We start from the raw sequence: 72,089 nt of genomic DNA on the forward strand, positions 1-72,089 counted from the left end.
CCATGCAGTTTATTTTAGACATATTTAGGAACAGTGCAATTTTGGGGAAAAAAAGTTTCCTGGTGACAATGATTTCAATCCCATATGCACAATAAAGCTTAACATGACCTCTTCTATAAAGATGGATTCTATAGCTTAAGGGTCTAGAGGAAGATCTGTTGTGGTCTTGACCTTAAAGATAGCATAGAGGCCACCAAGCTATAACGTACATGTGACATCTCCCCTAAGTATGGTCTCTATTGACTTAGAAGCCATGCTCGAGATAAACGTACAGGAAGAAAGGATCTGATTAATATAATAATATAGGGGTTCCAGTGCGGCCTGGCCTTACAGATAGCACAGATTACCTATTAATGACAAATACTCCCAGCCTTCTACGTGGAAAATAGGTATACACATTCTTTCCATTGAGACAAGCCTAACATTCCTAGTTTTCTTACTGCTATCTGTGAGCATGAGAAAGTATATAAATTACTGAAAAGTAAAATTGCTGGTCAAAAGGTAAGAAAAGTGTGTAAGTCAGTGGTAAGCATATGCTCAGCATACAATGCCAATTCCCAGCACCAATAGAATAAATGTTATGACTTTCACCGTTGAAGAACAAAATTAATATTGGTGGTTCTGCTGCTATCATGTTACTGTTAGTGAGAAAGCCATGTGCTGTGTTACTGTTGCTTGTAGGAAAGCTATGTACATGTTACAGTTTATTAGAAAGACAGGCTAAGCACTAGTACATGTAGCCCTGTAGGTGCTGGTGTCAGCCACGCTTGTAGAGCTCCTGCTGCACTTTCTATGTGCTCAACAACTACAGGTTTAAGCGGCACTTGTGAATCTGGTCTTCCATGGATATGCTTGCTTATTCTTTTTACTCTTTAAAAGTAGTGCCGATTTGCTTTCTTAGCATAAGCACTCACGCATCATCCCTGTTGAACCACTCTCTAGTGGGTTGGACTTCTCTTAGCAGTCATGCCCTCAGTAAGTGGTAGAAACTGGAAACTACATCGCTAGGTGACTGAGGACAGAGGAGCAGGTGGGGAATAATTGATAAGAGCCCAAGTGGAATAACGAAGACGTTAAGAAGAAATGATTTAGGAGCAGAGATTTGGCTCTTAGTATAACTTTTGCATTTCTTTTGTGTGTGTGTGTGTGTGTGTGTGTGTGTGTGTGTGTGTGTGTGTGTGTATAAGACATATTTTATGACCATGTCGTCATCCAAAAAGACATAAAAACTCCTGGACTCAACTGTTGTGAAGTATAAAGGGTGAAAACACCAAGAATGATGCCCTCTGATAAGGTAGTGTGTGTGTGTGTGTGTGTGTGTGTGCACGCGCGCACGCGTGCACACACTTCTACTTGCTGAAGTGGAGAAAAAGTGGTGACAACTGTAAAAGGAATGAGGAGGGCTAAGGTGTGAGTAGTCCGCGGAAGGTGTAAATCAGCAGGTGGGATGGACTGCTGACTGAAAGGAACCTAGGCTGTGGAATTTACTAGGCTATACTGCTCCAAAATGAACGACAGATGATGCAGATGGCAACTGAGAGGTTAATGAAGCATTGGGAGAAGGGTGAGGAAAAGAATGTTGGAGGTCTCAGCTTCAAAAACAGCACGAATCAGGTGTAGTGACATATGTCTGTAATCTGAGTCCTACGAGCCAAAGTTGCGCAGATCAAGGGCAAATCTTGGCCATATATCAAGACATGCTCAATAAAACAACAAAAAATGGAAACAAAAAGCCCACCCAGCTAACCAAAACCCCTCGCTTAGATTATGAAATGAATTCTTGTCTCCTTGTTTGCTGTGGTTCAAAGTCTCTTCGGAAGACCCAAGACAATGTACCACTTATAAAACCACTATAAAATAAAATTTAAAATCCAATTACACACTTCCAATATCTAATGGCATAGAATAAATGTTTCCATTTAAAAAATGAAGAACAGAAGAATATCAAAGAAATATGGAAACCCAGAAAGGAAAATGACAACCATCATTTTCTCATATCTAGCATCTGGGGCTCGTGCTGAAATAATTTTTGCTCCTTATGCATCCCTGTCTCTCTAGCTCTGCTGCATCCATCACCTGTGATCTCTGTCTTGGACTGGTTCCCCTCTGTGTCTATAACTTTCTTCAGCAGACATCTCATAATGGGTACCTACAACATTCTAGAGTCTCCATTGGAACTTGGCGTTTACCTTCCACTTCCAGGAATTGCTTGGCCTCAGTAGGTTTCTAGATTCTTGGTTCAAGACTGCCTGGTTTCCTCATTCTTATATTTTTTTATCTGTAAAAACTAATTTCTGCCAGCTTAAGAAGTATCCTGTCTCCCAAACTCTGGCCCATGGTTGCTGTAGTCTCTCTGTACTTTTGAGAATGAACCTATAAGCAACAACAACCACCACCACCACCATCACCATCATCATCAACAACAACAACAACACAACAACAACAACAACAACAACAAGTTCCCCAGGAAATTGGCTTTCAGCATAGAGTCCCTTCAGTTCTCCTGGCATTCTAAATTCAAGCATGCACCTTTCAAATTAACTTTCACATTCATTGATTGGATCCTTTGACCAGCTGGGTCTTGCCCTTAGGGCACCTTTCTAATTGCCCTGGTGCAGAGCCAGAGTGTTCTCTCTTTAATGGTGCTAATCCTTTTAGCATATAGAGCTCCTTTGTCTACACCTACCTTGTGTGTAACTTCAAGCATGTTCACATGCCTTCTTACCCTAAATGCATGTTTTCGTGGCTTTCTGTCTTTGTTGCTTTCTCTCACTGTAGACCTTGATAAAGGCAGTGAGCAGTAACCATGACACGACCTGAATATTAACCTGTCCTGAAACTTCTTCTACCAAGAATACAGCCAATTCCCTTTGAATTCAGCTTCTGTCAAGTTTTTATGTTACAAGCAGAACTTCACATGGATAGTTTCTATCGGAGTGCTCACCAGAGAGAGATGGGCCTCCACTGTCTGCATTTCTCTTAGCATTCAGCTTTTCCAAACTCATATCAGCCTGGCCTGTTAAACACTGCTTAGAACATTCTAGTGCTTTTCTAATCTGTACTTCCCAAATCTTCTGTAGTTCTCACACAAATCAACTCCAATGATCTATGAATCATATAACTAAGTTTCTCATAGCAATTACAGCATCAGTTTTCTGTATTAGTTCCTTTGTTGTGTCACTATAACAAAATATCAGACGAAATAACTTAGAGAGGGAGGGGTTTATTCTGGCTTACAGTTTGAGAGTACAGTCCACCACAATTGAGAAGGTGTGGTGGCATGAACACAAGGCAGCTGAGAACATTGTATCTGCATCATGGAGTAGGCACTTGGCTTTCCTATTAGTTCAGCAGATCGTTATTTTTTTATACTTAAAAATGATTTTTCTACATAAAAATGTTGTGCCCTTAGTTGATAGATACTATTCTAGACAGTGTGTTTATGCATTTTGATAAGTATGCTTATATAAAGAATGGTAAAATTATTTCTCTCTCTTTCTCTCTGTGTGTGTGTGTGTGTGTGTGCATATGGAAAGGAACAAGTACAATTACTGGGATTTTCTTCTTGAATACATTGACAGAACCACAGGTAAAGAAATTTATATAATTTCTTCATTTTTATGTCTTTCTGTTTCTCTTTGTTTCCATATATATACATATATATATATTATATACATGAGAATCTAATTTAATAACAAATTTACACTTGCATCTTGGGTATCAATCTTCCTCGGGCTTACCTGTTAGACAGTCATGGGGGAAAAGAAGGCAGCATTATTCACCAAACCTGGTGTGTGTTGGCTACACACGGCTTTGCACTTTTGTGACTGAATGGAAGGAACAGCCAGAAGATAAAGCAGAGACTCAGTGTTTGAGCTTGGGAAGAAGAATGGAAAAGGAGGAGTGAAATACCTGTGTAGGTATGATTTTAACATGACTAAATGAGACTAGGAAAAGTGTTACAGGGTCCATTAAAATGATTGTGTAAGGCCAGTGAGCAATGAGACATAAACAGGAAAGAAATGATTAAGGGTTTCTAAAAACAAGAAAGTAATACTTTGCTTCAAGTTCAGTTTACTGTGCTTCCAGTGGACATGCAGTTTATGGAAATGACGTATGACCTACTTTTATCTAATCTAGATAATGAAATAGCCCTTTTCTTTCCCCAATAATTTCCTTTCTCCATGTATGTTTTTCTGCATTTGAGGCCTCCCCTCTGGCTTATAAAATGGGAATGTAACTGTTGATTTTAGCTCGATGTCTCTGTGAGATGCATTCTGCTATCCACACAATGTTTCTCATCTCTTGCTCCTTCAACTTTACGTATGCATAAAACACACCATAGTGGAACTGCCTGTTGAATGCCAGCACATTCATTTGCACCTAAGGAAAGAAAGAGATGACATGGACCATTAGCTTGTCTAGAAAATACTCCATTTATGATGTAATAAGCTAGAAATGGCTTTGGCTTGTATAGTGCTTATTTGTTCTTAAGTAGTGCTCAAGTTGGACCAACACTGGGAGCAGAGGCAACTTAACACATGGACCTGCATTTTAACTATGGGAAAACACTTCCTGTAGGTGGCATGGATCAGGGAGTAAGAGGGACCAAACTGACAAGAGTTAGTATCTGTGAGGACACGCTGGCTTTCTTTTTCTAGTTTTCCAACTTCTACAAGCTCCTATTAAATACACATTCTTCATAGGACAACTTATGTGAAATTATGTGCAGCTGCAGGGCTCTGGTACTCTAAGGAAGTCATAATACACAATGTTTACGGAAAAGCATCAATTGTCCTGATGAACTATAAAAAGAAACTCCAAGTGAGAAAACATTTAAATCCCATGCGAACAACAACAGTGTATAAATGGTATTTCCACTTCTGCCATACCTCTCGCTCATAAAAAACATCTTCCAGGGTCTTTCCCCCGCTGCTACCTACAGCTTCAAACAGAGGCTTGTAAACCTTAAAAACAAAGACAAGAGCTTAAATGTAACAGACTTTTCAATTTTTACATATGCATATAAATGTGTTTTCTTAGAAAATAGATATTGATATTGCACATGTGCTTGTTTGTGGGCATGCGTGAGTGAATGTGTGTGTGTGTGTGTGTGTGTGCACATGTGTGCTTTAAAGAAAATTTGTAACTAAAGGCCTGAATATTTTTGATCAGGCCTTTGACTTCCTGACACCACGCCCACCTTCCTCCTCAAAAATCCAAACAGGTAGTTGAAATTCTCACTTTCTCATTTGTGGGCTTACTCAGGGCTACAAGCACGGGCCAAAAGCTCCATTTTTCTCGATGTACATTGTCATTGTCACACATAAATACACTGGACTCAGTGAACTCTTACAGTCTGACTGGTATAGGTTTGTGGGTTTCTTGAGATGACAACTGATTCACCTCATGGAATTCCAAGTGCACAAGGAGTGGAAACAGGAGAGAAGCTCAAATGTTAATATTATACTGAAGAGTTGCTCTCAATTATAGATGGGTTACTACGGGGGGTTTATGTATATTGTTTGCTGGACGCCCCCTAGAAAGATTCAGACACCCACGAGGAAACACCAGTGTCATTCTTAAGCCAAGGAAGTGAAGTGCAGGATAATACACGTGACTACCCACAAGCCTGAGGAAGTGGGATCTGGGTGAGGAGGAGAATCACGTATGAGGAGCTCCAGCCTGGCTTAGAGTGCTGGACACAGGGGGAGGAGAAGCGAATAAATGGTTCTGTTCCTCTCCCAGTTTCTGCCATTAAGCAAAGGGAGTGGGAAACCCCACACATATCCCATATTCCCCTGTAGTCCCTATGGACAGTCTGTTTCTCCTGTGGGTCCTGGAAAGGAACACTGGGCTCAGGTTCTTTTATGTAATCTTGACATGAACTCCCACTTCCAGGAGTTTGTCCCAGCCTCTTGGGGGAACTTGCTTTAAAAGGTGCTTCTTGAAGTGCTCTGATAACCACTCCTTGGAGATTTAAACAAGGGCTTTCTTGGCAGGACTCTTAAAAGACACCAGCTTGCACTGGAAATTTGAAGTGTTTCTCTGGGAGGCATAATTACTGCAAGGGGCACCACTCGCCACCGTCTGGATGTAACTCTGGGTGAGGTGTCTACATGGGTGTGTGCGCTTCTCTACAGCCCGTGCTGAAGTAATGCAAGGCACTCAGCGTGCTGGTGAAACCACTTACCCCGTAATTGTCCGCTACTCTCTTCACCTGCTCAAAGTCTTCAGCTTGAGCTAACAAACGCAGCCCCTCAGGAAAGAGCTTGCCACAGGTGGGGAACAGTGTCTCCCTGTCTTCTTTGCTCAACTCAGTGCCAAATGAGTTCAAAGTGATGATTAAAGCACGTCTGTCGGCCTCAAACTGAAGGAGAAAGACATAAAAGCAGCACATCTAATAGTCTTTTATACAACAAGCTACGTGCGGAATTGCACTTCTGAAGCGATCTACTTCCCATGTCAAATTACAAAGTAGGCATATGTTACTAATGTCTCTTTAGTCTCCTCTTGAAAGGGAGAAATTTGTTTGCTGGGGAAAGTTGTGCAAGCCTGCGATGAGCTATGGCTATCGAAATGCTACCAAAGCTCTGTTTCCCAGGTTCCCTGAAATGAGTTACTCACATGTTGCTTTCATATATGGCACCAGAGTCGTAAATCTATGTTCCATAAAGGTGAGAAAAATGCCACTATAATGCAGCATGGAGGGAAAAAGACAATGTAAGTAAAAATGTTTGCTGGGGTGTCTGGACAACAGGAGTGTGCATCTCTACATGTTACTGACTACTTCTAATTGCCGCTGTCACTACGGTTGGTATTATTGTTAATCTCTGTCATGCTGGGGATCCAATCTAGGGCCTCATGCAAGTCACACTAGCTCTACCATCAAGGCACATTCCCTAGCCCCATTACTTTATATAATTAAACTTTATACTATATGCCATCTGTGCTTCCATGGTTTGGATTTCTTTAATGACCTGCCATCTCTGATTCTGTAGCTAAGAACCATGCAGCTTGGGGGTGATTTATCTTCCTTGCAAGGCCTGATTCCTTATGATCCTTAAGTAGGTCAATGTGTGCTCTCAACTGTGCTGAACAGCACAGGCCACTGAGCTCTACCAACCCTGCTTCCTGTAATCATGCTGTCTTTCTAGAGATTTCTTTCCTCTTTCTTTGTTCCCCATGTTTCTGCTGTCTCTCAGTTAAGTATCCCATCTTCCTCCTTTGCTTTTTGCATGCCCCGCCCCCACACAAAGCCTTTAAACCCACTGAGTCCAGTTTGTGGTAGCACACATGAATGGGTGTAATGTCATCCAGCAAGTCCTGGGGAACCTACCAATGGCCACGCCACACTCGGAGAGAAAAGTAACTCTTTCTTCTCAAGCAGCCACATTGACTGCCCACAGTTGGGCAGCTAGGGCTTGGGCCTCAGGGCCTCTTCTTCACTCTCTCCTGGGATTTGATCTGAGATTATCTTATGCAGGTCTTGTATAGGTAACCACAACTGCTGTGAGTTCATGGGTGCAACAGCTACGTCTTGTCCCAGCATGCTCCCCATCCACTGGCTCTTACAATCTTTCCTCCCATGCCTCTTTCCACCCCCTCAAGGGCCCCTCCTCTTCTTCCTCTGGGTATTGGCCTTTGGACTTTATAGTTACCATGTCATTTTGAAGTCTGTCCTTGAATTTTCCCACTTCCTACTTTTAACACTTGGAAGAACCATCTCTTTTTTATTTGTTGCTCATTTCTGGACTCAGTGCCTGTCACATAGGAGTACTCTAACTACCTACTGAATCTAACAGAGCAGTTTGTTGATTTCATTATTTTTTATTTTTCTACAATATTTTCAACAGCGATGCTACTTGAAGTCATGGCTTAGTAGCTTTGACATTGCTGGAAGCTTACTAAAAATGCAGAATCTCAAACTGCAGTCTAAAGGTAAATCAACTGAACCACATTCTGCCTTTTAACAAGAGTCCACAGCTGTTCACTAGCACAAGAAAACTGAAAAGAATGGCTGTGCACTGTCATTCATTACTTTCCACACTTACTAGCTAGTAACAAAGACAGGCTTGCAACAGCTCTAATGGAGCTCTTTTGTTAGAACAGGTGTTTTTTATCATCAGGAGAGTGAGTGTTTCCACTGGTCCTTTTGATTACTCTCATGGAAATTACGGGGGGCTCAGAAGCAAGGTAGCCTTATTTAGAAGCAAAAGCAGTTCCATTCTGGCTCCTGCATATAACCAGTCTTGTAAATCATTTTAGAACTTGCAGGAATAAGAGAAGATATGTGAGTGGGATTGCTCATGGCAAGAAGAATCCTTGAAATAAACAACACGCAGAGGTAGCCATCCAAAATATTCTTTCTAGTTGTAAGATGTTAGAATTTTAAACAGGGAAATATGGGAGGGCAGGCAGCGTTGCAGGCAGCAGACGCTGTGCCAGGGGAGGTTGCTGCATGAGGGAGGGAGTATGTGGCATTTGGAGGATTGTTACAACTTAAACTTAGGGAAGCCACTGGAAAACAGGATGGGCAGGGAGATGAGGAGAACTCAGGAAGCACTTCGAATACCGGGCTAAGAAGACTCTGCCTGAACATAATGGATCATCCAAGTTATCTATTCATTTCCCAGACCTTGCCTTTGTTTTTAGCTTATTCCTTAGCTTGTAAGCACACGTCCCATTGCACACGTCTGCAGGCTGAAGTACTACCTGCAGTGGGAAGGGCTGTACCCAGCAAGAGCTTTCTTTTTTCCTAATGAGTGCTTTCTTGCCTACTTGGGTGTGCTTTCTTTTGGATTTTTTTTTTATACTTTAACGTTCTTTAGTTTGAAAGCTTTTTGGCATGGCTGTGTAGATTCATGGTGAAAACTACTATCATTTAAACAGTTTAAAACTATTGTTCTTTGATCACCCCTAAACACAGTCTGACACAGCATGAGATTATAGAAGACTCTCCTCTTTTTCCTCCCTCTTCCTTCTTCCTCTCTCTTTATATCTCCTTCTCTCCCTCATTTTCTCCCTGGCAGGGCTGGGCTTGAAGCCTGGGGGCTTGTGCATTCTAGATAAATACTCTCCCTCTGAGCTACATTGCTAACCCTTCAATGCTCTCTTCTACTACAGCAAGTCTTTTGACGTCTCTCTACCATCAATTGAATTAAAAAACATATTTGGAATATTATAAGTTGTAGTGTTAGGTAAGTGTTCAACTGCTGAGCTACAATTCTGGGTTAAAAACAAAACAAAACAAAAAACGAAACAAAACAAAAAACCAAAACTAAAAACAATAACAAAACCCCCCAAAAAAACAACCAACCAGCCAAACAACCAAACAAACAACCAACCAACCAAACAAACAAAAACCACTGCTCTTAAGATATCAGTTGACATTGCTTATTGAATTGTCAGGTAATTTCTAAGATAAAGAAATACAGCTCAGTCAAAGTAAGGACAAGTATGCAAACTCATTATTTGGCAAAGATGGAGCCAAAGGCTTCTTCTTACCTCAAGAATGGGACACATAATTTCTGCTGTAACATCCCCATGATCCTTACAGAACTTGTAGAATGCTTCAAGGTAAGACTTAGAAAGAAGAAAGATTTTTAAACAATGAAATGAGTAATTTTCCTTCTGGAAACTTCTAGGTCATCTTTTCATAGCTTATGAAATGTTTTAATGGAAACTGAATTATTTCTACCATAGGAGGGTATTCTGTAGTAAATTTAAAAGAGATTTAATATGGCTGTGGCCCAGACTGAAAAAGAACTCCATAAAAGAACAAAATTGCTCTTATCACAATGTCTAATTACTTTTTGGGGGGAGGGTTCGAGACAGGGTCTCTCTGTGTAGCCTTAGCTGTCCTGGACTCGCTTTGTAGACCAGGCTGGCCTCGAACTCACAGTGATCCACCTGCCTCTGCCTCCCCAGTGCTGATTTTAAAGGCATGCGCCACCATGCCCGGCCGAATGTCTAATTACTTAACTAGCATTTTTGCACTATTCTTGGGTTATTTTATATAGTTAATTCCAGCTATTCTAACAAGAGTGCCAAATCCTTCTCTGAGCTCCGGAAATGATTTAGGAACCCTGGTAGTGAGTCTCCTGAGACACACTAGCTTTGACTGTGGGAATATATTGGAAAAGCATAGCCTGGGTTGTATGTTTTGACTGCCTGCGCTTGCATTCCAGCTCTAATACTTCACTAACTCAGTACTAAGTTATTTCTGCTGAAGGAAGCCTACTTTCTCTGCATCCCTCAGGTTTATATGAAGAATAAGAATTGGACAATCATATAGCTTTGCTACTGGATTGAGTGCATTAAGGCTATGAAGTGCTTATAGCATGATGTCCTGTTAGTTACATCTCAGATGTGCCCCTTTACAGTTCAAGTGTCTCTTTATAAAAACAGGAAGCTGTGTATAACATAATACTATCGAGAGGACCATGTATTTGAGCTTATTTACATACCACAGTAGTGTATGTTAATTTACTTCATGGTAGGGTACACTAGCAGATTTTGCTTGGCTTATAGTACACAGTCTACTCTAAAGGTGGCAACATGGTCTAGACAGTCAGACCATGCAGTGTTATGTATGACATAATGTCTACCAGTTGGTAATACTGACATGGGTTTCAAATTGCATGGACAGATTAATTATAAGATTCAGAGATCTATAACAAGATCTACAGCAGAGATGGACAATATAAAACAGAATGCCTACTGTGTCTCCCTGTTGCCCTTGATGTAGTTTTCCTCACACATTTATTTACCCTTTTACCATCATCTAACCAACACTTTTTGCACTCAAGACATTGGGACAAAGAACAAAGGGTACATAAGAATAGGATATACTATTTATTTTTTAAAATCTTGGTGGATAGGAGAAACTAATGTTTATACATATAACTAGAACCAAGCCAGAACAATAGAAGCTATATTCCAAATATACATCACTTAATAATTGCAGAAGTTGATCAATGGGCAAAGCAACATTTTTAATAAAGAGCTCCAATTATGTTATATTGTGCAAACAAGAAAAATACACTTGGAAAAACCATTACCTTGTATAGTTTATTGCGTAGTAATTCAATATTCAGTTCATCGAGAGTACTTTCAGACATACAATCTTGAAAGAAAGGAGCTGAAAGCCAAAGGATATAAATCACAAGCCAGATTACAAACTTGTTATTCACTGAGCATTTACTGTATGTGAACCCTAGGCACTGCTTCTGTACCAAGCAGTAGGTACATATTAGCTTATTTAAACTTCACAACACCTTCACTAAAATATCTTTACTAAAACTATATTTAAATTTATTCTTAAACTGAGCTTCCCTTCATATTCATATTCACAGCTCACTCACTCCAGACTCACCTTGTCTCCACCAGGCTGCATTACCTTAGCCTCAAAGGTGACCTAGCAACGTGCCCTTGCCGTTTAAAAATATCTGCTTGAAGGGTAACTTGTTTGGCACAGAGTGTGGGTGAATGCATGGGGTATGTTCTTATCATGCAAAATACCCTATGTTTAACATATTCTCCCCAAGTTAATTATTTTATTTTGTTTTTATATTTTTATATGTGGGTATTTTGCCTGTATGTATGTCTGTACATAATGTATATGCACAGAGTCTGTAGAGACCAGAAGAGGTTGTTGCCTCCCCTGGAACTGGAGTTACAGATAGTTTGAGGCACCCTGTGAGTGCTATGGATTGAACTCAGGTCCTCCAGAATAGCTGTTAGTGCTAACCACTGAGACATCTTTCCATCCCTTGCTCCCTAAATTAAAATGAAAGCTACTTTCCCCATGATTAACAATGACTTGCTACCATCTAGATAATGCTTGAACATATTCCCTTTAATGATTTAAACAATGACATTATTATCAGTACTAAATTATAATGAAATAGTCATTTCATAATTAATCTAGATAATTTCATAGAGGCTCCCAAGTAGCTCTTAGAGATGACATTTCTAAACTTCTTAAAATGAAATACTCTCTAGATATGACCTGACTTTCATAAGAGTTTAATATGAAAGGATAAAGAACTAATTGTACAAAACACAGAAAGGAAACCCATAACTTGAGAATTTCTAAATTCATCATTTAATTTCTATGACTGAGTAGAAAGCATAAGGATTTTCAGGTTAGGATACAAGCTCCAGGCCCTTTCTCTAATCTGAATGGATATAAATGACAAAGATCAGAGTGCCTGACGTGTCTTCATCTGAGAAATAAGAAAGCAAGGTTAGGAGATTATTCTGCATGTGTGTCTATGTATATTTCTGTACATGTTTCTATATGCATGGGTGCCCATACACATGTCTTGTGCATACAAGGAGAAGCCAAAGGACACTTAGGTGCCATTCCTTAAGGGCTTCCCACCTTGCTTTTGAGATAGGGTCTCTCTTGGTGGCTTGAAGCTTGCCAAGTAGGCTAGGCTAGGGGGCTCTAGCAAGTCCTGTGGATCTTTAAGTGATGGCATTTAGCGACTGTGCCACAGCACTTGGCTTTTTCAATAGGGGTCTGAGGCTCAAACTCAAGTCCTTATGTCTGCAAGACAAGTGCTTTACCATTTGAGTCATTTCCCCAGGCCTAGATGATTTTTGGTGGTGTTTGTTTTCATAAACTAGGGTCTTTCTGTGTACCCAGACTGACCTCAGCTTTCCCAGCTTTCAACCTCATCCATCTACATATGTATGTATGTATGTGCCACCATGTCCAGCTTAGACCTCCTGTACACAGCTATGGATCTGTCTGGTATAAAACTACATACGTAAAAATGTTGCATCTTGAAAGTGCATTTTCTAATGACTCTGCTAAAATTCACAGGCCATTTCACAAATAAGTATTCATACCTAATGGTGTTTCAACCAGCACAGCCTTGAAGAGATCTGAGGGGGTTTCTGCAATGTTGACAGCTTCCATCTCTGTGAAACGGCCCAAAGGGTGACACTTGGCCAGCACTTCTTTCACAGATTTCTTTTGCAGTGCCCCATTCATCAGTAGAATTATGTTGTCTATCATATAGCTGCATCTGCAATAATACTCAAGCATTAGAAAACCAATTAACTGGGCGGTGTGGCGATTTGTAGCTGGGCCCTGAAGATGTCCACAGGTCAGACTCCTTGGGAGATGACATTCAGGCTGAAATCTGAAGAATGGGTGAATTTTTTTTTTTTACATAAAGGACTGAGACTGGAGAAAGAAAGTGTTTTAAAGACAGAAGCAAGACCATTTGAAAAAATAATAGGCTTCCTCAAGATCCAGCTATTCCACTCCTTGGAATATACCCAGAAGATGCTCCAGCACACAACAAGAAAATTTGCTCAACCATGTTCATAGCAGCCTTATTCATAATAGCCAGAACATGGAAACAGCCTACGTGTCCATCAGTAGAAGAATGGATAAAGAAACTGTGGTACATATACACTATGGAATACTACTCAGCTATTAAAAACAAGGAATTCCCAAAATTTGTGGATAAATGGATTGAGCTAGAAATGATCATAAGGAGTGAGTTAACCCAGAAGCAGAAAGACTCAAATGGTATATACTCACTTATATCTGCATACTAGCCCAAGGGGCATGTCCCACGAAAGCCTTCACTTACCAAGAAACTGGGACAAAGAGGGGAGGACATCCTATTGGGACTCTAAATGAGAGAAGCATGGGAGAACAGCAAAGTAGAAGGATCCAGAGGGTCGTAGAAACCTACAAGTAGAACATTATGATAGGCAGATTTGGGCCCAGGGGTCCCGCTCAAACTAAGGCACCAGCCAAGGACAATACAGGTGGTAAACTTTAAACCCCTACTCAGATCTAGCCAATGGTCAGAACATTCTCCACAGCTGAGTGGAGAGTGAGATGTGACTTTCTCACGTACTCTGGTGCCTCACATTTGACCATGTCCCCTGGAGGGGGAGACCTGGTGGCACTCAGAGGAAGGACAGCAGGTTGCCAAGAAGAGACTTGATACCCTATGAGCATATACAGGAGGAGGTAATCCCCCTCAGGAACAGTCATAGGGGAGGGGAATAAGGGTAAAATGGGAGGAAGAGAATAATGGGAGGATACAAGGGATGGGATAAACTTTGAGATGTAACAAGAATAAATTAATAAAAAAATTAAAAAAAGAAAAAATAATAATTGTTTTTCTCCTCTGTCTCTCTCTATCTCTCTTTCTCTCTCTCATACACACACACACACACACACACACACACACACACACACAAATATACCTCTCTATATATGTATATATACAAACCTATATCTCTCTATCATCTATCTATCTATCTATCTATCTATCTATCTATCTATCTATCATCTTCTTCTGGATTACTGGGATAGGCCCAAGGTTGCTCATGCATATATAGCCCATGATAGCAGCTATAGCTAACAAGTAGGGCAGCTGAGATCCAAACTCAGGCTGTATGCTTCTAGGACATTACTTATAATCACTGTATTACTCTGCTTTTAGTGTTTAGGACAACAAGTTGATTGGGGAGCTCTTGGTTGTGAAGAGACAATGTGGGAGGAAGACATTTTCATTATGTGCAGATATTTAGACAGAATAAGTTCAAGGTGCACAAGAGACATGCAAGAAGATGCTCTTGGAAGCCTCAGAAGTCTAACCTAAACATATAGGCTTGAAGAGGGCAGTTTATAGATAGAAGACGAAGTCCTAGAGAGTATGTGTTCTGACTAGTTTTATATCCACTTGGCGCAATCTAGAGTCATCTGAGAGTAAGGAACCTCAATTGAGAAAAATACCTCTTTAAGACTGTAGGATGTTTTGTTAATTACTTATAGGTGTGGGAAGGATATCCCTGCGCTGGTGGTCCTGGGTTCTGTAAGAAAGCAGGTTGAGCAAACAAGTAACCAGCAATCCTCCATGGCCTCTTCATTGGCTTCTGCCTCCAAGATTCTGCTCAGTTTGAGTTCCTGCATTACCTTCCTTCATGGACTCACATTCAGGGTGTATAAGGCAACTAAACCCTTTCCTACCTCCGTTGCTTTTGATCATGGTGTTTTATCACAGCAATAGAAACCCTAACTAAGACAGTATGCAAAGTGTTCACTCTGTACAACCATAGGAGAAACCTCAGCATTTAAAGGATGAAGGATCTGGAGAATGGCTAGATGGGAAGAAAGCCAGGGCAGTGAACTCCAAAAAGTTCTAGAATGTTATAAGGAAATGTTATAGAGTGTCAATGACCACATTAAGGTAGACAGTGGCATAGACATCCATAGGCTGTAGCAACTAACAGACCATCTGAGATAGTAAAAGCACTCAGTGGAGTATGCCTGTGGGAGAGTTAAAGGAAGAGAGAAAGACACAACCTGGTCAGTGTATGTCTTAATGGATGGGAAAAGAGAAGGCGAGAGAGAGAGAGAGAGAGAGAGAGAGAGAGAGAGAGAGAGAGAGAGAGAGCGTTCATACCACAAGCTGACCTCAATGTAAAGGAGAAATGGCATTGCCGGGGACAGGAGCCTTGTGATTTAGAAGGTTTATATCTGTCTCAGGTGAGAAAGAAGAGGGAATATGAGGTGCCAAGGCAGAAGAAGCAGTGGAGAAAGTGAGGTGGCAGACTGGAGGGGGAAGGGACAGCCCACTGATGAATGGGTGAAAAACTGCATTGCCATGACAATATAGACTTGAAAAGTGACATCTTGCAGTTACCCTGGACACTTGGAAATGCTATTGCTGGATCCTGGTGCATGGTTTACATGCTTAATGAACACCAGTGCATTTCGAGATGGAAAAGCAGGTCTTCTTTGCTGTGGAAAGTCTATAGTCTACCCCATGGAGAATTCTAACTAGCATTCTTGAAGCACACAATTATCCCTTCATAAAAAAACAACAAAACAAAACAAAAAACCCACTTGACTATACAGGTTCTCGACTTTCCACACAGCTTACCAAATTTAGACTTTGTGAAATGTTAGAATGCACTTTATCTGTTGAAAATGGTGCTAGTGTAGTATTATTTATTCAACCGTCCCTTTGGGCTCAAAGGAAATTATCTGACAAAGCATTTGCTAGCACTTAATAGCACTTGGTAAGCTTCAGGCACTTGATGTTCCCCACAGCACCTCTGGAATGTAACGGCCTATGTACTGCTGACTTTCTGCACTTCAAGTCAATCTATGAGGAGGATTTGCCCACACGTAATGGTCTGCAGATGATGCAGACCTGTGCATATTGCATGTGCTCATGCTTTTGCTAATGCAGAAGTTGGCTTCCTATCCAAAAGGGCAAGGGTGGTACAGACTGGATTGAACTGTACTTCAGCTCATTCTTTGAGTAGACTTGTTTCTGAGATGGGACAATAACACCAGTTCTCATGGTGTCATTTGGGAAATGGGTGACTAGGAGATACCTCCTCCCTGTCCCTCCTTCCCTCTTTGTTACCATGACACATGTATGCCAGGCACATCAACACCATCAACTGCTGGAGGTGGGACATTGATCAGAAGATAGATTACTTTCTCTAGCTAGAATATCCATAAATCTTCTCGGCCATGGATACAGTGGCTAGCTTCAAGACACCTGTTCATCTACCGCCCTCAAAGTCTTGCTTTAGATAATTTTGTTCACAGGTAGAGTCGAAGGCAGGATCAGTACTTAGGCAGGGTCATATTTACTATGGCTCATAGTCTACACCAATATCTCTGTTTTAGCCCCTTTCTGTGATATTGGCATCTGGGAAACTCGTGAAAACACCTAAAGTTATGTTATTGCCAATCAATTTCAAAACTACTGTAAGTACTTAAAAGTATATTTTTTAGGCTGAGCATGGTAGAGAACATCTGTAATGCCAGCACTTAGATGAGGCAAATGACCATAAGTTTGAGGGCAAATTGAGCCTTATAATGAGACCCTACTTGAAAAATTATAAGTAAACATTAGTCATCCCAGAGTTTCTAGTACGTGGCAAGCACTTACATGTATTTACTCCTAGCAGTCTACTGCAGAGACCTCACAGCTCAGGGTGCCGGGGCTGTGGCTTCAGGTCATCCTGCTCCAATCTGGCAGCAACTTGTTGGCAGTAATGTCTGCCTGCCTCTCTGTGAAACCTCTTTTCCATTCCAAGTATCCACCACTTCCTCGGGTTGTGTAAAAGGCCTACACAGTGCCTCCTGGGGTAAATAAACAACCGTGCTCAGAGCCAAAGCTTCAATTCCTTTATCCGGTTCAGATAAAACAACCAGCTCAAGCCAGCAATACTTCCAGTGTTTCCTTCCGTCTCAGACTTATTCTCTCCTCTTGATCTTTAAGAGTCTGGAAAATACCTAACATGTATTTTTGTACAATAACGACCAGATTCTGAGTTGCTGAAGGTCAGCTTAGAGTCATAATTTACTGAGTTAGTGAAACTTTCTTTTGTGGATAAAGTAATAATATGTCAACATCATTAACAGCAACTGTGAAATGGCCACCATTTGCCCAGCAGCATAGTTGTGAGGTAGAAAAAGACAAGTGTTTTCTGGAAGGACTGGGAAGGGATTGTTATCAGTGCTTAATTTTAAACTGCCAGAGAATTAATAAAAATGTTATGTGTGTGTGTGTGGGGGGGTGGTGGTGAATGATTTATAAGGAAAACACGTCACTGATGATCTCCAGTGCCTATTACATTGACAATTTCAGGAGTACTGATCAGGTATGAAACAGGAGGTTTCACTGCTAGAATCTGTCTTATCAGAAGGCTCAGATTATGGGTGACCAAGAGGAAGACCCATGAAGTGTCATTTCCTTTCTATCCTATCAAGGGTAAATAAATGTTAACATAATTTTTCATCTTTAATGTTGACCTCGATCTTGGCTGAGGTAGCATATGACAGGTTTCTCCAAAGAACAATTGCTCCATCCACCCTTTGCATGTTGCACCTTTTGAAAGTCTCCATGTGCAGTGTCCCTAAGAGGTAGCAATGTTGCTTATCTCCCTTTAGCACAGACTATCTACAATAGTTACAGGAATCATTCTACAAGGGAGATTTATTTTTTCTCCTTTATTTATTAATTAATTTAATCATTTGCACCAATATTAACACATTGTATTTAGTTTATACCTGGAATGGTAGTTCCCTGCTATTTCTGTTATTTTGTTGCTTAGATTGTTCCAGTGTTGGCTACTGTGAGCTCACTCGGTTGCCCTGACATTCCTTTCACATGCCCGTATCATTGTGGCTTGATTCCAGCACTTCCTCCATTTCTGGCACTGTAAGGTAGTCTGGGCTAATTCTGCACATTTCCTGTCACAGCCCTGGAATCAGCTATTTGTCTGAGGAAACATTTTGTTCCTCTTTTTGAGCAATACTGCTAGAGCCCTCATCTGGGTACTAGTTGGGTTTGCTAAGAAGATAGTGTTTCTGTTAGACCTCAGCTGAGAGAATGAAGTACCTATGGGTGTTCTAACACAAAGCTGTACCCTACTGTAATTCTCATTTGGTACCCACAAATCAGTGATGTCATCCATGGCCACATTTTTTTTTTCTGTTGTAGAAACAGAGTGCTAGCAACTTTTTAGTTCTAGCAAAATCTATGGATCTGAGAGTATGTTCATTGCTTCTTTTAAGCACAAATAATTTTATTATGGATCTATAGTGTAAAGTAAAATGGATTCATGTTTTTAATTTATATATTGCTGTTCTAGAGATTGAACCAGGCTTCAGAGATGCCATAGCAGTCTCCTGTCACTGAACCATGCTCTCAGCTGTCATCCAAACTCTCAAAGTACTTCTTTTTGGTGCTTATGATCACACCCTTTCCCACAGGCACCACAATCACATGAACCACAGCAGCACACAACCCAAATGCCTCTGATACGTTTCTATTCTCTTTAGAATCTCTATTTTTTATCAGCAGCACCACTACTTTCACTCTTAAAGTAACAGTGACCTCCTTCTGCCTTCAAGGTCAAACACACATTTGCATTCCCAAATTGGTCTATGATTATCTCTTCAGCAGAAGATAAGACAATTTAAAAGAAAGTTTGTATTTTCAGACATGAGGAAATAATCCAGTGCTGGAATGCTTGCATGGCTTGTACCAAAGTCTGGAATGTGACCCACAGTACTGAAGTGGGGAAAAGGCACACATTTTAGAAGAGTGAATAGGACAGACTTCTGAAGGATGTTCTTGGGGGCAGAAATGAGACTTAGTAGAGTAGACTGAAGGGGTAGGAGTGCTAAAAGGAAGATTGTCACCAGATTGAGTGGGTGAGGATGGCAGCTGCAAATGCCTGGGTAAGGTGGGTGGGGCTCAGCAACCCACAGGCTTTGGATGGCACAATGGAGTAAAGGGGGCGTGTAAACACGAGTCAAAACAGAAGGAAATGGAGCATTCTCTTAAACAAATTTGGCACCACAGCACAAGAAGGGGCAGCCTTGGTAAAGCCACTGAGCAAATTAAAGTAAACCATGCATATCAAAGCAATTTGTAAATCATAACAAGATTGTCACACATTAGAAGGAACTAAGGCCTGGGAATAGATAAACATGATCCCAAGGCCAGTTCTGCCACTTAAAGGCCAGTCCACAAGCACTCCTTCTCCTCCGCTTAAGAACAGAAATATTTATTCAATTTTGAATGGTTAGCCTCAGGATTAGTAATAATAAGAAAACACAGGAGAACGCCTTTCATAAAAGAAGGCCTTGTACTCTGTAAAGAGATTTTCCCACAAATTGGCCTCTGTAGGCATGGAAATAAAAAGTGAAAATCCCCATCTTTAATGTAAAAAAGTTTACAACGTTTATATCTTTTTATTAAGCTTGAGGTTTCCTCATGTGTGGTTTTACATTTACTTCTAACTAAAAGAGCCCTTTCAAAATTTGCCCTTTCTCTTGGATAACAGGGATGGGGTTAAGAAGCTGAGAGCTATGTAGAAGGCTGGGACACCCAAAAGACCATGAGCCATTGGTGCTGAGATAGTTAGGTTGTTTTTTTAAACCTGAGTTTAATCTCTAGAGTCCACAGTGGTAGGAGAAAACCAACTTTGCAAAGTTATCATTTGACATCTACATGAATGCGCCTGTTTTCACACATGCAAACTCTAATAATAAAGAAAACTAAAATTCAGAAAGGGCATGAGCCAGTTATGTTTTGAGAGAATAGTTTCAAGTCCTTGATTTATAAGTATTTTGAAAAACCTATTACCACTTTTATTCTCTGTCTCTCCTCTCTCGGTCTATCTGTCTGTCTCTGTCTCCCAGCCACTTCTGCACCTTTGAACTCTACATATCTTTGGGTGGTCATTGATCTAGGTGACATTTTCTTTAAATAAAAAGTTCTGTGTTATCTGTCTCTTTGGCAAAGAAATTATTAACCTTGAAAAATTATTAAAGAATATTATATGCATATATGAAAATGCTACAATAAACTCATTGTTTTGTGTAATTAATATATGCTAAAATAAAGCCCACAAACCCAAAATGAAAACAGTGCTTGCTAATGGCCATCTTAAATGACAATCACTTTTGTACATAAAAAGACTTGGGTTCAGTTTTTTAGATGGAAGCCCTTCAAGACTATCTGAACTCCATCCTTTGATCTCAAATGAAAGTGGGTAACTTGGTGATTATACTAGATACATAATCTAAAGGCATGTGACTATGGTGTGGTTTGGTTCTGGAAGTCATGTCTTTATTACACTGATTTATTTTGTGGATGGGGTGTGTGCATACTATGGTGTGTGTGCGTGGAGGTGAGAGGACATTGTGAGGGTGTTCATTCTCTCCTTCCACTGTGTGGGTTCTGGGGATGGAACCTGAGTTTTCAGGCGTGGTAGGCAAGTGTCTGTACCCACTGGGCCAGCTCACCAACCTGAAAGTCACACTTTCCCATCAAGCCTCATTGCTGTAGGTCTCTTCTACCCTTCTATCCGGGGCATATAATGCACTGTATACTCAGAGACAGCCATTATCTTAGATGATCAGAGCTCTTTCATACGCTGCCTATGTCATGTTTGCACCCATGGGAGATAAAGAAAGAAACAACATACATTTTCAAGTATAACTGATCACTAATGGAGGTGTGTACCTGCATGCGTGGTGTGTGTGCGCGCGCACACACACGCGCGCGCGCACGTGCACACACATTATGTTTGATACACTTTAAAAACAATTTATTTAACTCCCCAGTGAAAGGTACTTGTTCACTCCTAACAGGCTGACCTGTGATACATGACGACACAAACAGTAAGGGCCATGTTGTACTTCTAGCTTAATTTTCTTTTTTTTTAACCTTCAATATTTTAAGGCTTTTTATTAAATCTTATTAGTAAAATATTAAAAAATAGCACATGTATACATTTCAAATTACAGAAGAATGATAAAAATGTTGCTCTTTCTGCCCTGTGTGCCAATCTTAGTCTTTTTCTCGAGAGAAAGCTGCAGTTTTTTTTTTCAGTTTTTAATAGCTAGTTTTTATTTTTATTTTATTTATTTATTTATTTATTTATTTATTTATTTTTTATTTTTACATTATTTTTTTTATTAATTTATTCTTGTTACATCTCAATGTTTATCCCATCCCTTGTATCCTCCCATTCCTCCCCCCCCCATTTTCCCATTATTCCCCTCCCCTATGACTGTTCCTGAGGGGGATTACGTCCCCCTATATATTCTCATAGGTTATCAAGTCTCTTCTTGGCTACTTCTAGCTTAATTTTCAAGTGGAGGTTTGACTTGATAAATATTTAATAAGTCATGGAATTGCTCAATCCAGAGCTAGCCAGATGTGCTCCATGGGGAAGTTCTAATGTTCTTTATGATTGGCAAATACACGGCTGAGATTGAGCACTCACAGACATTCTGCTCCCTCTGCATTTTCGGTAGCAGATTTTATTTCTCTGAAGCTTCTCGTTTTTAAAATAGAGGAAGTGAAAATTAATTTTCAGAGCTATTTAATTTTGTTGTCACATTCTTTTTTTCCTTCTAGCAAGATAAAATAGGAGAAAGATACTCCGATTTGGCACTGCCTATAATAGTAGGCAAGAATGCTGCTAACTGTGTATTGTCCAAACTCTAGAACTACTAATATCTTTAGTATTTAAGATAGTGCCTAGTCTTGGTGAAAATTCCTTTACACTGGTGTTGTGTTCTTTATCTTTTTTAGACACATAGAGATGGTAAAGGTTTTTTTTTTAGCCTACAGTCAGATAAGTTTTCACTTTAGCTTTTTAAATGTTTCCAACTCAGGGCTAGGGAGGGTTCAATGGTTAAAAGAACTTCAGTTCCCAGCACCCACATTAGGTAGCTCACAACTTCCTGTAACTCCCACTCCATGGAGATCTGACAACCTCTTCCGGCATCTCTGGGAACCAGGTGTGCACTCAGTACGTACATATAACTGCAGGCGCTCACACATCCACATAAAGTAAGAATAAATCTTTACAATGTCTCCAGTGGGATCTCTGTCGTCTGTCTGTCTGTCTATTCTCTGTCTCTTGGCTTCTATGCACATACACTGGCAGAGACAGTGATGAACGTGAAGAAGACGCAGCTCGTTCACTCACAATACGCCATCACATAGTTAATGAGCAAAAGATCTGGAGTCCACTGCTAATTCTGCCACTTCCAACTGTGTGCCCTTGGGCAAGTCGATCCCTGTGTTCATTTGAAATATAGTTATTGTTATTCTTACACATGTGTGAGGACAAGGACTTTATCAAGTATGTTTTCTTCTTCTTTCCTTTACTGTTCTGGGCTTGGAGCACAGGGATACAATGAACTTTCTTTTTTCCTGTGTTCACCACAAGTATGTGAAGTGATAATGTTAACAGAAGTAAAGGAAATAACTGGCTGCCTTGTACCTTATCTGGAGTTCCCTCTCTAGGAATGATAATTGCCCATTTCTTGTATTTTCTGTAACTTTTCTATCTACAGAATGATCGTAATATTAAAGAGATGGTGCCAGTGTTGTTTTTTTCCCCCAGTTAGATAATCAGTTAAAGATACTGGGAGCATCTACCATAGCTGGCTCCCCACAGTAAAAAAAAACAAAAAACAAAAAACAAAAAACCATGTCGTCTCATCTTTAGTATATTCAGTTATCACTCAGAGCAGATTTTGTAGATTCTTATTTTTTTTTTCTTTCTGAAACAGAAAAGAAACGATCCCAGTGGATGGGAGAGGATCTGAGAGAGGCACAATCTGCTAATATTAAAATATAGAAATTGAATATCATTTTGACAAAGCAATTCCACTTCTGAGAATCTATTCCAAAGAAATTGTGTCACATGAAAGAACAGGTGTAGATGCAGTGAGATTGGTTACAGAACCACTTGAAATGCCAACGAAATGAAACAAGCTGGGGTGGTGGCACAGGCCTGTAATACCAGGCTGAGGGAGGAGGACAGTAAACTTATGGTTAACTGACGTTTACAGAGATACATTTTAGACTCAACCAGCCAACCAACCAAACCAATCCAGATAGGCAAAAAGGAATGATTAAACACATTACGATGCACCCAACATAATAGGATATACTATATTCTTTGTATAAAATACATTTATATGTATTTATTTGGAAAGTTCATAATAAGTATGAAATAGGCAACTTATAGACAATGTCTATTATGTAGTACTATTGCCTAAACAAAAAATTAAGCTAATTATATAAGTCTGTGCTTATAAGTAAATATGTGTATATATATATGAAACTTTTTACATGGAGGATATAGACAAATATGATCAAACCTCAAGGACTTAGTATGTTACTTTATTTGTAAAAACCTAATAATATTAGTGCCACTCAATATGGTCATTGTGGACATTAAATGAACCCAATGTCTATGAATGCTCCATCCTGTGGTGAGTATTAAATTCTAATTAAAGACTAACTCTTAAAAACACACTGCTTCTTTGAAATTTAAAAAAAAAAAAAAAAAAAAAAAAGGAAGATAAAGTAAAAGTAGGGCAACAGATATCTGGATCACTACCAAGGTAGATGTCAGTCAGTACCCTGAGAGCCAAGCTTATGAAACAGCCTCAAATCTCTTTGAGCAAATGCTAGGAAGAAGAAATACTTTCGAAATTAGGTTACCAGGATCGGCCCCGCCCCCTGGTGGATAGTTGGTTGTTAGGCTGCTCATGGACAAAGCCCAAAGGAAAGACCGTGCCTTTGGCCCAGATTTGTGTCCCACTTGAAGACCCGTAGCAAGATGACATCCTAAACTCCTCCACATCCGCTACCTTAACACCGTAATCCTCAGGTGATAATTTTCAGTTGGCATCAGCAGCTCAGCAGCAGTATTAGTTCAATTGGCTTCTGTTTTCGTTGTTGGATTCACCTGGGTCTATCTAGCTACTTCTGCATAGAAATGTATCCCCATCCTACAAGGCTGGCCTTTGGGCATCTGCCACCTTTGCTTATCCTTTCCCCAGTCTTCCAGGTGAACATTGTGCTGGCATTTGCAAGTAAAATTTGCTGCATTTTAAAAAGCACATTTGAACATTTTTATTTTGTCTTTTTTTTCCCTCCAGAGTTGAGGCCCAAACCCAAGGCCTTGCATTTGCCAGGCAAGTGCTCTACCACTGAGCTAAATCTCCAACCCCTGAACATTTTTAAAAGCATACTATTTCTGTTGATTAGTTGTAAATTTCACATAATACACCTGGATCCCATCCACTTCCCAGTCCTCCCAGGTCCATCCCCTATACTCGTTACCTCTTCCAAAACAAAAGAATAAGAAAAAACAAAGAGAGAGAGAGAGAGAAAAAAAACTCAAGTCCAATCCGTGTTGCCCATATACTGAAGCATGGTCAGCTCCCAGTGGCCAGCCCCTTAATGATAGCTAAATCCTTCCCACTTGCATTCCTTCTAGAAGCCATCAACCATGAAGAGCTACACGTCAGTATCCCCATCATAATTTTTAAGCATTCTCTTCAATGGCTTCCTGTCTAGATTATTTCTTTTTTGAGGATGGGGTGGGGTTGGGAGAGGTTGTCACCAAAGCCTTCTATGTCTCTCATTCTCAATTTGAATCTGCAGTCATGACCCTGCTGCCAACGTAGCTTCGTTGCCCTTTATGGTCAGTGACAGTACAGTCAATGGCAGTACGGTCAGTGGCAGTATGGATCATGGTCTTCTACCTGGTTTCTGGCTACAGCACAGGCCACGAACATCCACATGGCTTCGGGCGGCAGCACAGACTCCAGTCATCCCCACAGCCTTTGGTGATAAAAAGGACTGCAAACATCAATACAGTCCTTAGCTGCAGCATGAGTGTACATTTTTGAGTGAAGGTACAATGGACACATTTGTTTATTGTGCAAGCACAAATATTTACAGGTGATTTCCACAAATCTGTGATTTATGTAACACCCCAGGGACCCACATTTGGTTTAACCACATCTCATTTTTTTTTCTTGAAATTATTAAACATTTTTAAACCTAACATCCTGTGCTTTACTTGCAGTTTCTTTTACAAAATACATAGGTGATCCCCTTTTACAATTAAACTTAAAAGTCTGTATTGCATAAAACGATATTTCTTCATCAGATGAAAACCAAGGCTTTGAGTGACTAGACAACTTTTTCTTGGGTCCCAAAGTAGCATAGTTTAGATTCATGTTGGAGCCACTGGGTTGTGAGAATTTCCCGTCCTACATCAAGGTCACCTGCAAAGCTTATTAAATAAAATGCAGATATGTAGATATGTTCCAGGACTCACTAAACCATACCTTTTGGAAGCACAATCTTGGATTCTGCATCTTAAGTAATTCTTCCAGTTTGAAAACAATTCTAAATCTAGAATCTTGGACAAGTCTTCACCTGCAGTACTTGCTTAACATACATGCTGTGATGATCACACAGTTTGGGTAGACCAGATTCTGATTCTGCAGAATAGTGCCAGTGTTGTTCAGTTCTTGAAGGGCTGAGGAGCTTTAAATGATAAGGCCTTATCAGCAACAGCAGCTGAGACTGTTTAGCCACCTCCATGCCTCCCATGGAATTTCTGGAGACAGTAAAAGATCTGAGGCAGAGCCATTGTAAGACTGTTGGAAGGACTTTTCTGGATAGAAACTCACAGATTTAGGGATGAACAGTGGTGCTGAGGTAAGTGACTTTGCATCACTGCAGCAGAATCTGTCATAAAAAAAAACACCTCAAAGGAAAGCCTGCCTGGCTCACCATATCAGAAGCTTCACTCCACCACAGTGGGAGGATGGTAGCAGAGCAGAGCCTTTCCACTCACACTAGCCGGGGAGCTGGATCTTCTGCAGTTGTTCACACAGGCTCAACAACTCAGACCTCTCAAGCCCTTTGGGAACAGAGAAAGGCTTGACAGAAGTAGAGCTTGGTCTGTCTGTACCTGACTGGTAGTCACCTGATCATCATAGCACATCAGGTGAAAGCTGTGACATCATGAAGACAGGGCCAGGAAAGGCATGCTCTTAGATACATGACTCCCACTTCCTCCAATCAACAGCCAGATCCATCACTCTCCAATGTTTATTCAAAATACTAATCCATTCATGGATTGAACTTTTGAATTGGTCAGAGCCCTTAAGTTCTAGTCATTGATGGGGAAAAAAAATCTCACAGACACATCTACAGGTGTGCTTTACTTATCTTTCAATCCAATTAATTGATAGTCAAGATCAATTGCCACTATTGTCAGTCAATCTCAAAATGTTGTTGGAAATTTGATTGTGAAAATAAGAACGTAATATGTTCTACGCAGAGTTTGGGAAAGAGAAACATAAAGCTTAACATGTCTAAAGTGCCTGGAACCAGAGAGAAGGCTGTTCAATCATTTAAAAATATATTAGAAAATAATTTTTGTTGGGAGAAAACTGACAGTGAATATAGAAAAACTAACATTCCAAATTAATGGTGATTTTAGTTCTTTAAAAATAAGTAGAAAGATATGTAGAAAGATGTCAAGTAATGCTGAGATGAATGGTGACTTATTTGCATTGTATAATTTAATTCACATTGGATTTTGAAATTTTTCCAACTACAGATAAAAATTAAATTCTTATAAATTATCCCTTCCTTTTGGACACTAAGTTCAAAGAAATCCAACTCTTAAAATCCCTAGCCACCATCTCCTCTTTCTTATGTTGGCTGTAAAGATTTCTAGTACAAGTTTTAAAAAATAACTCCTCCTACATTGTCTATGTTTCAAATCTCATCTCCTAAACACATCTTTTATAACACCAACAGAATTATCTCCCTAAATATGCCATACTGCTCACTTTGTGACTTAGGAAGGATGAGCAGGTAAAGTCAAATAAATGAACAAATAAGAAGAAGGAATACTGCACTGCTGGAACATGGCTGCTTGGAGGGCAGTACATGGGTGCTTAGCTACCAGCCATGCAGACATAGGCTAATTATTTGCTGAAGCCCCAGTAAGTATGACAACAGCATCGACAGTTATTGAAGCAGCACTGGGTGCACACCAGTCCAAAGGACTCCCCACTAGACAGATGAGAAAACAGCATAGAGTCACAGACATTAAATTGTTCAGGTCCCCAGCCAGCTGAGGCAGAGGCCTTCAATCATTCTGTTTTATGGTTTCACAGCAGGAAAATACTCCTCATCCTGTAGGGTGGGGACCATCAAGTGAGCGGCACAGATCGGCACATGAGAAGCGCTCGTACTTGAACATCTTTGTGAACGCCCTTACTTCTTAGGTTTTTACTTGGATCAAAGCCCTGAACCTGGCCAGGTTCTTTTCTTAAACCCCGCTGCTTCTTACTATTCTTTGTCTTCTTATGTCTAGGCCAAGACCTATATGTAATGAATTCCTATTTCGAAGCACAGACTTTTTCCACGTCTCAGTTATTCCTTCAATGTATACACATTTTATTTCTTTTCTTTTTCCTTTTTAAAAATTATAATTTATTCATGCTACAACCTGATTGTTGTCCTCTTACTTGTAACTTCCTGTTCCTCCCTCCCTCCCTCTTTCACCCTATTCCCCTCCCCTAGGCCTCTGACAGAAGGTGACCTCCTCCCCAAGCCTATGACCACAGCCTATCAGGTCTCATCTGGATAACCTACTTCCCCTTCCTCTGTGTGTGCCAGGCCTTCCCACCAAGGGGAAGTGATCAAATTGGGGGCACCAGAGTTCATGTCAGAGGCAGTTCCTGCTCTCCCCACAACTGTGGTGGAGAATGAGCTGTCCTTTGGATGGATCTGAACAGTGGGGCTAGGTTTACTGCATGCATTGTCCTTGGTTGGTACAACAGTTTGTACAGGGCCCCCTGGATCCAGATACACCAGCCTTGATGATCTCCTTTTGGGGCTCCGGAACCCTCTGGGTGCTTCCATCCTTCCATTTTTCAATACCACTCTGACCTTGAGACCAGCAACAAGTCCCTGTATCTGTCCCCATCCCCTACTCAGTGGAGTCTCTCAGAGGACATCTATGTTGGGCTAATATCCACTAATAAGTGAATATATACCATGTGTGTTTTTCTGTGTATGGGTTACCTCACTCAGGATGATCATTGAACCTAGGAACAACCTAGATGTCCCTCAACTGAAGGATGGATAAAGAAACAGTGAAAGAATGGTACATTTACACAATGGAATATTACTCAGCTATTAAAAACAAGAAAAGCTTGAAATTTCCTGGCAAATGCATGGAACTAGAAATGTATGCACATTTTAAATACTGGCCATGTTCTGCCTTCTCTGCAGGTCCTTTAGTGTCAAAGCTACTGCTCCAAGACTGTAGGTGTCCCTGACTGATTGACTGGTCTAGCCTGTCACAGTGGCTGCCTAATCCTAGCTTGGTTTTTCACCATTTGAGGACGCATTTGCTTGCTTCATTCAGATAGGAGTTCTTAGTGAACCTGAATCAAGATACTCATGCTCTGTTTCGACTGCTGAGGACTTGCCTGGTTTTAGTACTGCAAGGCCGGAGTCTGTAGAACCTGAATGCACAGCGTAAGGCAAGTCCTGCAGATGATCTGTGGGCCACGGCTAGATAGTTAAGAATGCAGGTTTATTCTTATAGACGAATCTTTAATAATTACTTCAGACTAACCTGAAATTCTCAGTATGTTTCATCTCTAATCTAAGATTTTTTTTCCTTCCTTCATCCCTGTGTCCGTGATGAAGACTATTTTGGACCTCCCCCTCCAAACACCCAAATTTTCAGATGTTCAAGCAGGTAAAATGGCACAGTATTTGTATGTAACCTGCATGCATTGTCCTATATATTTACAATAAATTTTAGATTACTTTCATCAGCTGATATGATATAAATGCTATCTAAATAATTGTTATGGCTTAACGCTGTAATGACAAGAGTCTGTTTACGATCAGTACAATAGGTACAGTGTTTATCAAAATAGTCGTGCTTTACACTTGGCAGAGATTAAGACTGATGCTTAGATCTTAAAGGGTGTATTTTTCTGGTCACTGTATTAAAATCTTTTATTGACTTGGTAGTAGAATACTTTGAATGCTTGAGCAATTGTTTTTAAAAATATAGCAGCAAAAAAGATGAGCAGTTGAAATGCTTCTGGAAAGCGCTGGGTAGGAAGGAAGAAAAAACAAAACAATCTTAGCCTGTATTAAACAGTCTTCATGAACACGCTGCTGGATCTGTTCCTTTGTTTCATAAACTGCACATAATTATAGCATGCAAAACCTTTACATATTCTTGCTATGAAGGATTTAAAAATATCTGCTCCAGATTTTCAAAATAAGTTTCTCATGTACAGTAATTATCTCATATAAAATGTGCAAAGCTTAAGATAATCAATTTAAATTTAGATTGTCTCTCATAGGGTTGATTTTGACAGTGGTATAGTATTGCCCCAGAATATTTCCTACTAGTGCACTTGACTTCACACAACATTTTGGATAAATTATTAGAAAAAATATTTTAGAACCTTGGAACAACATTCCTCATTCGTACACAGTTGGTTATTGAAATAAACCTCTAAGCTCTGTAATAGGTGGCGGGTTTCTGCTAGAACTGACACGTCACGCCAAAGGATGATACTATAGGGAAAAACTTATGGCTCTGTAGGAGCCAGATGTAGTGGTACACATCTGCAATGCTAGGTAAGCAAAGAGATCAGCCAGCTATGGCTGTATAACTAGGATAGAGACAGGTTGAGCTACATGGTTTGACCTAGTCTCAAAATATTAAGGACTGGGGATGGAGTTCAATGGTAGACCCATGGTCCTGGTTCAATCCCTAAAAGGTCAACTGTCATAAGAACTCAGTGTATATTCCTGTCATCCCGGATACTTGGGAAGTTGTGTCAAGAGGACTGTAAATTTTGGATCAACTAGGCATATTAGATAAGCCACAAAGATAAGGACTCTGTGTGAAAATAAAGAGTAAAGTGGTGGAAAGCTATGCTTGGAATTTCCAGGACAGATCTTTCTCTCTTCACTTTTTGGAAAGGGTCCTACAGATCTGGATCTGGCTGCAGTTGAATGTCTGTAAACCTACCGTTAGGAGGCACAGTAAGGAAGGACACAGATTCAAGGTCAGCTTGAGCTATATGGTAGACAATCTCAAGGAGCAAACAAAAAACAAAGACAAAGCAATGAATGGTGGCACATGCCTGTAATCCAAGCAACTGGAAAGTGGAGACAAGAGAATAAGTGATCAAGGTTGGCTTTGGTTATATACTGAGTTCTACACCAGACTGGGGTACATGAGATCCTGTCTCAAAAACACAAACCAAACGAACCAACCAACCAACCAACCAACCAACCAACCAACCAACCAACCAATCAAACTCATAGAATGTCCTATCTGGAGTATAGTCAGTAACAAAGCACTTGTCTACTATGTGCAAGGTCCTGAATTTGATGTTTAGCGCCAAGAACATACATCACTGATAATCAATACTATAAAATTACAGCACAGCAATCCAAGAAAATAGCTTTGTAACCATTATTACTAAAAAGACTATGTATTGATTTATAAATAATTCATATCAATTAAATACATCTATGAACTCTAATAAAATAGGTAATGAATTTAGTCTAATAATAAATAAGTATGGGATAATCAGTTTTACTCATAACTAGCTGAAAACCGAAGGGTAAAGTTGCTAGCTTTTAATCTATCAGATGGCAAAAATTTAAAAACAATACAAAATGCTGGCAACTGTACAAGAACAAAGGCCTTCTTATGTACTATTTTGTAGGTTAAAGTTGGTGTTGTTTTTGTTGTGAGCAGTTTATCAATATTTAACAACATTTAAAAAAACACACACATTCATAACCAGAAGCAAAGCAATCATGAGTTCAAGGCAGGCTTGAGCTACACAGCGAGCCTGAGGCTGCCTGATTTAGATACAGAGAACCTGTCTCCAAACAAAACAAAGCAAGAGTAGCACATTTCTTTGACTCAACCCTTCCACTGCCATGAACTGAACTTAGAAATGAATTCAAGACATACCTAGAAGGCTGGAGATGAGGCTCATTAAGGGAGCATTGGCCTTTTCTTGTAAATGTAAGGCTTTGGGGTTTGATCACATGCACTTAAAAGAAAGGCCTTCACAGAAATTAGATAACAGCAATTTATTTTTAGGGTGGAAATAAACGAAAATAATTTAGCTGCTTGTTGAGAGATGACTGGTAAATGGAGCCATGGAACATTTAAAACACAGACTTCTATGGTTCTTTGAGGAGAATAATATTCACTGGGATATCAGTAAGAGATATTAAGAGGGCAGAAAGAAAGATGCTGTTGATTCATCTGAAATATGGAGTGAAAGTTAGGTCCTGCATTTTTAGACATATATGCATGTACATATTTTTATGAAAAAACACATAAGAAATTAAGAAGCAGTTATACTAGGAGAGGGCTTGGGTGTGGATTAAAGGAATATATGGAATAAGGGAATGTTATGTTCTTCTGAACTCTTTGAAAATTATAATTATGACCACTGATTTTTCTTCTTCCTTCTCCCCTCTACTTCTTTTCTCTCTCTCTTTCTCCCTCTCTCCTTCCCTTCTCCTCTTCTTCCTCCTCCTTTTATGAAATGTGGGTTATAAAGCCCAGAGCCTTTTCCATGCCTTATTCCTTCCCCTCAATCTAAACAAAGTGCTTTCATACTGAGCAACAAACTCAGCAATATTTTTTCTTCAATGGTATTATTCATAAAGCAAAGCTCCTCCAGTATCATGCTAGAGTAGAAACTCTCAAAGACCTGAGCCTTCCTTTATTTCTGGTCTTGTTACCAATGAGAGCAGGTTCACACCAGTTTGCCTTGTATTAAGCTGGGGATGTAGTTCTATTTCTATGGTGTATTTTCCACTTGCCATTTTTTATATATTCAAATACATGCCTGATATAGTGTGACAAGTTTCCTAACTGACACATTTTCCCCTCAATCTAAAGCCAGGTGCAACAGCTAGTGTCCATCCAGCTTTGTTCAGCTCGGCAAACATTTTGGATACTCTTAGTTCCATGTTCAGACCTGATGATATTTGCAGAATGGAAGAAGAGGTGATGTAGAGACGACAGAAGAGAATAGTGTTACAACACAGCAGCATCACTTCTGTTATACTACCAGTCAGAAAAGCAGAAGCTGAAACTGTCCCTTTAAGAGGCCCCTCTGCCATCTGCCCATCTGCTCTCACTATTTCTCTTGTCCCTCATTCCCTATCTCTACACCCCACAGTTTTCTCCCAGGTCCTTCTTGAATGCAGTCCAATGCCCACCTTATTTTATTCATTAACACTCCCTGATTTCTTGCCATTGCCGAACACAATGTTCTATATAAAGTCCTGTTCTATTATTTCATTTTCTACTTTAAGACCCATATGATCCAGCATTAGCATCATCAGTCTATGAGTGCATTGCATGCCCGAGTGCCAGGTACTTGTGTAGAACTTGGGTCTGTTAGTTATAACTTTGTACCTTATAATTAAATTTGGCTTGTGTAATACACAACAGCTCTATTGTATTTGTTTTTAGTTAGGATAGCTACAGTGGTACAAAGTTATATCAAATGGCTCAGGTGAACACTGGTATATATTAAGTGCCATTTATTACTATGTGAACACTGGACTTTTCCTTCGAAAGAGGAGTACACACACTAAAAGGTTGAAACCACTGATGAGGGACAAGAATAAAATATGTGCAGCTATGACAGGAGGCAATAATACTGTGAGAAATGGGCCAGGAAACCTGGCCTTTAGAACAATTTGTGATGTTTTCTCTTACCTTGCAAATGATATGAGTCACATAGGTTTTCCTCAGAACTAACACTTCACAGATTATCCTCACTCAGTATTCATTAAAATAAAAACACTGTACATGGAGATTAATCAGCACCCGCACAACTAGCTTTGTATTCATGAACTCTTCTCAATTATGAGAATAGGTTGTGAATTCACCAGTTGCTAAAATCTTATGCATTTAAAAATTACAAGCAAGAGAAGGTATAACACAGACACTCTTGTAGGCCCACTGTCCCACTTATAACTCAGGGGTCGTCACCTATCCCACTGGGGCTTAGCAGAACTCCACTCACGTCATGTAGGTTAAAAATGTGCTCAGAGGCTCCAAGGAATGGTTGTGGAAGTATTCAAACTCTCTGCAGAGCTTCTTCCTCATCTCAGTGTCAATTTTGGAAACAGTGAGAGGGTTTGTTTCATTCGCCAGGAAGTTGCCGTACTCAGTGGTCTGGAGGTGGATTTTCAGATCTGAAAGGCAAAGGGCCCCCAAGTGAGTTAATGTGGAGATGTGTTTGTGGCAACTGTAAGGTAAAGATATATTTCCTGTCTTCTTAGACTTTAACATGGGTGCACACATTATTAGACTAGAGTGCCAATCTCTAAGGAAATGAAAAAGTCAGTGTGAACTCTGATATTTCAAATTACCTAAGAAACTTAGAATTATTTCACACAGCTAAAAGCAACCAAACTTTTAGACCAGAGCCCTTAATCTTGACTGTCAATTTAAGAGGATCTGGAATCAACTGAAAGTCCTCTGGGCTGGTCATCCTAAGAAGAGTTAGCCAGGGAGAGAAGGCTCTCTCCCAGAGCACACTGCACCTTCTAGCCGAAGCCCAAATACACAGAGATCTGAAGAAAACTGTCCCTTGCTTGACAGCTTCACTTTATACTGGAGAAGTGTGTCTATTCTGTTGCTGCTGTTGAGCACAACTGTTGTCATCCTGCCCACTCAGGATCAGGGGACTCTCCTTAAGGGCCACAGTGGGACTGCTGTTGCATCCAGTTTCATGGATGGACAGAGCAGCATCAGGGTAGTCGGCCTTTCTGTCATGCAGATGCACCCAGACCCCACGGGATGAAAGACATTCTAGTGAAACCTGATTGCAATATATAATCATTTTGTTAGTTCTCTTCTTCTACAGAGCCCTCTCTAAAGATGGCTTTATGTTGGCCAGTGTTGATCTTTTGAAAACAGTTGTTTGGGAAATTTTGAAATGCTGAAGTTCTATCCAACTTGAGGAAAGGAGAGACCGGTAATAGCTGACGTGGATACAGGGTGGGATGGGCAGCCATCATGGCTCGATTTCAGTGTCATTTAGTTATAGATGAAGAAGCTGAAGTCCAAGGGGTGTGTGTGTGGGGGATGATGCAGTTATTTGGAGGTTGTACTGAAAGTAGAAGAGAAGACATTGTACTCTACGAACCGAGCATCATTTCTGCACCATTTATTCCTTAAGTGTCAGTGGTTTGTGTTGACAGACAATTACACTCAATTCCAGATTCATTTTATTGATCTTCCTCGAAAATCCATGTGCCACATTTTTGTTACTGCTGATCCCACCCTGCTTTCTAGAATGTCATGAGTAAACTGGGATTCAAAGCCACGTTTAATAGACTTTAAAGCCATCTAAAGCTGTTGCTGTCAATCAATGCAATCATTATCACATACTCTGTAAAACCTCGATATTCTGAGACAAAATTTGAGAACACTTTACTAATATTTCTGGCATTAGCACCTGCTGTGTTTTGGGTATTTCCTATAGACTCATCTTTCTGAACACTGGGTCCTCAGCTGGTGGTGCTGTTTTCAGAGGCTGAGACTGTGGTCTTTTTAACAGACAAAGGATACTGGGAGTGGGCCTTGAAGTTGATATCCATCTCTGGTTCCGGTCTCTGCTTCCTGACCCACCAAAATATGAACAAGCCATGACACAAGTACAAGGGGCGGTGTCTAGACTGCTTTCTTCACTATGGTCTGCTGAACAGTTAAGTGAGAGATGTGGAAATAAAAAATACACCGACCATATGATTCAGTAACCCAACTACTGGATGCGTACTCAAAGGAACTGGTATCAGCACATTGATGAGATATTTGCCTGTCTCCCTCCCCTATTGCAATATTAATCACAATATTGAAGGTAGAGGAGCAACTCAGATGTCCATCAACAGATGTACAAAGAACTTGTTGGCTGAACACACGTGAAATACCATTCAGCCGTAAAATGAAGGGAATACTGTTACTTATGAAAATACAGATCAATCAACCCAGAGGACAGACCGTTAAGTGAAATAAGCCAGGCATAGCAGGGCAGGTCTGACATTATCTCACTCAGATGTGAAGCCTGAGAGGTAAAGACTAAAATGGTGATTGCAGGGACAGGAGTGGAGGGTGTTGGTGTTGAAGTGGTATTGGTTAAAAGATACAATGTAACCGGTAAAGGAACATATAAGATAGCTGTTGCAGGACAAGGTAACTAGTAAATAATGACAGATTCTATAACTCATACCATTAAGAGAATATGTTTTAAATGCTTTCACAACAAAAAGTATGTGAGGAAATACTTATGTTAATTTGCTTAAATGGACCACCCCATAATATGTAAGCACAGTTTTCAGAACATCATGGTAAACTGGGTGTGATGGTACATGTCTTTAATCCCAGAGCTGAGGAGGGGAGGCAGAGGCAGAGCATTCTCTGTTTGTGAAGCTTGGTCTCACAGTGAGGTCCAGGCCAGCCAAGGCTACTTAGTGGGAACCTCTATGTAGTAAAAAAAAAAAAAAAAAAAAACTCCATTAAAAACACTCCTATCCCTGGTAAACACCATTCTATTCTCTACCTCTATTATATGCTCCATTTTCAGGTTTCACATGTGAATGAGATAATGTCTAACCTGCCCTGTTCTGCCTGGCTTGTTTCATTAAACATTATGTCCTCTGGATTGACCTTACAGACAGGAGTAAGAAGCTTTAATGTTTTTTTTTTTTTTTTTTTTTTTTTTTTTTTTTTTTTTTTATCACAGTAGACTGATCACAGACCAAATCTGTGCTCAATATCCAGGCATGGTGCTACTCACCTGTAATCCCAGCGCTCAGGAAGGCAGAGGTAGGCAGGTCTCTGTGAGTCAGATTTGGGCCCAGGGGTCCCGCTCAAACTAAGGCACCAGCCAAGGACAATACAGGAGGTAAACTTTAAACCCCTTCCCAGATCTAGCCAATGGTCAGAATATTCTCCACAGTTGAGTGGAGAGTGTGATACAACTTTCTCACGTACTCTGGTGCCTCACATTTGACCATGTCCCCTGGAGGGGGAGACCTGGTGGCACTCAGAGGAAGGACAGCAGGTAGCCAAGAAGAGACTTGATACCCTATGAGAATATATAGGGGGACATAATCCCCCTCAGGAACAGTCATAGGGGAGGGGAATAATGGGAAAATGAGGGGGGGGGAGGAATGGGAGGATACAAGGGATGGGATAAACATTGAGATGTAACAAGAATAAATTAATTAAAAAAATTAAAACAAACAAACAAACAAACAAAAACAAACAAACAAAGTCAGCCTTGGCTACAAAGCAAGTCCAGGACAGCCAGAGCTACACAGATAGATCCTGTCTTGAAAAAAAAATCTATGTGCCATAGATTTAAGAAGTCTAGAAGGATTTTGAATGGTGATAGTATAATTCTATTATGTCTGCATGTCTGTACTCTTGGCACTTAGGGGACTGATGACAGTCTAGGCTACATAGCAAGACACTGCACAAACCAATTAACTAAATAAATAACAATATGTGTCTGCGTTTATGTCAGTTACATTGCTTGTAACTATGACAAAATACCTGACAAAAGCAACTTGAATAAAAATGGTTTATTTTGGCTCATGGTTTAAAAGGGGATAGAGAGCTGAACAATGGCTCAGCAGTTAAGAGCTTTTGCTGTTCTTGCTCAGAACCAGGATTCAATTCCCAGTGCCCTCATGAGGGCTTACAGTGGTCCCTTACTCCAGCTTCAGAGGCTCTGAGGATTTCTGTGTTCACCTATCTGTATATCACCTATCGACATAAAACAAAATGTGTAAATGTTTTAAGAAGAAGCAATAGCGTCCATATGATAGGGAAGCAATGACGGAGGCAAGCAGGGTGAGACATCTGCTTTAAACTGCATCTCCAGTTAGGTATTAGAAAGAGATGCTGTATTCAGTTGGCTTCTTCCACTCACCGTCTTTTATTCTGTCTGGGATCCACTCAGTGGACAATACTACTCCCATGAAGAGTGGGTCTTCCCTCCTCACCTACGTCTCCCCGGAAACACCCTTAAATATACTTTCCTATATCTTTCAGTTGACTCCAAGTCCTGCCAATTTGACATTGACGATTAGAGCATCATAAGGAGATAGATATAATCAACAAATAGCAGCCCGTAAATACTCATAATGCTTACATTTTTATGTGTCAGTTCAAATCAAACTTAATTTATATAAAATATGTACATCATAATTACAAATTTCAATGTGTAAAAAAAAAAAAAAAAAAAGACTGTAGGAGACCAGAAGAATTGAAGCTGAAGAAATAGGCACAGAGAAGGCTTGTTACCTTTACCCTGAGGCTAACAGGGAGCCAATCTGAGCTAGGAAAGCATGGCTCTCACAGCTGAGGGAAGATGTGGTGCTTGATGGGTTGAGACATGGGGCATGGAATTCTTCTTCTTCAGTGTTTTGAGTAGATTTTGCATCAAAGACACTTTTTATCGAATCAATTAATGTTTTAAACTCAAATTTAAGCAATTACACTCCATGCCATGCCTTGTTTGGCCGTCATTTTGGTCGTGCAGATTTTCCTGTAATTTTGCAGTTTGTATTTTCACTACCAAAGATTATTTGCCAACAGAAGCGACACAAGTGATGCTATTTCTTTGAAAACCATGATATTTTGCTCAGTGACATATGTTTGTTCTAAGCTAAATAACGTTCAAACCCTTTCTCTGCCAATGAGAGGTTGCAGTAAAACATCTTTCTTCCAGACTTTGGAGGAATCTTGGAACGTTGAAGCCCTGGAAAATGGAATACAAGACCTTTATCTTTCCCTAGCACCAGCATTATCCAACAGACATGACCCAACAGCATACTGCCATTTTATTAGCAGAGGTGGTATGCCAAGAAGCCTGTTCTTCATTAAATGAGGAAATAGGGTGTTTGACAGAATGTGCTATCACTACATACTAAGTTGATGTGATAGGCTGTAAACGGTAACGGAATAAAGGAAATCTGCTAGGTTGTTTGAGTGAATGGAAGAGTGTCGCACAGAGTGGCGTGTCTCTAGGTATGCCTGAGTGCGTCTTTGTGGTCAGACTGTAAAACACTTCTATTGAGGTTGAAGCTACCTCAATAAAGGGGGTGATTCAAAGCCAAGTGGTTAGTGAATGAGATAGTACCTTCACCATTACCTTCTGTTCTTTGATTGGCCCATATTTTTGGAAATTCATTTTATTTTTGTGGAGCTTGCTGTTTGGACCTGCTTCTAAAATTCAAAATTGAGAGCTGGGTGTGCTGGTACACATCTGTAATCCCAGTACTCTGGAGGCTGAGGCTGAGAGATCAAGAGTTTGGGACCAACTTGGGTACTGAGGGAGATTCTGACTCAAAGAACAAACAAAAAGGAACATCTCTCTTCTCTCCTGGAGGTTATCCAAGGAGGCACCTTTAGACACACTTGTCATCCAGGGTCCTGCTGTTACAATAGAACCCTTTGCATTTTCCAACTCTCTTCAGTGATGATCTTAAGGAGACATGTTGATATTTCTCAATTCTGTTTCCTGATCCAGAAAATATTAGAAAGCTTGCATGACTTGAGCACACACACCCACAAATGCACGTACTCATGCACACATGCACACATTCACACATGCACGCACACTGCTTCTAAGCCATAAAGATGGGAGGAGACCACAGCCAAGCTCATGTAGCATGCACTGACCCATTGTGTCTTCTATGCCAAGATAGGCTGGTAGTCCTTCTAACTGTGAGATTCACTAAGACTTCTTTCTTTAAGGTGTGTATTGAAGGAGAGAAACCTGTTCTTTAGGATTGCAAGTGTGGGATCGGAACGGTCTAGTGAGAGAACAGGTGATGTTAGTTCACTAGAAGAGCAACCACCTCGTGCAGGAGCTTAATTGCTGCCAGCTGAAAAGATCCGTGAACAGACTCTGGGAGGAGATATATAAATGAGCCCAGAACTGGTGGCAGGGCTGATTGGAGACTGTGGATAGATTTGGTTGTTCCTCGCTGCCCTTCAAGACTCTCCTAGAGAAACTGCTGGAGGGAAGGCTTCAGAGCTCCGGCTCCTGCTGAGGCTCTGGGGTCTGGTTACCCCAGGTTCCAGTGAAAGAAATCCTGCAGTTCTCGACCAGAGATCGTTCCTTGGAACTGATATCCTTAAGGTTTTGTTATTGTGTCCATTAATCCACATTTCCTGTTTTGGTTAGTCGGGTTATAATTGACGTAGGCTCGGTCACTAAGTTGTTAATAAAATATTTTGGTTAAGAAAATTGAGTCTACTGTGTATGTTAGACATTTTGTCAAAAATTAGAAAGGTAATTAATATATATATATATATATATATATATATATATATATATATATATATATATATATATAAAATCAGGCACTTCTTCCTCTAGTTTGCTAACTTAATATTATTCATATGGTATTAAAACTTCATAATTCTTTTTTGGTGCTTTAGTACATCACATGTTCCCTCTTGCTCTTCCTCCTTTATTCCCTCTTTCCTTTCTCTCCCCTACTCTCCCTTTCTTCCTCTTACTCCTCTCGCCCACTGTCCCTCTTTTGCTTCCTCCTTCCTCCTTTTCTAGGGTCTTAGGGATTTGCAAATATAGGTCAGGCTAGCTTTGAACTCAAGATCCTTCTGCCTCAGCCTCCCAGTTGCTGGAATTAGGCATTCCCTGTATCTCTTCACAGACTTCCACTCCCACCTTTCCTTGTGTAGGAGACTCATCTGACACTCAGATTCTTGTGTCAATCTATTAATTGATTTTTCTAGGCTCTTCACTATTAATGAACTTTTGGTGTAAAGTTTACTCTTTGTTTTAATCTTGTCATGTTCTTACAAGTGGCTTGTAAGAGCGCTTGGTGTTATAAGTAATTTAAAACAAGATTTATAGGATGTGTAGAGTGTCTTGCTGCTAGTAAGATGATTTTAAAGTACATCATCTCTTAGCTTTTCATTGACCCCTCATTTTATAGATGAAGAAATTGAGGCCCAGAGAGGTAATATGTTCATGGTTTCCATGGCAGCAGGTCTGTTGCATGATTCTGGTCCTCACCCAGCATCCTGTTCAGCATCCTGACCTTCAGAATCAGACTCTCAAGGCACCTCGACATTCTCTGCAACCACACTTCACCTCACGTCCGGGGATTGCAGTGCTACTGCCAGACTGTTTCTCTTGCCCTTCGCTTTCTTGGAAGTCACTGGCTTCCCCGACTACCCAGAACGTTTATCTGTTTTAAGTCTTCCTTCAAAGCCGTCTCAATGAGTATTCCTCACTACTATTTTTCAAGCCTGATTACTTTTCATGTGTAGATTGTAATCTTTTTATATTTTTAATTTTTAGTGATTTTTTTTCCCTTACCAATGACATCTGGAGCTAGATAGTCACTTAGGTACTAAATAGTCATACCATTCTTCTTATTCTTCATGGCACTTAATTCAAATTTCATCACACGTATGACACTCAAACATTCAATTTAATTTGTGATTAAAATCTGGCACCAGAAGATCAGTATACTGCTCCATTAAGAAGTGTTCATTATAAAGGGTTCAAATTACTTTTTATTTTGAAAAAGGAACTTGCCTAGGCTGCCTTTAAACTTTCCAATCTCCTGCCTCAGCCACCCAAGTGCCAGCAATGCAGACATGTGGCACCACGCAGCCTGTTTACTTTCTTATTCTCAGGAGTGTGTGTTTCCAAAGTCAGTTCTCTCTGAAGTAGAATAGAACCAACAGTCATATGCCAAATTCCAAGAACCCAAACCTGGAAATGAATGACATTTCAGGACTTCTGGTTTAAGGAAGAAGGAAATCTGAATCTTATTGTGTAGGCAAAGCAGTTCAGAGATAGATTCAGAAAACGTCTCTAGGTATTTCGGATCCTTCCTTGAGCTGGAGATGAACCTGAGAGATAAACTATACGTATCAGACAAGGAAGTTCCAAAGTAGAAGACTCTACAGCTTACTTTAATGCCCAGAGCCAGGAAGTGTTACAGACAGCCTGGATTTTGAAACAGCCTTAGGCTCCAGGAGGCTGGAGAGGGAATAGCATAAGGTGCACTTCCTGCCCACAAGAGGCTTATGCTTAGAAGTAAAGTGCTTGCCTGGCATGTTTTAGCATATTGCAGGACTTGGATTCAAGTCCTAGTATTGTTAAACACACACACACACACACACACACACACAGAGCGTAAAATAGCTTACACACTGGTGTCTTATTTCTTCATGAGTTAACACTTTGGTCTGTACAGGAGGAAAGAGAAGTGAGGTCAATGTCCTTTGGCAGAGTGATACATGCAAATGTCATAGATGCTGCACGGGATTGGGTCCACTGCAAGTTATGGATCACAAAGCTGAAACTTGCCAATCCCATGTAGCCAGGGACAGAGTAGCCATGATTTGAAAAGAGGACTCAAAAAGAAGCAGACATTCTCCAGGAAAATCAGATGAAGGGAATTTGTGATTAAAGGGATATGTCTAAAATAGTTAAAATGTTTCTGTTCGAAACTTGAAAGATGGCAGCCAGAGGTCAGCTGACATTGTTTTGGTCTAGTTGAAACCACTGGTGTGCTTCAGAACAGCGACAAGGTTGGGTATATTTTCTAAATACAAAACAAATGTAAGTGCTAAAATGTGAAGCACAAATCATGTGGAATGATTCAGAGAAAAGTCTTTGGAATAAGAGTCTTTTGTATATTTTTATTCCTTTTACAGAATTTATTCTTTAATTGTGTGTGTGTGTGTGTGTGTGTGTGTGTGTGTGTGTGTGTGTGTAGGGAAACCCTTTAATATTTCTTATCTACCATGTGCACATACCCCACCACTTATTCTTGTCTTCAAGTATAATAATTGTATTTAGTTTCTTTTAAATCCTTAGACATTATTTGCATCTAGATAATCATATAAACATATGTCACAAAATCTGTCACCTTTGAAGAGGCTAAGACATATCATGCTCTACACAGCTGTCTCTTTGCTTAACTCATTTCATGTGCCTTGCTGATCTTCTCACTTCTTGGAGTTTATGACTTTGGTTTCCATTTTTTTCAGCTATAGAATAGTCAATTATAAGAATGTCCCCAATCTTATTTTTTTTTACCTTTCCTACAGACAGATATTTGATTGTCTTAGATGATAATGTTCCTTATAGGCCCTGGCATATGAATCACTGGTCCCCAAGATGGCGGGTGGCATTGTTATAGGGAGCTAAGGAGACGTGTCCTTGCTGAAGGAAGTACTTCACTGTTGGTGGAATTTAGGGTTCAAAGCCTTGGTGCTTCCTATTTGGTGTTCAAAATGTAAGTTCTCCATTTCTGTTCTAGCTGTCATGCCTCTACTCTGCTATCATGGACTCATCTCTCTGGAAATAGAGGGTAAAATAAACCCTTCCTTCTATAATTTGACCTGGTCATGGCATTTTATCACAGCTATAGACAATTTACCACAGCTTCCATATTTTGCTGTTCCAAACAATAGTACAACGAAGACCATTTATATACATATCCTTTCACGTTTGCAAGCCTTTTGATAGGATGTGGAATTTCTAGGCAACGTTTTTATGTATTTGGAATTTTGGTGGGCTCTGCTCAACTACCCTATCTTGTTTTTCTAGTCATTTCATTGTCTAGAATGAGAGTCTTTTTAAGGTAGGAACTGTGTCTTACCCATGTTATTTCTTTGGCCTTAGCCAGAAAGTGTTTAATATATTTTGGCTGAATTAGTTCCTACTCAAAGGCACATTTGGAGAAAGACTTGAGTTCAAATTCCTTTCAGGAAACATAATTCTTAGGAATATGAAGTGGGCGTCTTGCATTCCTGTCTCATGTCTAGGAGACCAGTGTGAAAATCCAATCTAGAGTGCCAGCTCACACTTTCATTATGTTCAGCAAAGCTTATTTATTACTAAACTTCAGGTACTATTGTCTCCATCTTGTTGTTTTCTAAGAGGTAATATTTGCACAATTATTTATAATTGAAATTCTGAAAATAATGTGTTGGATTTAAAAATAGTAACAGCTTCCTTGTTTTGTTCCCAGGAAAGCCTGACTCACGGCGGTGCCATGATCAGTTCATACTTACATTAGTCAGGGTCAGACTTGGAATGGTTGAGTGTTTCTGACCACATTTGCCCAGTGCCCCTCATAAGCCAGCACAGTCCTCAATATGAAGACACCCTCATGTTTTCCTAGACAGTTATATTTTCTTCCTTCTAAATGTACCCTCAATACAACATGCTCTTTGTAAGTGATTCTATAACAGTCTGCTGCAGGAGATGTTAAAAAATGACAGGCTTTAAAACAGTGAAAGAAAAACCGATCTTTGCCAAGTTTGCTTTTCTTTTGCAAACTGCACCTGCTTCAGTGTAGTGCTGCGACAGCATAGTTTTACCTACTCCCCTTCGTCCTCAATTTCTATAGAGCATACTCTGCAAAAGTAAGCAGAAGCCCTTAAGTCCTTTGCTTCTGTCCCAGCAAATGCCCTTGATTGATTCTTAAGCCTGAGTTAGTGCAGAAGGTACTTATATATTTACATAAGCAACACATACATTGCTTCTCAGAGCTCTCTACTTCTTAACATCCTAGAAATGCACTAAGTAGGGCAATCTATAGTAATTATTTCTATTAACAAAACAGAGCTAACATCAAAACAGCATGGCTCTATCCATGGATCTGTGTGAGTGTGTATTGCTGGCGATGTTACCCAGAGCCTCATGCATGGTAGGCAAGTGGCAAGCACTCTCCCACTGAGCCATGTCTTACAGTATACACTATATACCTCTAAGCAGACATTTAGTGAGCAAACAGATACCAAGATCTCTGTTTGCTGTTGTTGGTACCCTGTGGTTGCTCATTCTAGGACTCAGGCATGGTTCAGAGGTTAAGAGCGCTTGCCGCAATTGAAGATGGCTATTTGTTGGTGCTCACCATATCAGGTGGTATACAACCCTCTATAATGGCAGCTCTCAGGCATCCGGTGCTTCCTTTTGACCTCTGTGAACACAGGCAGACATGCAGCACACACACACACACAGGTACACTAATGTACACACACACACACACACACACACACACACACACACACACATACAAATTCTTTAAAAGTTTTCTTATTTGGATATTTTTCTGGGTATTTCCAAATAGCCGTCTGGCACGCAGACTCACTTATGGTTGAAGGCAGTCCTTATAAACTCTCATGAGGTTCTGTTGGGTCAGCCCATCTTTCTGAGTTCTGAGTGTATAGATCTGGGATCTGAATAATTGAAGAAAATACATATCAAGAAGAAAGGTAGGAATCATGAGGTGTGATGATTATAAAGCAATGATGCATGCAGCAGGGTTTTTAAACTAGGATACAGGGATGCTTTCAGGTGGTTCACTATGACTTAGCATTGTTTGGGATGTTATGTTCATGGACACATGTATAGTCTCCCAAGAACCATTATCCCTGAGGTCTCCAAAAGGGTCTGAACGGGGCGTGGTGTTGCACATCTTTGATCCCAGCACTCGGGAGGCAGAGGCAGGTGGATTGCTGTGAGTTTGAGGCCAGCTTGGTCTACAAAGTGAGTCCAGGACAGCCAAGGCTACACAGAGAAACTCTGTCTTGAAAAACAAAAACAAACAAACAAACAAAAGAAAGAAAGAAAGAAAGAAACCAAATTATTCTAGGTGACTATTCTAGGCTAGATATATATTATATAAATTTCTTTCTTCTCTTCCCTTTCCTCTTTCGATAAAATATTTTGGTTAAAAAGAAAAAAACAAATTTATTTCATTTTAAATTATGTATACATGTGTGTGAGAGGCATGGGTATCTGTATGTGAATGCATGTGCTTTTAGAGGCCTGAGGCATCAGATGCCCCTGGAGCCAGCATTATTAGATGGCTGTGAACTGTCTGCCTAGTGTGGGTGCTGAAAACTGAATTCAGGTCCTCTGCAAGAGCCATATTTACTCTTAGCCACTGAGCCATCTCTGTGGGGGTAACTTTTAATTCTTTATTTGTAGCTTCTATAATTTCAAAATCCTATATTTATTTCTCTGACTTTGATACAACTTTTTTGGTTTCTCTCTGAGTTCTTTTGTGAGCAGTATGCCTTTGGTATCAAAGATATGTTCATTGTTGCTTGCATTTAAATTAGCATGCTTTTATTGTTTGTAGAGGCTTGACTCAAAACTAAATTTATGCAAATGGCTGACTTCTCTGTGAAGGAAGTTTTCTTCCCTGTGTTAAGGTCCCCCCCCCTTCACTTTAATATATACAGACATTTCTATAAGCAATTAACATTCTTTTTAAAAAATTTTTTATTAATTTATTCTTGTTACATCTCAATGGTTATCCCATCCCTTGTATCCTCCCATTCTTCCCTCCCTCCCTTTTCCCCCTTATTCCCCTCCCCTATTACTGTTCCTGAGGGGGATTTCCTCCCCCTGTATATGCTCATAGGGTATCAAGTCTCTTCTTGGTAACCTGCTATCCTTCCTCTGACGAACTCTGATGCCTCATATTTGACCATGTCCCCTGGAGGGGGAGACCTGGTGGCAATTAACATTCTTTAATCACCAAACTCCTAACTGAATATGCTCTCCTAAGAATTATGTATCACTGTTTGCAGTCAATAGAATTACTTATCATCTGAAAGATAAGTTTGTAAATAAATCAAAGGGCAGAGAAAGGCTGATCCCTCCTGGGGCACTGAACTCTGGCTGTAACTAGTCACAGCTATGCAACAGTGATCTCAGCTCCCTTCAGCCTTACAAGGAAGCCTGCAAAGTCACCTTCAAAAGATTTTTTAAAAATATGGTTTGTTTCCCCCCCACAAATGAATTCATTTTCTAAAGGATTTTTCCGTAGTGCTTACTTACTTCTTCTAGAATAATCTGGAAGCTTCTCAAAATGAATAAGCAAACATGTTTTTAAAATAAAAGTGGTCAGAGACGTACATTCTTTGTTAAGGTTTGAAAATGATCTGAACTAGGGGAACTTATAATTTACTGAATGCTTAGGTATTTTCTTTTTCTCCTTAGTAACTAAGTAGGAATTCTTTTTTTTAATTTTTTATTATTAATTTATTCTTGTTACATCTCAATGGTTATCCCATCCCTTGTGTCCTCCCATTCTTCCCTTCCTCCCCTTTTTCCCTTATTCCCCTCCCCTATGACTGTTTCTGAGGGGGATTACCTCCTCCTGTATATGCTCATAGGGTATCAAGTCTCTTCTTGGTAACCTGCTGTCCTTCCTCTGAGTGCCACCAGGTCTCCCCCTCCAGGGGACATGGTCAAATGTGAGGCACCAGAGTCCTTGAGAAAGTCATATCCCACTCTCCACTCAAGTGTGGAGACTGTTCTGACCATTGGCTAGATCTGGGTAGGGGTTTAAAGTTTACCGCCTGTATTGTCCTTGGCTGGTGCCTTAATGTGTGGATGGGAGGATGTCCAAGGCTCTGAGGTTTTGAGACACCAGGTCACCAACTTAGAGGTAGCAGAGGTCAAAGTAACTTTAACCCACAGTGGGTCCGATGTCCTCCTGGCTTTTCTTTTTCACTTGCCCTTCAGTTAAAGGCAAATCTCAAACAAATTCTCAAATCAATACTGAAAAACTGGAACTAGACAAAAATCTCTCTCAGCCCCAAATAATAACTGTTTCTTTCTTTCTCCATAGACTCTAAGCAGGCTGGTGAAGGCTCTTGCCAAATATTACTTATAATTATGTGGCTAAAACTAGATAGGGTGACAAAGAAAACACAGTATTTTAAAGCATAGTTACTACAATATCTTAAAAGTGTGTACAAAGTGCTTTTTATTGAGACATTACAAGTCAAGTTAAAGAGTGAACACAGCATTTTCTCTAATTGCAAGCCATAGGAACACTAATATACTTGAAAACATCTGTGAGAACTTCAGGGGACATCTTTGGGGTTCTGGGTGTCAGAGTTGCAGGTTATGCTTATACCAACTGCCATGGTTTATCCCCTGCACTCATAATGGAAGGAAATGTTAAATCCCATCTACAGAATATGGAAAAACAGAGACCTTTCCCCCTCCTATCTGAAGTCTTGAAAGCACAGGCCTCTGGGCATCTGAATTCCAGGACTAAGAACCTTTTCAGGAGTCCTGCCCAGGAGATCACAGCCCCATTCCCTTCCTTCCAGAGAGCAACATCATTTAGGTTTGTTTCTTTTAATGGGGTGGGTGAGCAGCTTACCTTCCAGGGTCTCGCACTGCACTAGGTTGACATAGTCCTGCTGAGTCAAGAGGCTGGCTTTGCATCCTCGCACCAGGCCCTCCAGGTAGCCATGATCCACATTGAAGTGCAGCTCTGCAGTCTCAAGCATATTGCTCGGGCTGAAGCGGCTCTCAGTCTAGGCAGAAATAAAACACTGGCCCTGGTCCTGGAAAGTGTTGGTGTTGCAGTTGCTCAGCTGATAGTCAGGGTGCTACTGACTAGTTTGCTCCAGTTTCAGAGATGGTCAAGACAGGGGAGAACCTTGTTTTTACAGCAACAGTGAGTCAGCCAAGTGGTTTAAGTGTACCCTGGTGGAGGGTGGGTGTTCAATACCAGGAGGAGAGGAGGTGAGAGGAGGGGTCTGGCGTCTTTTCTCTCCCACAGTCCAAGGTCATGTCTAGTTTTGCAAATGAGGGACTTCTGACACCAGAATACTGTGTAAATATACCTTCTCCACCTCTGAACTTTAATTATAAGTTACATCTCTTCATTTTTTTGAGGACTGTTAGTGTGAACAAAAGTTTCTTTTTAAACCAGTGAAAAATACTGGGTGGGACGGCTCATGCCTTTAATCTTAGCACTTGAGAGACTGAAGCAGGAGATTTGCCATGATTTTGAGGACAGCTTGTGTTCCAGAGTGAAGCTCTTGTTTCAAAAGTATAATAAGGAAAAAGCGTTAAAACAAACAAAAAGACCAAATGTTTGCAGACAGAGGAGATAATTCTGTACTATAGTGAATTTGTTAAACAAATTAGTAATACCTTGAAATTGTCAAGGGCTGCAGTTCACTCTTTCTTTCTTTATTTTTCTTTCTTTGCTCCCTCTTTCTTTCTTTCTTTCTTTCTTTCTTTCTTTCTTTCTTTTTTCATTTTTTTGTGAGTCAAGGTTTCTCTGTGTGGGCATGGATGACCTGGACTTGCTTTGTAGACCAGGCTGGCCTTGAACTCACAGAGATCCACCTGCCTCTGCCTCCTGAGTCCTGGGATTAAAGGTGTGTGCCACCATGTCCATTTGCCATCTAATTCTTAACCAGTCTAGAAGCACAGGCTCATAATTACATAATAATAAACCACCACCTTTGTACAGTTTGGCAGATGATATTGCACTGTTTATTTTCTTTTTTCTTTGGTTACTTTGAGACAGATACTAGGAGTCCCAAGTCACAGATAATGAATCAGATTTCAAAAGCCATGAGGCAGCTCAGAAAGCACAGTTGGCATCACAGAAGACATTAATGACGTGGACACTTAATGACTGAGTTTCATGCTCCAAAAGCATTACTTGTTCTCCCAATATATTTAGTTCACAAACTTATCAAATGTCTTCAGCATGACTTCTTGGGTAGGTTTTTCTATATATTCTGTCAATTGCTCACAGTGATTTACGGTTTTGGAACTTCTCCAGGCTTCCTCAGTATTTCCAAACTGACCAGGAGCTGAAAATCCAATTGATATAAAATCTGCTGTATTTTTTTTTAAACCACAGAGAATCAATCTTAGCTTTACACAGTGCCCATGTCTGAATGTCTGCAACCGATGTGAGATCAAGGTTCTTATTATATAACCACAGTCAGCTCTCTCACAATTCCACCATCTGAAAACATCCTCAATGTGTTTTTATCATGAATCATGTGAGCTTACCTATCATTCTCATAGGTCTGAAGTTGCATGTATGTTGTCATATTATATAGTTAAAATGGATAGAAATTTACAAATAATATATGAGAACAAAGTTTTTGTCATTTTATTATGTTTCATTTTGCTTGAGGTTATTATATCTATTTTATCTGTATGGTAATTCTTCTCTATTCATTCATTCTTTTTATCAGTCCCTGGAACATGCTGGGCAAACTATACCAATGAGCTACTCCATTGACCCAACAGGGAAACATTCCATCCAACAGTATCTCTCCTTGGTCTCCTCTGCTAGGAGCATTTATCCCATGAAAATAGAAAAAAAAAAAATAGACATCTTGTTTTAGCGTTTAAAAACTTAAAAAGGAATTATATGTATGAATATATTCCTATTCACATGAACACATACACATGTATGTATGCACATCTGGTGAGTGCATGCAGGTGCCTGAGTAGGTCAGGAGAGACATCAGATCTGCTGGAGCTAGAACTACAGGCAGTTGTGAAGCACCTGATGTGGATGCAGGGACCTGAAACCTAGTCCTGTGCCAGGGCAGGATATGTGCTTAAACTCTCGCCTCCACTGCAGTCACCGCATCTGCAAACTTCTATCTGAATCAGAAAAGCAAAACAACAAAACAAAAACAACCACAAAAATATTCACCTTCTGTAGAGCAAATGAAGGTCAGGTATAGGCTGTCATTCTAGGTTTATTTCAAATATACACTGTTGTTGACTATGATCATCACGTTATACACGAGCACCCCAGAACTTATTTACCTTATGACTAAAAATGTGTCCCCAGTAACCAGCATCTCCTCCAAACCCCCATCCCTGGTGGTTCTACCTCTTGTTTCTAAAGAATTCAGCTTTTCAGATGCTACATATAAGTGAGATCAAGCAGTATTTGTGGCTAATTCCCTCAACTGAATAAATGTAGCTAAAGGAATTGCCATCAGCGTCTCAAAAGGATGTTCATTGTGGTGCTACTCAAAATAATCAGGATTTGCAAACATCTAAGGCATCCATCAACAAATGAATGGATACAGAAACTGATACAGGTGTTTGTTATTGTCGTCACAAAGCCAAGGAAGTCCTGCCATTTTCATCAACATAGGTGAACCATGAGAAGTTTACCATTGTTAAGGTGTGTTCAGGAAAAGGCCACCATGTTGTGCTGTGTGTTGTGTGCATGTGCACTCCTCTCTGGAAGCTGAGGTAGTGCGTGGGTGGCAGATTTCTTAAGAAGGTGTGCTTAGTTCCTTTGGAGACTAATATACAACTGCCTTTCCTTAGTTAGCTGTCTATTTAAAGTTGAACATGTCAAAATCTGAACAAACACCCCTGTCTGTCTAAGGAAAGTGTTCTGCTGACACACTCACTGTACAGCCGCTCAAACTTAACTTTTATATATTCTTCTTCAAGGAAGGGCCTCAGTTTCATTCAAGTGGATTTCAGCAAGCAAACCCAGAACACCCATGATTGTCTTCAATACCAAAACGGTAGCAGGCAAACTCAGCTTACAGCCTGGACTCTGATTTCAAATAGCTGTCATACTGCCAGGCAGAGAGCATTCCCGGTTCAGTGGCCCTTTTGATCTGTCATCAGATCATTGGCTTTCCAGGCCACGTTGGAAACATTCATTCTCCTGAGGTTGGACACAAGACCAACTTATCCAAAATAGTCAGTTTTGGATAATTTTAAGAGCTAAAAGACTTTTTATATTATTCATTTCTTTTTCATTATTTGAGAATTTTGTACATCTATACGATGTATTTTGATAGGAGCCCCCTACAAAGCTGAAGTTCTCTGTGCTTTAATGATTTCTTCTGAAGATTAAAGACTTTCATGTGGGTTAGTTGTTAAACCTGTCCTGTTAGTGATTACAGGGATGCTTGACTTAATGTTCACCTTTTGTACTTGACCAAAATATTATTTTTTGCTTGTATGTTAATTAAAGCTGGGCCTGATTTAGTTTAGGCCTTCTCTCATGATCACTGAGTGCTCGTCAGTGAGACTATTTCATAACTTATTGGAAGTCATATTTCCCGCAAGATATCTCAATCTGGTGAGAAAAGGAGAGAACACATAAGAGATTAAATATTTACATAGGTACAAGTACAAAGCAAAAGCAAAGTGTTCAAAATCTTGACGTATCTGCTTACCTCAAATACGTAAGGACATTTCTGTTTGATTTTAGCCAGAGTCTATATTCTTGGAGTAGCAGAGAAATGAGTTACCTGAGAAAGATGTTCCCCTTCTAGGACGGTTTGTTTTACTCTGGTTTTTACCCAGCCTGGCTTCAAACTTACTCATTTCCTGCCTCTACATCCTGAGTGCTGGGACTGAAGGTTGTGCAACCACACTTCCCCCCCCCCCCCACCTTTTTTTTTCCTTTTTTTTTTCCATGGGAGCAATAGATACATTTTTTTTTTCTCTGTAGTTGAATCGCTACAAGAAATATATGAGGTAAGAGCTTTGTAACAAGCACATCAGAAATAGACTTCTAACAACAAGTTAGGGGACATGGAATATAGCTACTGAAACACTAAATTATTTCTTTCTGTCCAGGGTGTCAGAAGTAGTTTCTCAGGGGGCCATGTTGCTTTGAACCACAAGAAATCATCAGAACATTGGAGCAGGTGAGTCTTTTCATTTGCTTCACCTAATTTGTAAACTTTTATTTCATCTAAAATTAACAGGTGAGTATTCACCACCACAGCGAAGGTCAGGGCCCACTTGAAGGGTGGGGTGAAAAGAGACATCATCTCCACCTCTTCCCTGCTGCTTTGCAGTCTGGCTTCTGTGGCACTGTTACAGGGACACATCTTGTGTTGAGGGTCTATGAGAGACAGCCAGCCAATGTGCTCTCAGGAATATTTCTTTAATCAAAACTGCCTAAATTTAATTCAATATTTCTCCAAACATATGATTGGATATAGTCTCTTTCTGTGGACAAGTAGCACCTTGAAAATCTGAAAAAAGTATTATTCTTTGGAAGTTGATTTAAAAATTCTGATATGTAACAGTTATTTTTAAAGTATTAAAATGCATGCTATTTTATTTAACTGTATTATTTTACAGTTGAGGTTGACATACAAAGAAATGGATTTCAGCATAACATTTCCACATCTATGGTTCATTATATTTTGTTTTTATTCAACTTTCCCAAATAACCCATTCTCATGCCCCTTCTCCCTGCCTTGCTGGTCAGCTTCCTGCCTCAGGTCTCCCCTTCTCTTCTCATGACCTTTGTGTCCCACGAAGCTCTTATTGCTGGTTCTCTTTTGGTTAGCTCTACTCTTCCTTTCTCAGTTTCTTTTCAACTTTCATATCATGCTATTTCATAAATATTCAATTACTTTTTATCTTAAATTACATTTTTAATTCACTTGTGCTTTAAAATTTAATTACCTAAAAAATGTTTTCTTTTCTCATCTGCTGCTTCATTGGCAGTGATCCCAGGACCTGTCTTGCCAGAGGAATAAATAGTATGGTGAACTAGTGGTAAAGATTCACCTGTGGGAAAAATAAATGGCATTATTATGACAAGAGTATTTTTTACAAAGAAATGTGAACTAAAATGATTTATTATAAGTAGGAGGGTCATTATTTTATATTGTAAAGCTAGAAAACACGTTATATAGTTAAAATTTGTAGGCAGAAGGATTTATACTAACAGTCCTATAGTTATTGCATAGGATGAGCCCTTAGGAGTCACGTGACATGATGCCGCAGTAAGTGTAGGAGTAGGAAGGAGCTGTGGTTCCTTTGAGCTTGTCATGTTTTCAGACACTTCAAGTACAAGAAATATGTGTTTCTTGTCAAAAGGATAGGTTTTCCCATGGAACTTAGTGTTTCGTGGCTCTTTTATTTATTTACCCTATGAGAATATATAGGGGGACGTAATCCCCCTCAGGAACAGTCATAGGGGAGGGGAATAATGGGAAAATGGGGGGGGGGGGAGGAATGGGAGGATACAAGGGATGGGATAAACATTGAGATGTAACAAGAATAAATTAATTAAAAAAAAAAAAACCAAACCCCCCCCCAAAAAAAAACAAGTTGTAGATTAAACTGCGCATGCTCTAAAGCAGTAGGTCTCACCCTTCTGAATGCCGCAACCCTTTAATGCATTTCCTCGTGTTGTAGTGATTCCCAAATATAAATTATTTTGCTGCTATTTCAAAAAAAAAAAAAAAAAAAAAAAAAAAGATTTGGTTAGCCAAATTCTCTTAAGATATTTGAAATGATTTTTCTTTTGCTGGAAACAATTTCCTGGGTTTATGCGTATACTAATACCACATAACTAGAAGTTTTGAATATACAGGAAATTATGGAGAACTTAGGATAGCATAGGAAAAGCTAGCCTTCTTATTTTAAAAAGAGAAGCCCATGTTCTAAGAAATAAGAAAAAGATCGAACAGCATCACAGATTGGTAAGCGGCAGAAATGTGAACAAAACAAAGATGTTATTATTCAAAGCTTATGATTAATTCCATTACCTAGAAGTGATTTATAAATGTTGTGCAATTTTAAGGAAGTGTGACTCAGTTTGACTTAGAGCTACGCTTATTGTTTTCTGAAATGAGGCTACTCTTGTAGGTGGAGGGCGTATTTCTCCATAGAGAACAATAGTGAATAGTGCGCATGCAGGGTGGGTAAGTGCATGGATGGCAAGGTGCAAAGTAGTAGGGACAGACCATAAAGACTTGGGTGAGTGAGCTCATCACTTTCCTATTCCACATGATTAAAAGCACTGAAAATCAGTTTAATGACTTTTGAGCCCTGTGGTAAAATTTGTGATTTTCAAAACAGTGAGGGAAGCACAAAATGAGAAAGTGTTTTGCCAAAAGAACTCAGACAGTACACAGTGCATCTGGGAGTCAGAAAGGCATTCCGGGTACTAAACAAAAGGCAGAAACAATGGAGGAAACGAAGAGATGACTTATACATGAGGTTAGGATACTGGTTTTTCATAACTGTAAGCCAAATGGAAATGTAAGAGTAATAATACTAGCTTTGATTCCATAGGCTACTTTGTCTGCTAAGAAAGAAATATGACAATGGGCATGCATGAGCATGTCAGGCAAAAATGGAATATTTTTTTATAATGAAAAATTAGGGCCTGGAGCTGTAGTCCAGTTAGTAGTGTGCTTGCCCAGTTTTCTTTCAGGAAGCCCTAGATTTGATCCCCCAGAACTACATAAATCAGGTAGGGTTTCACATGCCTTCTAAGTCCAGCATTCAGGAAAGAAAGGCAGTAAGATCGTAGGTTCAAGGTCATCCTTAGCTATGAAAAAAGCTCCTATGAAAGCTTGTAGTAACCAAAAACCCTATACCAAGAACAAGTTAGCTGGGTGTGATAGTTTGTCATTCCAGTACTCAGAAGGCTGAGGCAGGAAGATCACTGAAAATTCAAGTCCAATCTCATCTACAAAGTAAGATTCAGGCCAGGCTTGGCTAAATAACATTTCAAATCAAAATTTAAAAATTAAATAAGAGCTATTGAAGAAGGAAAAAAAAAAACAGAACAAATTATGAAGGAAAAAAATTGATATAAGACAAAAAATTGTCATGAGGTGGGGAAAGGCAAATCAGCATCTGCTCTCCCAAATGTCCAGGATAACTCACTGGCAAAGTTCAAACAGCCACATTTTAATTAGGGTCTCTTTATGCTATGCAGGTTCTCCTCAAACTCATGATCCACCCACTTCAGCCTAAGTATCCCACTGTATCAATGCACATGCTCTTCTTTGTCTTCTGCTGATGTGATAAGCACCATGATCAAAGTCAAGTTGGAGGGGAAAGGGTTTAGTCAAGCTTCAGAGTCAAAGCCAAGACACTACAGGGATAGCAAAGCCTGATTTGGTATTGGAGGCCCAAGTGTCCTGGAGGATGCAGGTGAGACTATGGAATCAAGTTAGACTCTCTGATCCTTGCCAGATAAAGTGCCATAGGTAGACTGGGACTTAAGAAAGATAAACTAGGTGACAAAGATAGCTTCAGTGTCCCTTTTAACTTGCCTAAATATTGAACAACTTTCTTGGAGATTGTAGATTTTAGATGCCCCTAAATTCTCTGTCTTGTCTTTTCCCTTGCTGAATACAAATCTTTTGAATGATCAAGAAAGATTTGATGCTAACTTCCAGTGTCTATGGGAGGAGAGGAGTCAAGCATCTGGAAGATTGATTAGCAAGCATTGATGACATAGTTGAGAGGGGGCATCCTTCCCCATGTGACTTCCAGGGCTTTTCCTTGGCTCACTCCAGCAACTGAACTGACTCTTGCCTTTTGTCTGAATGGAGTTAGATTGCTCTCTTTTTCTTACTGGAATTGTCTTAATGCTGTTGGGATAATATAGATACAGCCCTTTTTGCTGTTTTTAGCATGCACCACATAATTATCATTGATGTCTTTAAGCAGTGATAAAGGAAAATAGAGCAAAAAATCAGTGATGAGAGGGTGGGAGATCCTGTCCATAGAGCTGAAAGGAGATAGCCTTCCCCCTCCTACAGGCTTCATATAGGTGAAGGGAGCTGCCACTTGTATACAGGGCTGGTCCTAGTCAGACTTTTAGTTTGGGTATCTAGCCAGTATCCATTTCTATCTCTTTTATCTCATGTCATGTGCAATGTTCCTTAGCCCCTTTTGCTGCCTACACTTCTGTTTCTGTAAAGTACCAACAGCAGCTTCTAATGGTTATAACCATAACCAAAGCAACATATGTGAGTTGAGCTGCACTGAGCATGCCCCAAGTCCTCATTTAGTTATCAATGCAATGCTTGTCATTGTCTTCACTGAATAGAAGCCAGTTCTGGCTGGCCCTGTATAGCATGACTGCAGCTCAGTGAGCACAAGAATCCATCAGCATGTAAAATGCTGGGCATGATGACAGAGAAAGTGAAATTCCCTTCCCTTCCTCAGTGTTTGATGGGATGCTGTGAATGGTAATTCTGGCCCTAGAACTGTGTCTTTCCTTCATCACAGTCCTCTTCCCAGAGTCTATGCAGAACCATTTTCTTGCTTCCTAAAGTATTTTGGTACAATGATAATGGAAGGACATTAAGTCCAGAAGCCCCTACCTAAGCTTAGAGAGGAGTGATGGGGATAAACGGGACTGGAATTGGATCAGCAGACATGGAGTCATGTAAAGAGTGAGTTAGCAAAATGGTCTCTCTGGTTATCTGTAAGGAGGGAGGGAATTCTACTTTGGGGATATCCACCTGTTTAATGCCAACCCCTCATATTGTAAAGGGATTTCAACAGATTAAATGCTTCAGAAACTAACTAAAGTTTGCCCTTAAACTATATAGAGTCGAGTGCCCAAAGCTTAAGCAACTTGCCAAGTTTGTGGCCAAATTGCATCTTAGAACACATCCATCTTTCCTGTCTTTCTGTCTCTCTGCCTCTGTCTCTGTCTATCTGTCTCTGTCTCTGTCTCTGTCTCTTTCTGTGTCTCTGTCTGTCTGTCTGTCTGTCTGTCTGTCTGTCTGTCTGTCTGTCTCTCTCTCTCTCTCTCTCTCTCTCTGTGTGTGTGTGTGTGTGTGCGTGTGTGTGTGTGTGTTACTAGAGATCAGACTCAGAGCTTCACACACACTAATGTATCACTAGCCTGAAGACAGAATGCAAATCTGACATACTCATTTTTATGCTAGGGAACTTTTTCAATTGCTTTTGTCAAGCAGGAAGAGATATTGTACTATGTTGAGGAAGCCCTGCTTATAGTAGCTGAAGTGATAGCAATTCAGATTTTATAGAAACTCCGGGATGATGTGAAAGTGTGTCATTTCAAAGCTGGCTTTGAGGCTGATTTGTGGGAGATGGGGATGGAGGAGAGGAGATGGAGGAACTGGAAAGATGCTGTAACTTATTCTCCTCTGTTGGACTCCATTCCCACTCAGTGTCTTCAAATTACCTGTGATGGCTCAGGAAAAGTATGTATTCAGAAAGTGATTCTGCTGCTTGCATGTGCTGTGCTCCACACAAGGTCCTGGTCCTGGGTAGTCAGCATCCCATTGGGTGGACAGGCAACCACATGGCTACATTCACAGAAACGTGTTATGAGATATAGCTTAGGCTTGTTTATCACTGTAAGGCTGTTTATTTCCCCTCCTCCAAATCTTGTCTTAAAGCCTATTATCTCCTCTACTGTCAAATGACTAGAAAAGTTTTCAGCTATTTGGTACACAAAGCCCCACTTAACAGTGTTGAATAAAGCTCCTATTATTTGAGCAAAATAGTGTGTTTCTCAGAAGCACTGGTTTCTTTGATATTTTATGACTAATTCCGTGAGCCAAGGAGCTTGTTCACTGTTTTAGGGGGCGAGAAGTAAATTAGTATTAGCAATGTGCTTTCATCCACGTTAAAGATAATAGGGAACCTGGCCTGAAAAGCGGGAAGATTTGCAGCGCTCGTGACTGTTGTCAGCACCGCCCTGGGACAGCAAGCAGGCGAGCAAGAGGCAGTGTGGGATAGTGGAGAAGGAGCTTATAGCATCTCTAAGTTGTTGTCTGTTTTGATAGGGCAGTTAGCCAGAAAGCTCAATGCACTGCGTAGAACAAAGCTATTTTCTCTAAAGACACAGAGCCAAACACCAATTTTATTCACAGAGTACTGGAATACAAGGAACAGATAAATAGACATAAAAAATTGTAAGTATAAACTGTGCAGAAAGAAAGACTATTTGAAACACCGTGATCTTCACGTTAGAAACTTAGGCATTGTGCATGTGACAAAACCAATGACCTTGCCATTGCCATTTGATGCTCTGTTCTACTCCCCTGGCTGATATTTTCTTTTTTGAAGGAGCGGGAGAAGTAGATGATATTACAACATAGCCAAGGTGGGCTGCCCTTGAACTCACTATGCAGTCTAGACGGGTCTCAGAATTGCTCTGCCTCAGTCTCCTGAGTGATAAGATTACAGATCATATATCAAACAGTTCATTGGAAATGTTTTTAATAAAGCATAAAACATTAAATTATGATGCAAGTAAGAACATTTAGGCTCCAACCCCAATTCTATGTTTAAACAACAAATTGTCCAACCTGATTTTAAAATGTCCTCATCTGCACAGTGATGGATTTGGCTGGAAGGTCCTCCAATGCCGTGATGGTGAATCTTCACTGTCAACTTCACTGGCTTTAAAATCATCGTGGGAACACACCTCTGGGTGTTTATGAGGGTGTTTCCAGAAAGGTTTATCTGAGGAAGGACTCAAGAATGTTGAAAGCACCAGTCCATAGTTTGGCATTCTGGCCTCAATAAAAGGGAAGGTGAGCTGAGTACCCACCTGCCTCCCTGCTTTCTGACTGTGGACAGAGTAGCCAGGTGCCTCACACACCTGCTGCCACAGCTGCCTCACAGGCCTGCTGCCACAGCTGCCTCACAGGCCCACTGCCACAGCTACCTTAGAGGCCTGCTACCACAGCTGCCTCACACACCTGCTGCAACAGCTGCCTCACAAACCCTCTGCCACAGCTGGCTCATAGACCCTCTGCCACAGCTGCCTCACAGGCCTGCTGCCACAGCTGCCTCACAAGCCCTCTGCCACAGCTGCCTTACAGGCCTGCTGCCACAGCTGGCTCACACACCTGCTGCTGCAGCTGCCTCACAAGCCCTCTGCCACAGCTGGCTCACACACCTGCTGCTGCAGGTGCCTCACAAGCCCTCTGCCACAGCTGCCTCACAGTCCTGCTGCCACAGTTGGCTCACACACCTGCTGCTGCAGCTGCCTCACAAACCCTCTGCCACAGCTGCCTCACAGGCCTGCTGCCACAGCTGGCTTACACACCTGCTGCAGCAGCTGCCTCACAAACCCTCTGCCACAGCTGCCTCACAGGCCTGCTGCCACAGCTGTCTCACACACCTGCTGACATGCCTTTCCTGCCTCAATGAATCATGCCCTGCCCTCAAAACATAATCCAAAACCCTTACCTCAGTAAGTTGCTTTAGTCAGGTATTTGTTGTAGCAATAATATTTCCTCCCTGTAAAATAAAGAATTTTAAGTCTAAAATGTTCTTGACAATTCATCAACAATCACAGAGAAGCAACTGTGAGAGAATTTCAAAATGTAAGTGGACATTGCAAATAAAATTCTAATAAAAAAAAACAAAAATAAATTTTAAAAAATTAAAAAAATTCAAATTTAACAAACTTAGCCTTTAGAATCTGAGCCTACGTCCTAACTTTTGGGTAAGATAATTAGTTTTTGCATTATTGTGAGAACTTTATCTTGCTTAGCAGGTTCTAAGTGAAGAGGATGGGATGGAGGTGTGAATGCTAAAGCTGCAGGCTGGCCCCATCATCAAATATGAGGCTTGCTATTACAATAGCATGTGCTATTCTACTGCAGGACTCTTCTGTGTTACAATATGCTGTGGATGCTTTGTACCTGGGGCAGAACTCACAGACACATTACAACAACAACAACAAACGTTGGTGCTTCAATAAATGGTAGGTAAAATGCAAACTCTACTGAATCTTCTTTAAATTAAAACATTTTTGGTAGGTGTGGTAACACTCAAGATACAGAGGGAGTCTTTAAAGCAGTCCCCTCATGTACCAATTGTATGTGCTCTTTAGCCCTATGAAGTTATATTTATATTTTTGGTTGTGAGCCTATCCTTTAATGGCTGAGCCATCTCTCCAGCTCATGAAGTTATATTTATTAAACAAAGGGAATGAAAAGATAAATCTTGGCCATCTGGTCATGTTTTCTAGAAGGAATGGCAGGAATCCGCATGGGCAGCTTCTGCGTCTGGGTGAAAAGAAGAGAGACAGGAACTATGGTGTGCAAAGCTGCAGGCGGCCTCTAGATAACAAGTATGCTAGCATACATAGAGAGGCCTCAAGTCATCATCACTAGCACCTCATAAAGAAGTAGATTTGGTAAGAAGTGCAGACAGGAGGAGGATTGAAAGTTCAAGGTCATCTTATCTACATTGAGGGTTTGAAGACAGCTTGAAATACACGAGACCTTGTCTTAAAAAACAAAACAAAACAAAACAAAAAACCAAAAAAGTCCTGAAGTTTATAGCATAACTCTATGATGCAGCACTTCCCTGGCATTCATGAGGCTCTGAATTTTATCCCTAACATCAATACCATCCAAGGAGGGAGAGGAGAGGAGTGCTAGGGGAGGAGAGTAAGTAAGAGCACTAGGAAGAAGAAAGAAAGGAGGAAGGAAGTAGGAAAGACCATGGAAATGGAGGACAGAGCCAGATGGAGATAGACCAGGAGCCACCTAGAAGGCCAGGCTGGGAATAAAATGGCAAGACTTTTTATCTGGGTAGTCTCAGGTCTTTGGGGGAGGATTTAGCCATGTTTACTTAAAGGACACAGAGTAGGGAAAACATTTGAAAAGTGTTCATCAGGAAATTAAAGAGGTGCTCTCTAACTCTCCAACAAGAGTTTGCAATACACCTTCGTGAACCCTCTTAATGGTCCTGGGTATTTACCATTCCTGCTTTCTAGCTGCTGTGTCCACTATAGCCACCCTACTGACCAGCATCAATGGTCTACTAGTGAAAAAGGAAATAGAGGATTAACAAAACTAGTTGTGAAAATGACATAATCATATCTATTACAGTATGCATTAATTAAAAAAATAAATTTAAAAATAAATTAAAGGGCCATTCAGGTATAGTGGTACACAACTGTAGGCCCAGCACTTGTAGACTTTGGCAGATGAATCAAGAGTTTTAGGCTAGAATGGGCAATATAGTGAGGCTCTGTCTTAAAAAGCAATGTACAAACTCCCTACATATATGTGTATATATATTTATATGTGTATTTCTATATATGTATTTATATTGTGATACATCATGAATATATGATTTATATTATGATCTAACAAGTATTGCAATTGCTAGAGGTGTGTGTATGTGTATGTGTATGTGTGGATGGCAACTGACCCTAGGACATCATTCATACTAAGTATTGAATTTTTGTTATATACTTTCCGTTCTTTGGTTATGATTGTTTTATATGGTTTAGCTAATTTATTGGGAAATACAGGAAAATAAAAATAAAAACCATATAACAAAAGTAGGAAAGGCAAAAATTTAAAAGCCCAAAATTTCCACACATATTATAATTTACTTGCAATTAATTCAATTGAATATTCTTTGAAGAAAATAAAATGCTACAATTTTTATGTGGTTTATTATAACCACTTAAGCACTTGGATTGAGAACTTGGTTTGGTTTTAGGGTACACATTTCTCAAGAATGAATCCAGTTATCTTGAGAACTATTGGCTAGTTTCCCATTCCTCTGTTCTGCTTTGGTTTTGGTTTTTGCTGCAGATGATTAGATCACCCTTTACATGTAGTATAACACTGAGCTGCAGCCCCCGTTCCTTTACTCATCTTCATATTCCATTCCTCTAAATAAAGTCAGCTGAGATGTCCACAAAATACCAGGGAGGGAATTAAACTGTGTGCATTTCATAGTAATAATAAAACTCTGAATAATATTTTATCCTTTCAAAACCATTCTGTAGTGTTGACTTGATTTAGTCCTAATAATAATATGAAGATGCGAATTTTTCTAAGGAACCAGACATGCTAAGGTTTCAGAGTTGTATGTGTCCAGATGCTCTGTGCAGTCCAGATCCACTCACCTCACTTCCAGTCTCTTTATGACATGTTGATAGGCTGGCTGAGGGCAGTGTCTTCTTGAGACTGCTGAGAGAAACCAAATGTGAGCAATTTTTGAAACAAAGGGTGGGTACCATCAAGGAGAAACTACGGGTGTATTAGTTGCTGTTCTCATTCTGTGACAAAATACAAAATAGTGGGAAAAGGTTGATTTCAGCTCACTGTTTCAAGGGAGGCAGTCCCTCAGGGCAGGGGTGGCATGGCAGCTAGAGCAGCTAAAACCTGTGACTATGGGAGGCTCTCATGCAGCTCTTGGCTACCGAGGAAGCAGAGGGTTCAGACTGGTACCAGAAGCAGGTATTCCCTCCCCAAGTTTTGTTTCTAGTATCACGCTTGCACCAATTAGCCCTCACCTCTTAAGGATTCCACATTGAATTCATCAGCACATTATCACCTGGGGACCAAGTGTTCAAACCCTGGACCTGGTGGGGACACTTCACATTGACACTACAACAATGGGGAAAGCCTTACTTGACACTGAATGGATGAAAAACTGATGGCTGCATTGACGATGATGTCTACAGGTTATAGTTGGTTCCAAGTAGGCCTTGATTCAATGTATGGTTTCTGTAAAGTTTTTGGTCTTATAGTACTAGTAGTTAAAAAATTTGAGCATACATCTATAGTGGATATAAACATGTTTTTGTTTTGAGTTCAAAACTTACATACATAGAATATAATTACATTCTATTAGCTTATAGAATTCATTCATGCAAGTATATTAGCTGTTAGTTTAATTTTAGTTTATTAAGTATAGACAAAATAGTTTTGTAATCGAGAAGGTAAAAATAGAATAGAAGTTCATTTTCTTCCCTTGCCTGCCTCTTTCTAGTGTGTAAAACAACACTGACTCATAGGTACTCTCTGACCATTCTCTATGGATCAGGAAGTCTGTAGCTTGTAACTCATGTTGGAATAATAAGTTGTGGCTGAGTATTTTTTTCCAGTGTTCTGATTACCTTGTTTTTTGGAAGTGCATTTTTAATGTACATTCATTGTGGACATTTTAATGATCTCTCCATAAACCTTACTGCACAGATTTTATGTTCTTTACAGAAAGATTCAGTTGCTTTTTTCTAATGTTCTCTTTGAGATGTCTGATTTACCCTTCATTTAAATAATCTTGATCTCAGATAAGTGTGTCTGGATCCAGAGTCAAATAGATGTCTAGCCAACATCTGAGGACATGTCATGTGTTAGCCCCAGCTGTGCATTGTCTAGAATTTTATGCTTAAGTAGTTAACAAATATGCCCATTTATTTTATGACCTGTCTTTTTCCAATAAATATTTTAATAACTCATTTACCTAAACAAATAGAGGGGAGAAGAACGACCTCTTCCCTAGCATTCTGTTATTCAACTTCTAGGTTAGTAGCATTCTAATAATGAAATGCATGTTGCCTGTCTATGTGGTTTGATTTTTCCTGATCCAAGGACAAAGACAGTAGATGCCATCTTATCTTCCCTGGGACATACAACTTTAAAAACACAGACTTGGTTTCTTTCTTTCTTCCTTCTTTCCTTTCTTTCTTTTTAAAAAATTTATTATAATTTGTTCAGATTACATCTCAATTGTTATCCCCTAGCTTGTATCTTCGCATTCTCACCTTCTCTTCCCTCACTCTTCTGCCCTATTCCCCTCCCCTAGACCTCTGACAGAAGAGGACCTCTTCCCTCACCATATGGCCACAGCCTGTCAGGTCACACCTGATAGTCTGCTTCCTCTTCCTCTGTGTGCCACTGGGCCTCCTCAGCAAGGGGAAGAAAACACGGACATGTTAGAAATTACATTTAAGAGAAAAATGTATAGGTAACCAATTTTTAGAGGCTGTAAATGAAATACTATATGCCTATTTAATATATGGTATGTGTTTATAAGAAAAGGTGGGTGTGGCAGAGTGAGTCACCCTGACAAAAGCAGTAATGCTGACTGAGCAATGGGATGTCAAACGGGTTTTTGTGCATATTGTGCTGTGTCACTGATCTTCTATGTGCTGAACTCCATTTGAGGATAACACAGTAGGAGAGGCCAGGCCAGGCTCCAAATGTTTGAAGAAAGGCCCTACAGGAGGTAGCCTCACCAGCTAGCCTTTTTGGCTAGTCTCCTCTCTGTGAATACGGAGGTATGCTGAAGGCTGGCCGAGTCCAGATTAAATGTTGAAAGAAAAAGGAAAAGTTGATGATTCCCCAGTCTCTTCTATTTCCACTCTGGTTCATTCTCTGAGCCAGAGAATAGGTTACAGGGACTCTATGAGGTGACAAGGCATGCTGAGTAATGATGTAGTTCATCTAAAGTGTGTTGCTTCAGTTAGTCCACCTTCAGTGAATGTGACCTGAGAATTTGCTAACAGCAACATGCTGCATAGGTGCCTCTAAATTACTTATCATTCATACATCAAACTTTGGAAGATAATTTACCTGTTTTTATTTTTGGTAATGGGGTAATTTTTCTTTTTTTACATATATATTTGTATTATTACACACACACACACACACACATACACATATATATTAAACTACATAAAGCAAGAAGAACCAGGAATCAATAAGGAATTGTATAAATGTTACATTCATAGTGTTTTTGGCTATTTGTATTTGGCAACCTTGAAGAAAACATCCTTCCTATCTTGGTTCATCTAAAATTCTGAATGTAAATCAATATCTATCATATCTCATCTCTATCAACTTAAAACATCTGTCTAGACCTAAAGACATCTTGACCCCTAAAGAACTAAGCTAATTGTAAAACTAAACTAGTTGGTCTTCAACCCCATCAAAGACTTGAGAAGGAATAAAATTAATTGCCTGAGTAAATAGAAAGTGCAGGTTAGCAGCTTCCAAATGAAAACAAAAACAAAACAACAACAAAAAAACAAAAACAACAACAACAACAAAAAAAAAACGACAGCCATTTTGTTGCCTAAACAGTCACCCAAAACTCTCTACAATGTTGGACCATCATCTTCAGCCTTCTAGCCCAATATATCTGATGGACATATTTGTGAGGCAGGAACTATGGAGGATTTGCTTACCATGTCTTGGAAGAGTTTGACCATAGACTCTGCCTGCATCTAAGCTTGTCCATTTTTAGTCAGAGTTCTGTCTGTGCCTGAATCAAGAACATTTGCCCAGTGGCTTGTTTGCCACATTGAAAGCCACCTCCATAAGGAGGTTCTTTGATGCTCATCATCTTCTTTGAGGTAGGCTGGGTGTTGCCAAGAGTCTTATTGTCAAAGAATCTTTAAAATAACAAAAACATCTTTAAATGCCATATTCTGTAGGACTCTGAGGTTTTTGAAGACCTTATCTATCTATAGAGTCATATCTACCTGTTAAAGCTAGGATGTATATTCTTATAATATAAATAGGCCAGTAACTGACATGAATATGAGTTAATCAACTTACTAAATTATCCTAAACAGCTTGCAATACCACTTTCAAGTTATTGGAAGTAAATCTTGTATTTTAATTGAGTTGTATGGGTACAATACCTCATATTAGAGAATATATATATATATATATATATATATATATATATAGTGTTGAATAATAATCTTAAATTTGAATTCTATACTATGTATCAAAATGAAACTTGTTTTGCATCAATATACAAAATTCTATATTGATGAACTAAAATAAATTTATTTGTGAGTAACAAGTAAGGTCTTAAGTTGAGGAGTAGATTCAGTAATCTACTTTTTGTCTTATCATTCCTATATATTTCTTTATTCCCCCTTCCTTCTTTTCAAACCCTATCTCCGTACCTATGGAAGAAAGATAAAGGAAAAGAGAGACATCCCTGAGTCCAACCTTGTTTTCTCTTGAATAAGACTAACAATAACTTAAAACTAACTATAGCCATAAACATCTATAGCTAAAGAGAGCGACAAAAATATATACCCAACGTCCCTTAAGGGAAATGGGGCATTCCTCCAGCTGATTTGGAATGAATAATGCCTTTGTAGGTGCCCAAATAAAATTAGGAGAAATGGTTGAACAAGCTAGGAATAGCATTTGTTGTCTAGTTTCTAAATGTTGACAAACTCCAGGCTTAGTAGAAGACCTAGATCTGTGTGGAACAATCTGAAATGTTGGAACAATTGGGATTGGAAGCTTTTTTGGAAGCTGTCCTGTTTTGCCGAGGAACAGCAACGGAAGCACCTGGGGCTGGAACATGAAGGATGCAGGATGTCAGTCTCCAGCATGCTGAGAGGAGTGAATCCTGACAGGTCTGATCTACCATCAGTGTCTGGTTCTTTTGTTTGGAAAACATAATTTCTTACAAGTATTATACAGTCCTAAAATTATAAATATATGAGGTATGTGGGATGCACAGAACAATTAAGGCTGGTTCTCTGCTCTTTGTATGAGCAGAAGAAAGACATGTGTAAATCTTCATTCATGCCATATGAAGAATGGCATCTAGTAATAAGTCACAGGGACTCTGTAACCAACAAGAAGCATTGTCTATGTACAGACATCATGTCTCAGCCAGTCTCAGAGCTATTCCCATGTAGTGGGATTAGCAATATAAATTACTTGCTTGTTCTACAGTTTGAATTCTTTACATCCTGATTGTAGTCCCCTCCCTCATTGCCTCCCGATCCCACCCTCCCTCCCTCATCCTCTCTCCCTCACTACCCTAGTCTTCAGAAAGGGGAGTCCTCCTCCTATAACATTTGGCCTTAGCCTATTAAGTCTCATCTGTATTACCTGTATCCTCTTCCTCTGTGGCCTGGCCAGGATCCCTGCCAGGGAGAAGTGATCAATGTTGTGAGGCCAGAGTTTATGTCAAAAGTAGTCCCTACTCTCCATATTGTGGGGCTCACAAGGAGACTGTGCTGCCTATTTACTATATTAGAGCAGAGTGTCTAGGGCCACATCATACATGGTCCTTGGTGGGTGCATTAGTCTCTGTATTGTAGTGTGGTTATCTTGTATTACAAGGCTAATATCTTTTATGAGTGAGTATATACTACGTGTGTCTTTCTGGGTCTGGGTTGCTTTACTCAGGATGATCTTTTCTAGTTCTATCCATTTGCCTGCTAATTTCAAGATTGCCTTTTTTTTAATAGATGAGTAGTATTTCATTGTGTAAAAGTAACACAGTTTCTTTATCCATTCTTTGGTTGAAGTACATATAGGTTGTTCCAAGATTCTGGCTATTATGAATAAAGCAGCTATGAACTTAGTTGAGCAAACGTTCTTTTTGTATGGTGGAGCATCTTTCGGGTATATGCCCAGGAGAGGTATGACCGTGTCTTGAGGTAGAATTCTTTCCAATTTCCTGAGAAAGCACCAGATTGATTTCCAAAGTGGTTGTACAAGTTTTACTCCCACCAGCAATGAATGAGTGTTCCCCTTTCTCCACATCCTCACCAGCATGTGCTGTCACTTGAGGTTTTTTTTATCTTAGCCATTCAGATAGGTGTTAAGATGTAATCTCAGGTGGTGGGCACAGGGCACAGGTCCGCAGGGTTTGAAAGATGAGGTCCTCAATGCATCCTCCCCTGAGGACATGGGAACAGGTGAACCGGCCTTGCCCTGAGGACAAGGGAGTGAGTTCGGTTCCAGGGCTCTGAATGGACCTCACCGCAACATCTACCCCATGGATGACCTGGATGACCGGCTGAAACACATGAAGGGGCTGGCCCTGCAGACTCAAAGATTACGAATCTCCTTGACACATGGCAACAATGGGATATCCGACATTGTGATTCTCTGAATAAAGTTGGCCATTTCACGAGTCTTTGGTTCACCTCAGTTTTAGGCTTCACTCTCCCAGGTTCACACTAGTAACAGATAATTATCAAAGCAACCTGGGGAAGAAAGGGTTTGCCTTAGATAGGGATTCTATTGCTGTTATAAAATACCATGACCAAAAGCCACGCGGAGAGAAGAGTTTATTTCAGCAGACAGTTCCACAGTACAGTCCATCACTGAGAGAAGTCAAGGCAAGAACTCAAGCAGAACAGGATCTAAGAAGTAGGCTCCTGATGAAGGGGTCAGGGAGTAGTGTTGTTTATTATAGGCTTGTTTCTCAGGGCTTGTGCCTCATGGCTTGCTCAGCCTGCTTTCTTATCAGACCCAAGACCATCAAATCAGGGATGATGACATTGCTCAGAGTGCGGTGGAAATCTTCAATATTAATCATCAATCAAGAATGGCTTTCCTTTCTTGTAATATGGCTTTCACACAGGACAATCTGGTGAGGACATTTTCTCAATTGAAGTTCCCTTTTCAGAAACAATGCTAGAATGTGTCATGTTGACACTAAGCTGGGAAATCATCATCCATCACTGAGGAGGGCTAAAGCAGGGACTCAAGGTAGGAGCCTGGAGTGAAGAACTGAGGAAGAGAACATGGAGGAGTGCTGCTTATAGTTTGCTCCCATGCTCGACCTACTTACTTATTATGTCACCTGGGACCACCTGCCCAGGGAGGTCACCAACAACAATGGGCTGGGATCTCTTAAATCAATGATTTGTAATTTTAAAAATCCTACAGACTTGACTATCAGTCAAGCTTATGGAAAACATTTTCTCCTTTGAGGATCCTTTTTCCAAAATGACCATAGCTTGCATCCAGTTGTCAAAATCCTAACCAGCATAAGTGTATATAAAGGTAAAAGGAGAGAACCAATTTTCAAGGGTTGGTCTTCACCTACATCACTAATAATATGTTTTTTAAGTATTGGAAAGCATAATAAACAGAAAAGCCCTAATGTGCAGTAATATCATCCATGCAGGGCAAGTTAAAGGCAATGATACACCCAGACATATATAAAGAAAATAGAAAAAGAAGAAGCACAACAGAAAATGAGGGCCACAATTTGCAGAAGAGGAAGAAAGATAGCCTCAATCACAAAAGTACAGGAAAAAATTTTTATAAGATAATAAATAAACCATGAAGATAGAAAGAACCCATGGTGTCTAGTAGAGTTAGCCAGCAAAACTCTGAAGAAGACAAGAACAAATAATAATATAATTACCAGAACAGAATAATTTATTATGTTCTTTGATAAATCCATTAGAAGCCTTTTACTTTCAAAAATCTGTAAGTTTGCTAAAGAGACTAAACCTAAAAGTTCTTGGGGTATAAGAAGCTAGGATAAAAAATTTAAAGGCACACACACACACACACAGACAGACAGACACACACACACACAAATATATTCAATAGCATTACAGCAGAAAGTGCCAAAAATCTAGATCAAGAAATAGATAGTCACTTGCAAGGATCTGTTCATTTACTATTAGAGTCAAGGTGTCCGAAACACAAAGCAAGGACACAATGTTAAGCACTGTCAGCGAAAATCCCAACTTACCTGAGACAGGCAATGTTTCAGTAACATGGACCACATTTCAGCAACCTTAGAAAACCATGGACTATTAGATTTCGTGCTATGAAAGTAAATAACTGCTGGGTAAGATTGCTGTATACAGAGCACTATCTTAAATTTTCAACTAAAACTAAAGTTAAAAGTGGTAAATTCCAAAGCAATTCTTTATGTAAGCTATGTAAGGTCTGGTATTTTCTTTTTTCTTTTTTCTTTTTTTAAAATTTTTATTCAGAACTTTATTTTTTTAATTATTTTTTTTATTAATTTATTCTTGTTACATCTCAATGTTTATCCCATCCCTTGTGTCCTCCCATTCTTCCCTCCCTCCCATTTTTCCATCATTCCCCTCCCCTATGACTGTTCCTGAGGGGGATTACCTCCCCCTGTACATGCTCATAGGGTATCAAGTCTCTTCTTGGCTACCTGCTGTCCTTCCTCTGAGTGCCACCAGGTCTCCCCCTCCAGGGGACATGGTCAAATGTGAGGCACCAGAGTACGTGAGAAAGTCATACCTCACTCTCCACTCAACTGTGGAGAATGTTCTGACCATTGGCTAGATCTGGGAAGGGGTTTAAAGTTTACCTCCTGTATTGTCAAAATTGCGTAGATTGGGGGTGGAGGGGTGGCTCAGTGGTATGAAAGCCCTACTGCTTTTGCAGAAGCCCTGAGTCTGGTTCCCAACATTCCTGTCAGGTGGCTCAGGATTGGCCTATAACACTAATTTCAGGGAATTCTATGCCTCTGGCTTCAGAGAACACCTTCACTCATGTGCATATAATCCCGAGCCCTGCCACATAACATAATTAAACTTAAAATCTTAAACTATAGACTGTAAGATTATGATTTTACCTGTTGATCAGTCCTATAGATGGATAAATATAGTAAATAAATGATTCATTTATTAATATTACTATTATTATGATGTAGGATGCTAGGTGACAATGACAAGATCCACCAAGTCATCCTAATTTTCTGTCACAGGCTCTTTACATGTTATCTAACTAAGATTAGATATAGATGCATATAGTTACACATGAAATAATTTCCTCTGTGATATCTAGAAATGAATGAATAAATAACACCATAAATACTTTTATTTTCTTCATGGTTCTGGAGAATGATTCCAGGGTCTTGCATGTGCCATGCCATACTATACCATTGTGCCCCCAGAAATACTTTCTTTCTTTTTAACTGAAATTTTTACTTTTGTATCTCACTGTGGTGCTGTGATTAAAAAAAAAAAAAAAAAAAAAAGATAGTTGAGCAGCAAAACACCCATACACCAACAGTGAAAGCAATTTCTCATTATGGCACTTGCTGGGCACCAGCTTTTAGCAGGAGACATAAGCTATTTTTTTTTTTCTATTTTGTCTTTCTTAGTTAATCTTTTTTTTCTAACCAGTAATTCCTTATCAGTCTCCTTGTTAATCTGAGTGATGGGTTATGTGTGTGGGAATCACTGAACCATGTGCAACTGTAGGAGCTGTTATAACAATCTCATATGTACCTATAAGGAACGTCAAATACTTTAAAAAGCAATACTGTCTGTGTCTCTACACTAGATTGTGTGTTAAATCCTTTACTATAGAAAGAGAACATATATTAGTCAGAAAAATAATATCAAAAAAGGCAAACATTTTGACAAGCAGTTGATAAAAAGACAGAAGGGTAGTAAGTTCACAAAATGTTCATTTTCATGAACAATATATGAAATAAAACTTAGATAACAAAGTGATAAGTTTTTTCTCTCTTTTTTTGTGTGTATCTGTGGGCATGTGTGTGTATGTAATAGTCAGAGGACAATGGGTGGAATCTGTCATCATTCAGGCTTCAGGCTGGAGGTATCTTTCCCCACCAAGTCACCTCACTGGGCTGTGATAATATTTTTTAACCTATCGGACTGAAAAACATTGCTGTCTTGGACAATGCAGATGGTGGGAGGTTGCAGCCCAGTAGATATTTGATAGTACTACCTATAGAAATGGGGGCCCAGTTTGGCATCAGTGTCCACTAAATTGGTAATGCTTTGACTTCTAACTTCATAGTAGCATTTCTAAAATTTAATCCTATACAATCTTGACAAATGTCCAAGAATCTATAAAACATTATAACAGGATTCATAAATGAATAGTTTTAAACAGGTCTCTCAGAAGTGCTACAGCCACCAAAATGCCTACCATTTATGAAATGTTAAAATGATAGAATGAACTCACATGTTATATTGTATAATAGATGATTGCTCTAAGTTAAAAATCCAAGACGTAGAAAAGTACTGCATTATGGCGTGCCAAGTGTGACAATCATGTGCTCAGAAACTAGAAAGACTGATAAAACTCTAATATAAAGCAGTGATTACTTTTAGAGAAAAGTAGGAAGTGTGGGGTGGAAGGGAAAAGTTTATTTTTATTTTTCCACTAGCTTGGAAAATGTTTCATTGAGATATTTGCTTTAAATCTACAGTAAAAAGGAAGAACAACAAAACCCTGCAAGTGCCAGAAGAGAAGGGACAAAGGCACAAGCCCAATAAATAGCATCTAGGGTGCTGAGGAACAGCGCTCACCTTCATCACAGAAGGTACAAAAAGCAGCTAAAGTTTATCCTGCTAAGGTGATCTCATTTCTTCAGTCAATTTAAAAATGGTGTGTGTGTATGTGTGTATATGTGTGTATGTGTGTGTGTGTGTGTCTGTGTGTCTGTGTCTATATGTCTATGTATCGGTGCCTGTGTTTATGTGTGTGTGTGTGTGTGTGTGTGTGTGTGTGTG

General features: G+C 39.9%; 1 protein-coding gene across 1 annotated transcript; it reads right to left on the reverse strand.

Annotated features, from left to right (window-relative positions):
- Positions 1-3,852: 3,852 nt before the first annotated feature.
- Atp6v0d2 (ATPase H+ transporting V0 subunit d2) lies at positions 3,853-47,902 on the reverse strand. Its single transcript, XM_051160636.1, has 8 exons — positions 47,664-47,902; positions 33,482-33,653; positions 12,862-13,040; positions 11,064-11,143; positions 9,508-9,585; positions 6,194-6,370; positions 4,893-4,967; positions 3,853-4,383 (listed from the first exon to the last, which is right to left on the reverse strand). Exons 1-8 carry the CDS (start codon positions 47,791-47,793, stop codon positions 4,222-4,224), a joined length of 1,053 nt encoding a protein of 350 aa, XP_051016593.1. The 5' UTR covers positions 47,794-47,902; the 3' UTR covers positions 3,853-4,221.
- Positions 47,903-72,089: the final 24,187 nt, after the last annotated feature.

The sequence above is a fragment of the Acomys russatus genome, chromosome 2, assembly GCF_903995435.1.
Source record: "Acomys russatus chromosome 2, mAcoRus1.1, whole genome shotgun sequence".
NCBI lineage: Eukaryota > Metazoa > Chordata > Mammalia > Rodentia > Muridae > Acomys > Acomys russatus.

What these genes read in the sequence shown, in the direction of transcription:
- Atp6v0d2 (XM_051160636.1), bottom strand. Translation starts at nt 47,793, where the DNA reads ATGCTTGAGACTGCAGAGCTGCACTTCAATGTGGATCATGGCTACCTG. An exon ending in GCAGTGCGAGACCCTGGAAG is followed by an intron (nt 33,654 to 47,663) that starts GTAAGCTGCTCA and finishes TTTGCCTTTCAG; the next exon opens with ATCTGAAAATCCACCTCCAG. An exon ending in GCTGGTTGAAACACCATTAG is followed by an intron (nt 11,144 to 12,861) that starts GTATGAATACTT and finishes TTTGGCTTTCAG; the next exon opens with CTCCTTTCTTTCAAGATTGT.